The 60,332-nt window shown below is 37.2% G+C and overlaps 9 protein-coding genes and 1 pseudogene across 10 annotated transcripts; 5 read left to right on the top strand and 5 right to left on the bottom strand.

Moving 5' to 3' along the window:
• Window positions 1–6,772: 6,772 nt before the first annotated feature.
• On the bottom strand, window positions 6,773–8,904 carry LOC137735883 (transcription factor MYB16-like). The gene is made up of 3 exons (XM_068475237.1): window positions 8,772–8,904; window positions 8,476–8,605; window positions 6,773–7,863 (listed from the first exon to the last, which is right to left on the bottom strand). Exons 1-3 carry the CDS (start codon window positions 8,902–8,904, stop codon window positions 6,981–6,983), a joined length of 1,146 nt encoding a protein of 381 aa, XP_068331338.1. The 3' UTR covers window positions 6,773–6,980.
• Window positions 8,905–14,369: 5,465 nt separating this feature from the next.
• Window positions 14,370–26,243, bottom strand: LOC137736317 (mitochondrial uncoupling protein 3-like; annotated as a pseudogene).
• Window positions 26,244–29,466: 3,223 nt separating this feature from the next.
• Window positions 29,467–31,313, top strand: LOC137736522 (methyltransferase FGSG_00040-like). Its single transcript, XM_068475781.1, has one exon. The coding sequence runs from the start codon at window positions 29,519–29,521 to the stop codon at window positions 31,145–31,147; it is 1,629 nt and encodes a 542-aa protein (XP_068331882.1). The 5' UTR covers window positions 29,467–29,518; the 3' UTR covers window positions 31,148–31,313.
• Window positions 31,314–31,978: 665 nt separating this feature from the next.
• On the bottom strand, window positions 31,979–35,328 carry LOC137738090 (exocyst complex component SEC15A-like). Of its 2 annotated transcripts, XM_068477694.1 has the most exons (3): window positions 35,146–35,328; window positions 34,797–34,854; window positions 31,979–34,515 (listed from the first exon to the last, which is right to left on the bottom strand). In XM_068477694.1, exon 3 carries the CDS (start codon window positions 34,509–34,511, stop codon window positions 32,142–32,144), a length of 2,370 nt encoding a protein of 789 aa, XP_068333795.1. In that variant the 5' UTR covers window positions 34,512–34,515; window positions 34,797–34,854; window positions 35,146–35,328; the 3' UTR covers window positions 31,979–32,141. The 2 variants fall into 2 exon arrangements, with proteins under 2 accessions (XP_068333795.1, XP_068333793.1); XM_068477692.1 differs by lacking the exon at window positions 34,797–34,854.
• A 5,043-nt stretch (window positions 35,329–40,371) lies between these two features.
• LOC137737901 (NAC domain-containing protein 2-like) lies at window positions 40,372–41,891 on the top strand. The gene is made up of 3 exons (XM_068477478.1): window positions 40,372–40,677; window positions 40,967–41,250; window positions 41,350–41,891. Exons 1-3 carry the CDS (start codon window positions 40,512–40,514, stop codon window positions 41,737–41,739), a joined length of 840 nt encoding a protein of 279 aa, XP_068333579.1. The 5' UTR covers window positions 40,372–40,511; the 3' UTR covers window positions 41,740–41,891.
• A 2,549-nt stretch (window positions 41,892–44,440) lies between these two features.
• LOC137737312 (cytochrome P450 704B1) lies at window positions 44,441–46,719 on the top strand. The gene is made up of 5 exons (XM_068476755.1): window positions 44,441–44,870; window positions 44,971–45,585; window positions 45,663–46,049; window positions 46,118–46,318; window positions 46,404–46,719. Exons 1-5 carry the CDS (start codon window positions 44,553–44,555, stop codon window positions 46,578–46,580), a joined length of 1,698 nt encoding a protein of 565 aa, XP_068332856.1. The 5' UTR covers window positions 44,441–44,552; the 3' UTR covers window positions 46,581–46,719.
• On the bottom strand, window positions 46,659–48,018 carry LOC137737311 (2-hydroxy-palmitic acid dioxygenase mpo1-like). Its single transcript, XM_068476754.1, has 4 exons — window positions 47,554–48,018; window positions 47,235–47,297; window positions 47,071–47,142; window positions 46,659–46,979 (listed from the first exon to the last, which is right to left on the bottom strand). The coding sequence occupies exons 1-4, from the start codon at window positions 47,899–47,901 to the stop codon at window positions 46,863–46,865; spliced, it is 600 nt and encodes a 199-aa protein (XP_068332855.1). The 5' UTR covers window positions 47,902–48,018; the 3' UTR covers window positions 46,659–46,862.
• Window positions 48,019–48,898: 880 nt separating this feature from the next.
• LOC137737902 (photosynthetic NDH subunit of lumenal location 2, chloroplastic-like) lies at window positions 48,899–49,896 on the top strand. The gene is made up of 2 exons (XM_068477479.1): window positions 48,899–49,462; window positions 49,556–49,896. Exons 1-2 carry the CDS (start codon window positions 48,953–48,955, stop codon window positions 49,652–49,654), a joined length of 609 nt encoding a protein of 202 aa, XP_068333580.1. The 5' UTR covers window positions 48,899–48,952; the 3' UTR covers window positions 49,655–49,896.
• A 142-nt stretch (window positions 49,897–50,038) lies between these two features.
• Window positions 50,039–51,816, bottom strand: LOC137737903 (casparian strip membrane protein 1-like). The gene is made up of 3 exons (XM_068477480.1): window positions 51,251–51,816; window positions 51,029–51,152; window positions 50,039–50,739 (listed from the first exon to the last, which is right to left on the bottom strand). The coding sequence occupies exons 1-3, from the start codon at window positions 51,574–51,576 to the stop codon at window positions 50,524–50,526; spliced, it is 666 nt and encodes a 221-aa protein (XP_068333581.1). The 5' UTR covers window positions 51,577–51,816; the 3' UTR covers window positions 50,039–50,523.
• Window positions 51,817–53,556: 1,740 nt separating this feature from the next.
• LOC137737086 (uncharacterized) lies at window positions 53,557–55,882 on the top strand. The gene is made up of 7 exons (XM_068476448.1): window positions 53,557–53,690; window positions 54,507–54,678; window positions 54,874–54,936; window positions 55,056–55,103; window positions 55,203–55,253; window positions 55,452–55,515; window positions 55,603–55,882. The coding sequence occupies exons 2-7, from the start codon at window positions 54,532–54,534 to the stop codon at window positions 55,695–55,697; spliced, it is 468 nt and encodes a 155-aa protein (XP_068332549.1). The 5' UTR covers window positions 53,557–53,690; window positions 54,507–54,531; the 3' UTR covers window positions 55,698–55,882.
• The last annotated feature ends 4,450 nt before the right edge of the window (window positions 55,883–60,332 follow it).

Below are 60,332 nucleotides of genomic sequence, written 5' to 3'. Positions count from 1 at the left end.
CCTGAGCTTACAGAAAACTTTTCTGCGTAAAAATATATCGAGATGGGCATGAGACCATCATAATCCCCTTCATGGCTTTGCCTCTGAATGTTGAAATTAAAACACTAACAACACGTCATTTTATTGATAACCGTAGATATTAAATCTAACGATGAGTTGCAACTTAATACTACAGTTTGTGATATTCCTCTTCACTTGTAAGTGAGAGGCTTTATGTTCGATTCTTACCAAAGACAAAGTTGAATTACATTATTATGGCACGCCCATTGTAATGTTTAGCCCACTCTCACATCCACTTAGTGTAGTTATTATCGTTTGTGCAAAAAACAAAAACAAAAATTCTAATGATGAGTTACCGTACATTTCATCTTTCTTGATCACCAAACAAGAGATAATGGTCAAACTAGCATCCACTGTAAGTGTTCATTTCATTGTTTCTGTCAGAAAAATCGATGAAAGGTGAAGATGATTTTTCACATTAGACCAATGTATTAAAAGCGTGAGATGTGGACGAGGCATTCGAGGGATAGTTCGGCCTAGGTATGAGGCGTGAGGCGAAGCCTCACGGGACCTAAATTTTTAATATATACATTGAGCGTACACATATATTATATTAAAATAAAATAAAATAAAATAAAATTATTAATCAATAATCACCCTAAACACACACATATATTATAAATATATATACACATATATATATACATATATTATATTTTATTATATATATATATATATATAAATAGAAGATGAAAAGCACAATGAACATACATATAACAATGCACGTAGACAGCACACTCTAACCTAAAAATTTACACTCTTTATCTCCCAAACTCTAACCCCAGAAACAAAGCTCTTCCTCTGCTCCCTCGCTGCTCCACAAAGCCAGACACCGCCGACAACGAAAAACCACTATATTCGACCGACTATATACATACATAGAAAGGCCCAGCTTTTAGGTTGTCTTCAATCCAAGCCCGAATATATAGAAAGATTCGTGCTCAAAGTAGTGAACTACTTGATGGTTTGATGAGGATTTAGAGAAAGGAACGCAATGATCCACCTTTGCAAATAGTCTTCAATGCATTGCAAAACAATTGGCAAACCACAAAAAACTTTTAGGGTATGTCTGGGTGAGGGACTTTCAAGTTCTCAGAAATTCTCCGCAATCGTGCGCATGGGTTAAGAGGATGCGAAGTTCTTGATGCAAATAATCGCTGAAGTTTTTGCTTCCCATATCTGCTGCCAAACAAATTCGGTTATTGTCTTGCTAAATTCGCCCTCCACTCGGGGGTGATTGTACTTGGTTTAATGAACCTCCTATCATTATTTGTGATCTTCTTGAGGAGTACCTCTCCATTCCTTGTACTATTTAGTTTGTCTGGCTTTTGAAATGAAATGAAATATCGCCTTTTTCTTCAAAAAAAAAAAAAACAAATCCCCCCATGTAGATACTATATCATGATTGTACTGTCTTTATTACTGTCAAATTCTTCTCCAAATTTATTGACAGTTACGTAAAGTGAAGAAGAAATGGAAGTAGAAAGTTAGAAGGAATTAAAAAAATACACTACATGTATATTACAAAGATATATAAGAGGGATTATAAATGACTCATTCTAAGTAACCACAAACGTTTTACGGTTAAATCATGTGCCGGCTAAACTTCAAAGAAGCGTGATTTTTGTCATCAATGAGTTTGGGACGAGGACTTCTTGACTCGGAATTTGGAATTTCAATCCAGGCCATCGTCTACCTAATTAAGCATTCCTCCATACCAGGCCACCAGCCCAGAATCCCAGATGCTTGTACTATAGATGACCCCTATTTTCGTTGCCAATATATATGAGAAGGGAGCCTTTGCACTATGATATTGGTGTGTTTGAGATGAAAATAAGAAAGGGTTTTACTGTGTATTTCTCTATGACATTACTATTTTCCTATTATGTTATTTGCGTTCCAAAGAAGTTATAATATACAGCTTTTCTTAGTGAAAAATAAAAAACAAAAGTTAACCCTAACATTATATATATGTTACTACTCCTGCACTTTGCACTAAACATTACTAGTGCACATTTCTGTATATAAGGTAAAACCTCTTTATAGTGATACACTATATAGAAAGTACCTCCATCTAGCTAGTCATTTTAGTTCCAACTTGAGCCAGTTTTGTATAAGAATAAATTTCACATAATTTTTCTAAGTTCCGTCTTAAGAAACTTACCTCTATATAGTAATTATCATTAAGTCTATAAATATGAAATGTCACCAAAAAAAAAAAAATTTAAGATGAAATTAAATATTTTTCTAAGTTGTCCAAAACAATATTTTATTTATTAGGATCAATGTTATGTCTTTGAGCTTGCAGATACGTAATAACTCGTAACATGGCACGTTGTTGTTCCAGCCAAAATGTTTCTAACTTCTCAAGCATGTTTACAACTTCTAGAATGAAATTTTTGGCATTAAGGTGAACAACACTACATTATGTAGTTTTTTTATTTTATAAATACATATATACATACACCAGCATTAGAGACTAGATGTCTCCCTTTTCCAATGCTATATTTTGAAAAGGAGTAATGTTATTCATACCAAGTTTTTGTATCACATTTTCATACCATTTTAGGTAGCATTTGATATGGACAGGCACATCATTTGAATTAATCAGATTTTGAAAAATGAGTAATTCTCAACTACTAATGTAGTTATTTGTATTCAAACAACTTTCAATAAATGATGACTAAGTAAAAATAAATAAAAAATTAGCTGCACCTCTATTAACTAATAACCTCTTTATGGTCATAAGTAGATTTGGTCTCAACATATACCTATACATAACTTTTATTGGGGTTTTTGAAATTTAATTCTTCGAGAAGATTAAAATTTAATAAAAACTTAGTGTTAGATTGAATATTAATTTTAGTTCCTTAATGTGTACTTAATTCAAATTTATATTATATTTTTGTTTTTATATTTAATAGATAACTTATTTAATGTTATTACATTAAAATTTAAATTTATTATTATACACATTTTAATTCATTAATTTTATTTAACTTTCTCTAATTAGTGTACCTAAACGTCCATATCATAATTGACACACCCCGACCAAGAAAGTCCACTTGGACCCTGAATCGAGCTGTGCTGGCCGACACCTGGAAGGTGACGAAGCCATAAAATGTGATAGTGTATAAAAAGTGAATGAATTTTAATCCAAAAGTGTCTAAATACCAGAGTGCGCTACGAGTGGGAGCGAACCCATTTCACGCGCGATGTCAGAGCATAAGTAAGGTACAGTAATGTGGGTAAGAATCATACCCTCAAAAATATCCATCAATACTAAGATTCGTCACAGATTCTTGTCGAAACAAACTCAGCAGCTAAAACCTGTAGGGCACTAAACAGAAGGTATGAGTAAGCAATAAAACCAAGTTTCCCAAAGTTACTATCTCTTTAAAAGTAATGCCCCTAAATGTAAAACCCGTATCGTTTTCCATAAGACAGTACAACATATATACATATATCCAAACCATACTCGGAAATGACCAAAACCACGGTTTGCCATCAATCCACCATACATTAATAAGTAGGCCAAATGAATTAAGTCAATACAAAGTGATATATCAGTCAGAGTCATCTAAAATGACATGTACAACTTATCCATATCTCATCAATCATGGCTAGCATATAAGTCGGAGTCACCTATAGTGACCTGTACGACTTATCCATATCTCATCAATCCTGGCTAGCATATAAGTCGGAGTCACCTATAGTGACCTGTACGACTTATCCATATCTCATCAATCCTGGCTAGCCCATAGCTAAATAAGTATACCTGCACACGAGTCGAAACCACCTAAGGTGGTCTGTACGACAGGACTGTGTGTAAATAAATACGCTCGAGTGCTACGATCACGTGAAGACTGGGCGAATAATCGCGGGTCACCTACGAGTCGGAACCACCTAAGGTGGTCTGTACGACAGGACTGTGCACCTACCTTGGATCCAAGGTGAGCATAAGGTGCGGGAGGTGAACATCACGTGAAGGACTGTGCCCTGGCCACGGGCGGGAGCACTAACACCGGGGTGCAGGTTTATGAGCTCTCAATGCATCTCAATATAACATGTGCAACTCATGGCAACCAGTACGACAGTATCGAAGTTGCCTAACTCATACCTGTAGTCATGCTATAACGTAATCGATTCAACTAGTACCATAAACTCACCTGAACTTACCTGGGTGTCCTGAGTTCACCTTTGCACTTGAAAGCATTCCCAATAATTATATGCAAGTAATATACATATGGATATATCATGATGCAATCTACTACTCAACCATGTCGTAGCATTTTCAATTATAAACAATATGGTGTGAAGTGTACAATCAGTAACGCCCTACTCCCAAACTACTTATTTTCAGGGATAATTATCCATGACTACCCAATTAACTCTAATTTAACTAACTAATTCACAAAACTAAAACTTGTCTTTACCAATTTCCTTCGCATTACTCAATTTTCCAAGCAAGGCTTTTGTCTCAAATATTTTATGGCTGCATCTAACGTATCGTTAGATTGCCTACGTACCCTAAACAGGGATCAAGCCATTCGTAGTTCATATAGGTACTTCAAGCATTCACAATAATTATATGAAGGTAATATACCTAATCTATTTAAAAGTATCGATAGAACTCTCAATAATATGCACAATAAAAAGGAAAAGATCCACTCACCTGGAGTCCACGCTATACTTCTCTAGCACGCGCATCGAGGCGTCCTGAATGATCGGTCCCTGTGGCCAATTATCAAATCACATCTCAGAACTCTTATCCGTAGAATACGCAATTCACATAAAACACAACCTCAACGACATTCTGAAATAGTTTGATACCCATTGACCACAAGTCAACCGTCGATCAAAGATCGACAGTAGGGTTTACAACCCTGTATAACTTGACCCGGAAGATCCGCATATCAGATTTTCAATCCACAACTCCCACGATCCACAATATGTTTCTAGAATAACATATTAAAATTTCATTACGATCCAACGGTCAGATCTCCGCCAATTGCCTAAAACAAGTGGCCGTGAACATTTATTTTACTAACTTACAAATCCAATTCAGGAAGATCCGTAATTCGGATTCCCGATCTGTAAATTCCTATGATCTTTAAATATTACGTATTATAATGTATCCAATTTTGGTGATGATCCAACGGTCGGATCATCGATTCACATTTTTATCAAGTAACGTATCATAACGAATTTAGGTTCCAACGATCAACCTACGTCATTCAAATGACAAAACTGAATTCAAAACATTCGACATAGCCTAAAAATAGCATTGACGGCTCACTGGCCACGCGCCACCGCGGGTGGCGGTCGGCCGCCCCGACTCGCCGGAAAATCCAACTATTTCCAAAAATTCTCAAACTTCACAAAAATGAAGATCTCAGTGAGTGGAGCAACTTTCATACCTGCCATGAAGTCCAAAAGTGGACGGAAGATGGTCAATTTTGCCCACGAAGCCGGCGGGTGCCTAAAACTTCCCGATGTCGATTCGTCGTCTACGGTGGTCCAACGGGGTCAAGGTTGGTTGGTTTTTGCTCCTGGGATGATGGGCTACAAAGCCCAAGTGGTGGCATCGGCCATTTCTTTGCCGATTTGCCGGAAAATCGAGAAGGGTGGCCGGAGCACCATTGATTTTCGTCAACTTTCGTGGCCTCAAACTTCCACATCCCATTGGTTAATCAAGGTGGTTCTTGGGTGGGTTTTGTAGAGGGGAATGAGAGTTTCAAGATGGTGGTGGTGGCATCGAAAAAATCCACCGGAGTTGGCCGGAATCGGCCTTGGAAAATAGGCACCCGCGGTGGGTGCGGGTGGACGAAAACCCATTTCCTTTTTTTTTTTTTTTTTTTTTCCTCCATTTCTGATTGGGCTTCCCCCACAAAGTGGAGATTTAATTTAAATAAACACTAACCTTGAATAACCAATTTTGAACGTCCGTAACTATACCGTTATAATCCGGACTCGCAAACGGCTTTCGCCTATAAGTTCGTACCAATGAGTACTACGAGGATATGCTAAAAGAATAAGTCTCACATCTTTCAAGTCGATGGTCAACGGAAGTCAAAGTCCTTGCCTTTAGGGCAATTTCGTAAATTCACGCTTTTAAAATAAAATAAAAACGTAAAATTTGGAACGGGTTGTCACAATAATATATTTTACTAAATTAGTGTACCAAAATATATTGTAGTTAATTAGTGACACATAAGCAAATATGTAAAAAAAAAAGTGTACCGAAAATTTCATACCTAACTATATGATACTAAACTAGTCTACCGAAATGTCGGTACCTAAATATATTATACTAAATTAGTGTACCGAAATGTTGGTACCTAAACATATTATACTAACTCAGTGTACCGAAATATTCGTACCTAAATATATTGTAATGAATTAGTGGCAGATAAGAAAATATACAAAAACATAACTGTACCGAAAAATCTCTACAAAAATATTTTATTATATAAGATGCTTACCATAATGAGAATTAAAATTTATAATATTTTCATAAAATTTAAATTCATAAAATTATAAATAAAAAAAGAGACATTGAATACATAGCTTGGCATTAAATATAGTCTAGGGACTAAAATCAATTTTCAATCTTGTATAAGACATTTTTCTAAACATCATCTTATTTAAGGATTAAAATCTAGTTTTCTATAAAAATAAAATAGTAAGATAATGAAGTGAAATAGTTTTGTAGTATGATATGATAAAGTTGTAAATGATTTTGTTTTCGAATAATCAAATAACACATTAATAAAAACTAAAGTGCTTGATATTTTCTGGTTGATCAAATGACTTGTTATTTAAAACTACAGACAACAACTCCTTATTGCACTTGGTTAATTAATCCCTAATCATCAACCGTAGCTCCGATGCAGTTACCTTACCTAGACTCTGAAACGTCAAAACACAGGCGACCCAGACGCTGAAGCGTTAACCAAATTTAGTATACTGTTCCAGTAATTCCTGTTCTCTTCAAAGCCACGACCGCCGCAGCTTCCGTCGTCGCCGCCATTTCCAGAGATCTCTCCGCCCAGCGACGCGTTCTGCTGATGATCCTCTGAGTCGTAAACCAAAACATCTGAGAAACCCTCCATGACCATACTTGAGAGCTCAGCTGGCACAACCACATTCTTCTCCTCATCAACATTCCCTGACCTAAAACCGTCCGCAAACCATGCAGCACTAGCATCCGTACAACCAGAGGTAACATTATCATTGTTCTGCAACACCCCGGACTCGCATGGAAAACCATTGTTTATATTTAGCATGGGGGGAGGATTAAACGCGTTATTAACGTGCCTCAAGTTCAGCTTGGACGTCGGAGATTCAAGGTCGTCCACGTCCGTCATATAACCACCTGAAAACATCGTACTGTTAACGTTGTTTCTAATTGTTGAGTTTGTTGTCAACGAGCATCCCTCTTGCCATGCTTTGAGCACATCCAGGCACGGAAGCGCCGGCGGGGCGTTGCGGACGTGTACTACTTGGTGAGCAGGGTTGGGGGAGCTGCTGATCATGAGGTGGTGTTGGAAAGGGTTAGCGTTGGTTATGACAAGCTTGGATTCCTTGCCAAGTCTGGCCTCGGCTTCGAGCCTGGCACCCTCCCACTGCGCCATGTGGCTTATGTTGGCAGCGTCCTTGGCATGACCCTCGTGGTGCTTCAGCTTGTGAGTCATCGGGTCGATGCCCATCTTGGTTAGTCTCTTCTTGAGATGTGTGTTCCAGTAGTTTTTGATCTCGTTGTCTGTCCTCTTCGGCAAATGGCTTGCTATAGTTGACCACCTGAGATCAGTGAATTAATCATTGAGTACAAATCTAACAAAGTGCATACTAATTATCCTTTTTCATGGCTTAACATATAAAGGATTAACTAAATTAGTAATTAATGATGGAGAAGATGAGGAGAGTATTAGGACTGTGTGTGTTGTATTAATGGAGAAGATGGTAAAAGGAGAATATATATATATATATTAGTACGCACGTGTTAGAATTAGCAAGAATATACTGATATGAATAATGTTATGAAAACTAAATTTGTAAACTAAATGATGTGTCAACAATAGAAAATGAATACATTTATCAACGTTTAAGTAATAATCCAATTGTTAACTTATATGTCATTTAGTTTATAAAATTTAGTCTTCTTAGTATTGCTCTAGTGATATTAATGAAGAAGATAATAAAGAAGAATATTATTACTATATATATGTACAGACAAACACATGTGATATACATGGGTTGAACGATGTATAAAACTGGAGGGGAGAGAGAGAGAGAGAGAGAGAGAGAGAGAGAGAGAGAGAGAGAGAGAGTTACGATGACATAGAGTCGTGATCAGTTGATCACTGTACAGATTACAAATTATATTTAGATATTAAAGTTAAATTAATTTACCTATTTCCGACAAGAGCATGGAGCTGAATGATGGTCTGCGCTTCTTGCAAACTGAAATTTCCTCTTTTGATATCGGGCCTCAGGTAATTGGACCACCTTAGCCGACAGCTCTTCCCACATCTTTGGAGCCCTATTTTTACATCACAAAACCACCTAAAATTAACATGGAAGTGCATGGAAAGAAAAAAAAAGAAAGCGAATTATCTCCGGCATGCTGCATGCATGTCTTATAATTAACCTTTTCGTTGACTATTTACCCAAAGACAAGCTGATTAAGTTTAGTGTGGAGGAATCACCTGCTTTTGCTGGCAAGGCTCGCCAGCTTCCATGGCCATGCTCTTCGATGCAAGTTAAGAGCTTTTGGTCTTCTTCTGGAGTCCACGGCCCCTTTTTCAAACCCACTTTTTCGCAGCATGGAGACCTCCCCATTTAGTTTGAAACCCTAGCTAGCTACGTTGCTCCAAGCCTTATAGCAAGGATATATAATCTCTCAAAGCTTAATTTGGCCTAGAATAATGTTGGAAAACCAGGAAGGGTGAGGCCAATGTATGCGCACACACACACACATAAACGACGCATAAAGAATTAAATAGTAGGTGGATACACGTGGCGTCCATTTTATTTTTGCTGTGCCAATTTATGACTCAGCTTTTCAAATCCAACTAAATCGTACATTGTAGCAGTGAATCGACCGATGGTACATACTATTACTAATTACGGACGAGGATCCTGTTCGAATAGTTTTTGTGGGAATATAAAACGTTCGTAATATTTCTATCAATATTGTTAATTTGTTTTTAAATAATTTGATGACTAAACGATCTTAATTTTAATTAATTTTTTGCAGAAACTATCTTTATAGAATAATTTATAATATGAACGATTCTGATTATAAATACGAAGTTCTATAAATTGACAATGAACAATTTTAAGAAATTTTGAGTATGAGTTATTACTCATCTTTGTATAGTCAAATATTGTTGTTTTGTGAATGCATGTCTGGAAAATTGCCATACTTTCTGGACAGTGATACTGTGAGAATTTTTAGCTCGAGGTTGTGGAGCTAGAGCTAATATGTAGTTGAGCTTTCACTCTTTATTTCAAATTTGAAATTTTAACAGGGTTTGGAGAGTTGGACTTTATTACCCTGCCAACTGTACCTGTGTTGGTAAATGCCTATATAGGAAGTCCTTACGGAAGGAGATTTTTATTTTTGGGTTGTGATTTTCACATACCTTTAACTACTTTTCCAACACCTTTCCATATTTTTTAATACTTAATTGGTATTCTACTATTTAATCTTCCATATACACCCCTTCCTATTTAATCTTTCATTAATTACCATAAAAAAGTAGGAAGGGTATATATGGAATATTAAATAGTAGGATACCAATTAAGTATCAAAAAATAGGGAAGGGTGTGGAAAAAGTAGCTAAGGGTGTGTGAAAATCACAACCCTTATTTTTTTCTAAAAATGGAGATTAGTAGTGGGGTCCACATAATATCGAATTTTTAACGATTAAAATCATCTATTTTTCAAGTTGCACCTTATAGATCATCCTTATAAAATATTAGCCAAATCGGAAATATTTGAGACATCTAATAATTGAATTTAAAAAAATTAACGAACACTTTATTCTTTAAGAAACATTGACATTTCATTGTGATAATTAAATTGGCAAATAATTTCAGATTGAGTTGAATTTTTGTAAGGATGATCCAGAAATCAATACTTACAAAATAGGCCGTTCGGATCGATCAAGTTTGATGTGGAATTGGTCCCACACCCAATTCTCATTTTTTGAAAAAATGGGACCCGTTCCCTTAAAAGGTCTGCACACACACACACAAATATATATATATATAGGGTAAAGCTATTCACACACATTTTTTTTTACCTTGGACATATCTTTGTTAATTTTTATCCATTAATGTTTTTAAATTCATTTGATCTGACTACCAAAAACCGAATGTTAAAATTTGTAAAAGAGTATACATGCATACACACACACTCTACAGATTTGTAAAAGAGAATATGCCGACAATTGTTTGTAAAATGTTGGGATTTGTAAAAGAGTATATGGATTATAAACGGTTCGTAATACTTTTACCAATATTGTTCACTTGTTTTTAAACAGTTTGATGATTAAACGATCTTAGTTTTAATTGATTTTTTGTATAGACGATCTTTATAGGGTGTTCTGATTATAAATACGAAGTTCTATAAATTGACAACGAACAATTTTGAGAAATTTTGTGTAACATCCCGTCCCGGGATTATTAAAAGTACATGGGAAATTACAATTTTACCCCTAATCTATTCGTTTACGCTTAGTGTTGTGTTGTGTGGGTTGTGGGACCACACACACTCATACATTTTCTTTTTCTTCCCGGGATTCCCTCCCTCATTCCCTCACTTTTGTCACTCTGTCTTCTCTCTCTCTCTCTCTCTCTCTCTTCCTCCCCGAGTTCATCTTCTTCTTCTTCTTCATTCTACTTACGGACACACACACAAACCAACTCAAACCTTCACCAATCAAGGAACCAATTACACCATTGAACTCGTGAGGTTGTGAGGAGCACAACCATACCAATTCCAGGTAAGAATTCGAACGTTTTCACGTCGTTTCAACAATGGCCGAATATTGCACTGTTCATGCAACCCTTAAACTAGTGTGTTTTTGGAATTTTGAAGCTCGTAGTTGTGTTTGTGAGGTCCCAAGGAACCTCGGAGTGTATCGTTGGACGAGTTTTGACGTCGGGAAGGCTAAGTTCAAAGTTGGCCGACTTTTGGAAGTTGTGGACAGGTATGATCTAGCAATTTTTAGCCCTTGAAACTAGTCCAACGTGATTCTACTAGTCCTAAGCTTCATTTTGGTATAAAGATCGTGAAAAATGGTTGAAAAACGAAGGAGAAAACACGGTTGGAAGTTTTCCCAGTTTTCCGGCGCCGGCGCCGGCGTCTCGCCGGAGAAGAAAGGGGAATATTCCGTTAAGTTTAACGGAATATTCCTAACGGCAGTTAACGGTAACAGTTGGATTTAACGGAATATTCCGTCAGTTTAACGGAATATTCCTGACGACGTCAGTTGACACCGTCAGTGTGCATGGCACGTGGCCGCGCGTGGGGGGCGCGTAGGTCCGTGCCTAGGACGGCGCGTGGGGGCGCGTGCGTGGTCCAAAAATTATTCTAAAAATATGGGTGTGATCCTGAGGTTGTGTAGGTCACGTTGGTATATTCATTTGTCCAATTTGAGCAATGTATGAGAAGTTGCTTAGGTGTTTTTAAATTAACGTTTTCGTAACTTTGTCGCGTATAGGTGATTCGTATTCCGAGGACGAGCGTACACACTCGAGGCAGGGGGGCTACGACCCTTCTAATTATCAGTGAGTGGGCTTTTGTTTTCCGTATATACCTATATACATATTAATTCCCAGAAATAGATTAAAAAGAGTAATTGTTTTATGCCATATGTTTTATTATTATTACTTATGCATCATCACATGCATTAGTAGCGGCATACATTTATATATGTGTATTGGTGCTGTGGACGCACAGGTAAGTGCCAGGTAAGTGGTATTCATGTTTGTATGCAATAGTAGTTTGAGATGCTTAGAGAGCTCATAATCTGCACCCCCGGTGTTAGTGCTCCCGCCCAGAGTGAGGGGTATAGCCTTCACGTGTATGTTCACCAGCGCCGCATGCTCGCCTTGGATCCAAGTTAGGTGCAAGCCTGTCGTACAGTCCACATTAGGTGGGTCCGACTTGTAGGTGACCCGCGATTTATCGCCCAGCTTCACGTGATCGTAGCACTAGAGCATACATATATATATATATATATATTACACCAGCCTGTCGTACAGACCACGTTAGGTGGTTCCGACTCGTGTGCAGATTCAGATATTGAGTTGAGATTGGAGCTCTATATGCAGCGGTACATGTCACGTTAGGTGACTCCCAGCTGCCAGATTATATGTTAATGATGTGAATTTACGCTTGAGCATTTACATTTATTATGAGATTCTGTTGTGGCATATTCTCAAGCATGAATGGCATATTGTGAGCATGAATGGCATATTGTGAGCATGAATGGCATATTGTGGAGCATGATTGGCATACCTATACATACGTATATATGTTCATTTTCTGGGAAGTATACAGGTTTTACGGCGAGGGGTTAGAATGTATTTTGCTAAAGAGTTTTCAAAGAACTTTGTTTTTGCCCACTCACGCTTTTGTTTTTGCGCCCCTCCAGGTTCTAGTGGTCTAGCAAGTTCGGTGGTTTATCCCAGAGGGCGTCCCGGCATTTCTGACAGACACTCACCATTGTAGGGTCACCTTCGGGTGTAAATATGTCGTATCTTTTCCTTTTGGACTGTTGTAGACTTGCTCTGAATTGTGTCTCACATACACTAGTACTTTGTATGCTAGTTAGTTTTTAATTATTAGTACTTTTATATTACTATCTTAATAGCTTCCGCACGCGCACATGGCTACGTCACCTTCGTGTGACGGCCAGCATGCCCTGATCTCGGTCGGGGTGTGTCATTTTGAGTATGAATTCCTACTCATCTTTGAGTAATCAAATATTGTTCTTTTGTGAATGCATGTCTGGGAAATTGCCATACTTTCTGGACAGTGATACTGTGAGAATTTTTTAGCTCGAGGTTGTGGAGCTAGAGCTAATATGTAGTTGAGCTTTTACTCTTTATTTCAAATTTGAAATTTTAACAGGGTTTGGAGAGTTGGACTTTATTACCCAGCCAATTGTACCTATGTTTGTAAATGCCTATATAGGAAGTCTTTAAGGAAAGAGATTTTTATATTTTTCTAAAAATAGAGATTAGTAGTTGGGTTCATATGATATCAAATTTTTAACGATTCGAATCATCTATTTTTCAAGTTGCACCTCATAGCTCTTCCTTACAAAATATTAGCCAAATCGAAAATATTTGAGACATCTAATAATTGAATTTAAAAAAATTGACAAACATTTTGTTCTCTAAGAAACATTGAAATTTCATCGTGATAATTAAATTGGCAAATAATTTCAGATTGAATTGAATTTTTGCAATGATGATCCAGAAATCAATACTTATAAAATAGGCAGTTCGGATCATTGAAGTTCGATGTGGAGTGGGTCCCACAACCAATTCTCATTTTTTGAAAAAAAATGGGACCCGTTCTCTTAAAGGGCCTGCGCGCGCGCGCACACACACACACATATATATAGGGTAATGCTATTCACACACATTTTTTACTTCAGACATATCTTTGTTAATTTTTATCCATTAATTTTTTTTTTAATTCATTTGATCTGATTACCGAAAACTGAATGTTAAGATTTGTAAAAGAGTATACATGCGCTCGCGCACACGCACACACTAACAAAGAGTATATGCTTAACAAAGAGTATACATGCGCGCGCGCACACACATATATATACTCGTTTACATAAAATAAGCTGAAGCATATGCCGACAATTTTTTGTAAAATGTTGGGATTTGTAAAAGAGTATATGCTTCAGCTTATTTTCTGTAAAATGTTAGCATTGCGGTAAATGCATAATCAATGTAGAACACGCATTTGATTAGAGGTGAGAAATCGTCTGACCTAAACAAAATCTACACACTAATTATCAGTTAGCAGTAACGCCATGTGAACCTATGTGCCAATAAATTAAAAGGAAAATTAATGAAAAATGTTTGAAAACTTTGAGGGCCCATTTGTTTGGCTTCACTAAACTTTCTTAGACTAGATTGGACTATAATCCGATGTTTGTTTCACACGGGAACTACGTTTAATGAGACTCACCTCAACTGAGTCCAACTAATAGCTTCGCTACAGGGTCTTAGCGAGACCCCCCGAAATTAGGCGGACTGCTAAGACCACTCTACTCTGTTTCACTCCTACCCGCTTTGTCCTCCCATCTACCTCTTCCTCGCGTCTCACAACCCATTTCAAACCGAGATCCTGCAAAATCCGAAACAAAAAAGCAACAAAATTTCCCAAGGTTCCCTTTTCAGAACCAGATCCAACTCCCAAAATTCGAACCCAAATAACCCAGAAAACCAAAAAAAAATTTGCAGTGGGATGAGCTTGAAAATTTCACCCAGAAAACCCAAACCAGATCCAACCCTCATCTTCTATACCTTCGAGCCAATCACACATGCACCTCACCTCCTTCAATCTCTTTCTCGCTATGTGTTTTGATTTTAAGATTTGCAACCGATTTTGTGAGAGGAAGTGAAGAGGCAGAAGGTGGAGAGGAATGAAGAGGCATAGAGGATTTGCTTTGGAAATAAGAGGCAGATTGTCTGCCTTCTTGTTTCGGTGCCCTTCTCATCCCTTCTTATTTTGTGCGGTCACGGTTAAGCCACGTCAACATTTTATATTCCTATTACTTTTTGTCTTATTATCTTTATAAAAAATATTGACGTGGCTTAACCGTGACCGCACAAAATAGGAAGGGATGGAAAGGGCACCGAAACAGGAAGGCAGACAATCTGCCTCCTTGGAAATATCGGTCTGTTTTTCAAAAAATAAAGGTTGTTCTTCTAAAATAAAAGTAAAGGCAGCAAATGAAACATTAATTAGGTTTTTAAAAGTTAAATAACTACAAATAATATTTTAATATTTGTTGCTTTGTTGTTTTTAAACGCAAAAGTAAATAAATAATAAAAAATAATAATTAGTTTGTAGTTTAGTCCGATAGTGCACCAAACGCTTCACTAAGTTAGTCCAGCTTAGTCTAGTTTAAGCCAGTCTAGCTTAGTCCTTGAAGCTACTCCAGTCCGAGATAGTCTGGTACAACAAACGCATCCTGAGTGTTAACGATAAGGACAAAATAAATGGTAAGGTGAATAGTATCAGGATTAACTTTTTAGTGGAAAAATATGGTTTTTCGTTAAAGTAAACTGTACCGAAATCTCTTCGTTAAAGTTCCCAAAATTAAAACCCCAATAATGTGCAAAATTAGCTAAATTGCTACTTTCTCATAATTAACTTACCATATTCCAAGCATTCGGGATTACGGATACTTATCATAAAGTTATGGCATATCTAGAAACTGTTATTAAAAGATAATTTATGATTGTATATAACATAAGAAATGAACAATTAGGATATGAGATTACTTTTAAAGCATATCTAGATGAATGATTAACACAATATTAAATTACTAAATTAATCAGTGTTTGAGCGCTCACGTGTGTATATTTAAGCTTACGACGAAACTGCAATTCATTTACTTCCAAATGAACAAAATATCTTTGCAAGTGGCCCTAGCTCTACGAAAATGGTAAAGAGGAGTGTTGTCCTTACATCATAACGTGAGTTCGAATTTCGTTGGCTCCTTAATCTAACATATAATGTAACAAATTTATCGTTTTAATAAAAATCTCAAAATATTTAATCTAATTTTTTTTCTTATTTCTTATTAATTTAATAAAAAAATAAAGTAAATCCTGCTATTTTCTTCCCTACCTGCCGGAATAGTTGTAAGGAGGATTCCGGAGACTCTCAATGACACATTTAGTGCCTTGGTTCCCAAAGTTCCCAGTCCAATGTCCATGCAGACCTGTTAGCCTTGAATGCACTTATTTCTATCTCACCAAAATATGAATGTGTCCAGAAAGCGATTATGGCCTATAGGTATGCACTTCGTACGTAACGATTAATAATCATTAAAAACACTCTGCATGTGTGCAGGGAGAAAATTAACTCTTATATAAGAACCTCCAGGAAGTCATTCAGAAATAGTACTTTATGCAATGGTGTTGAACATGAGGGGTCAAGGCTAACTAGGATTGGTTAAGTTGGTTATGATCGTTCTTTTAATTAGATCAGGGTTTAAATTCGAGTTTCGTTGCCGACAATCTCTTTTAATAGACGATCTGTAAAATAAAAAAATAAGCTAAAACCCCTTCTATAAATTCTTAAAGACACTTGTGATATTGCCCTAATCCTAATATGGAATAGCCGCTCCGCCCCTAAACTTTTAACAAACACACAAGATGAGGGGTAAAGTAGTTAAAAAGTTTATGTTCAGGTGATAAAATTACCACCCTCAAGTTATAAAAAGGAATACTTTAGATGCGATCTTTAATTTTTAACATTCTTTGATTAAAACCTTAATAATATTCAAAGTTTGAGCAAAGTCCCTTGACTTTGAACACCTCATTATATTACAATTAATAATTATATTTTTATAGTTTTGACATTAATTGTTTGATATTTTATGAGATTTATAATCCTATAAATTTAAAATCCCGCATTATAATACTATTAGAAACGCTTACAATAAACAAATTCAAACATTTTGATTGAATAAATGGATAAAAACTAAGTAAAAATAAGAAATAATGAATGGCAAAAGAATGTATCCATAGTGTTAAAAGAAATTGGTACATTTTACAAAAAAAATTGGTACATTTCACACATAACAAAGTGGTACATTAATAAAGAAGAATGGGTACATTATAAATAAATTAGGGTACAAATAAAAAATTAAAAAATTATGAGTACAAATGAATTTTTAAAAAATATAGGCACTAAAAAAAATTAATACATGGGTACAAAATAAAACTAAAAAGAAAATACTACAGATTTAAAAAAATGTTGCAAATTAAAAGTGGGTACAAACTAAAAATATAAATATGTAATACAAAGTTTAGGCATAAAACATAAATATACCATATGTAATTTTTCTATCATTGATTAAATATACAATGTCACGTGATGGTATACACATGGGTACAAACACAAATAAAACTTTATAAAATATGGGCACAAAAAGAAACTAATATATGAGTACAAATTAAAAATAGGTACAAACTAAAAAAAAAATATAGAAAAACTAATGAAAATGACTTGAAAACTTTGAATTTTAATGATAAGGACAAAATAAAGGGTATAAAAATATATAATGTATTAGGATTGACTTTTTAGTATAAAAATATGGTTTTTTGTTAAAGTAAACAGTATCGCGGGCTTTTTATTAAAACTTCCTAAAAATATATGATAAAAAATTTAGCCATAAATATAAATATACTAATTGTAACATTTTTAACACTAAAGGAATATATTTTAAAATAAAAATATTTTATTATTCAAATAATTAATGATGTTATTAATATCCAAAGCCTTTGATCAAAAATTGAAAATGAATAAGATTTTAATCAATGCAGTATCAAAAAGAAAGATATAAACCTAATTTCTCCAGCTATGAATCAGCCGTTGAACTCGATCTCGTAGCAGTTTTCGAAGTCATGGCGATTTTGAGTGGGTTGAAATGAGACGACGAGATTCTGAGGAGGATGAGAGGGATGGTTGTGGGTGCAATGGTGTTGGTCGACGTTGAGTGAGAGTGGAGAGATCTTAAAAGATGACAAATAAGAAGAATGAGAGAACCCAGAAACGTTTTGATAACAACACGAAGAACCCGGAAAAGTATGTTAATTTAATTTTAAATTTAAATTGATAAATAAGTTAAAGTTGTAATTTTTTTTATTTTTATTATTGTCAGTAAATGTGAGCTTTGCACTTTTTAAAATCATCATTTAACGATCAATATAACAAATTGATTAACGGTCGTATGATATTGGTACTTCTCATGCTAAACCCAAAACACGAATTGCCAGAAGTATCAAATGGAAATGGAACGAAAAGTTGATGGGATAAAAAATAATTTACCCAACCTCATTTTTTTTTTGTTGTTGTTGTTTTATTTGAGATGGATTCATGTTATCTTTTTCATTTAGGACCGTCGACACTACTGCGTGGCAGACAATTTATGTTGATGCAACTGGAGCATGCAATAGTAAGTGGGATCAGGATCCTCTTCTGATATAAGAATAAGGGTCCTTCTGATCAAGGAATGTGAATCGTTAGATGAAAATCTAACGGCTATAAATAGGAGGATCCCTTTAAAGTTATAATAATTATAACCGTTGGATTTTCATCCAACGGCCCACATTCCTTGGTCAGGATGATCCTCATCCTTAGATCAGGAGAGGATCCTGATCCTAGTAAGTGGTCGCTAGTTTTTTAACTTGTACGTACTCGGAAATGAAGACACATGAAATAAAATAAAGAAAAACTAATAAAAATAATTTGAAAACTTTGAATTTTAATGATAAGGATAAAATAAAAAATAAAATGAATAGTATCAGGTTTGACTTTTTAGTGTAAAAATGTGATTTTTCATTAAAATGAACAGTACCGTTGGTTTTTCGTTAAAACTCCCATAAAAAAAAGGGAAGAAGATGGATAAAGATGGATAAAGATCGAAGGATGGTGAGAAAGTTGGAAAGATATAAATAAAAAAAGGAAGTGTTATTAACATTCTAAAAATTTTATTCTATACTTATCACAAATGTATTTTCTTTTCTAATATAGAAAGTTTAGAATTTAGAATAAGATTTTTGAAGTACTAATAACAATTCGTATAAAAATAAACAAAAACAAAATCTTTCAACATTATTTTTGTAGCTACCCATTAAATTCAGATTCACTCTAAATCTCTGTGCCCAAAGTTTAAGGATTTTGAAATCTACACTACTTGATTTCGATTATACAGTCACAATTAGCCTATTCTACTGGTTCACCTCACAAAACTCCAAAACCAACTTCGAAATCTAGACCCCTCGTGCCCTTAAATAAAGGGCGGTTTTTTATTTTTTAGCAACGATAGATATATCATTAGAGGGCAGAGGCCAAACCAACTTCAAAACACAGCGAAAGAAGGTACAAAAGCAGTCCTTAGAACCAAGAGCGAAGCTGCAGAGGCGCAACCGGAAATCTAATCTTGGAGCGGTGGTTTCGCCCCTTTGATCCCACCGGAAATGATGAAATGCTGTCTGTTTCTGGGTTTTCCTACTGCTGCACCCAGGGTTCTAATTCTTTTTGAAAAAACCAGGCCGGCGTTTTGGTCCTGGTTAAATTTTTCTTTTAAAATCCTTCTGGGACGACGTCGTTCTATTAAAAATAAATAAATTATTTAAGCAGGGACCAGTCGTCTGTCATATCCCCTGTTTTCCAGTTTCCTCTTTAATTTGGGCCCGCCACATTTCGGTTTTAACTCCACCATCTTCTCTTTTGCTGACTTTTTGTTTGTATTATCCTTTTTTTTTTTTAAGTTTTAATATCCTCTTCATTTTCCCTATTCCACCATCTTCCTCTTTCTCAATTGTATTCCATATAAAAATATTTACTTAAAACTTCTAAATAGCAGATCACTTGATAATGCAGTTTAATGATATTTTTTTTACTTGTAAGTAAAAAAGTCTTAAGTTCAATTATTATGAAAAATAAATTTGAACCACATTATTATGACTAGCCTGGTGTGAAGTTTAACTCATTCCTCCTTAAGATAAATAATATTGTTCATTAATAATAATAAAAAAAACTCCCAAATAACGTGTAAACATTTTGTTATCCTTTTTCAAAAACTAACATAAGTATTGTTCAATGTTTATTTATAGAATATAGTACATTTATTAAGTGCAATAGGCTACGTCCCAGCCCGCCATTCAGCTAGTACCTAACGTCTTTTAGAACATTAGTTTGTATCGATAAATTATGAACAATGTTATTATTGTCTACTCGGATTTGGTTGTCTACATTTTTGAGATATTTTACCCGTTTAAGTTTCGCGCCTCCCCCTGACGATTCCTGGTTTCCCCACTGCTCAGAACAAAGGTATAAAACCAAACTACGAAAGGCCCTCATAAAGGAGATCAACGATGAAAAACGGCGGACTATCAAACCATTCGCAGTGCCAATACTCAGGTTATAGCGGACAAGACAATGAGCAACGGTGTTGGGTTGATGATGAATTCAAATGATGTGGTTGTCCACACATCTTTAATGATTGTAGGGAGCAATATTTCGTATCCTCCACGATATATTCAATAACTGTTTAACTGGCGTGCAACTTATGTCTTGCATGTGCAATTTAATTCACGTACAACTTTAGTTCTTAATGCCTCTTTGAGGATTTCCTCTCTCCCATTTTTGGCACGTTTTTCTTTGACAAAAAAGGAGAAGCTACCATAAAATGTGATGGGTAAAAAGCAGACAGTTGATATAAATGGCCAGAATTGATAATTATTTGTCGCAGAATATAATGCATAGCGTTGAAACATCATTTATGAACATATACCAAAGGTAGGTACATGTTCCACCATATGTATCACACTTTACATTTGTGGGACAATGCCACACGTCACATTTTGGATCAAGTGGACTTACTTCCGTCTAATGCATGTGCTAAAATATACAAAAATAAGTAATGTTATTCATACCATATTTTTGTATAACATTTCTATACCATCTTAGGTAGCATCTGATATGAACAGTCATATTATTTGAAAAATTTGCAAAACTCAAGTAAAATGAAGGAGAAAGACTCCTCATATACCACAATCATCATTTAATTAACTAGTTTTTCTTAATTATTAGTTTATTAAATAAGAAACTAAATTTAAAAATCTGATTAATTCAAATGATGTAGTTGTCTACATCAAATGCCACTTAAAAAGATATAAAAATATGATATATATAAACATAGTATGAATATTATTACTCTACAAAGATTTATTTGTATGGAAATAAATTATACATTTACTGTAGCGGTTGTGCTCAACTTGCGTGTGAACAGACTTTAGAAAAGGACTCTCCATTTCTTTTAAAAAGTGGGAGTTGTTGGGGGGTCAAATCATATCGAATTCGATTTGAACTGTTTATTTTTTTAAGTTGTATTTTGATAGGGATTTTTACTACATGTAAAAGTAGGAATAAAAATACTTAAAATACTTGCAAAAGTACTAGATAATTGCAATATAGTTAGCTCTAGTAAGGTCATTTTCCACAGAAATTGAATGAAAAATTTATGTCAAATCAAATCTTAATTAATTACTTAAAACATAATTTTTGAAAAAAATTGATTTTGTGATTTCAAATAATAAAAACGAATTTAAGAGAAATAATTAAATAAATTGGTAAAATAACATAAACTAAAAGAAAACAGCTTTTAAAAATTAAATTTTGAAAGCATTAGGATTCCGTCGTCATCTTAACAATCCTATGTCGTTCTTCTAATTACTTATGACTTACACATGAATATTTGAAGGTTAGGTTTTCTTAATATATGCCTACTTGGAACCCCAACATAGAGCATATATCAAACATGCAATCTGTCTGTGATATTCAGATTAAATCTAAACATGCAAGACTCATTAAGCTTTGTGAAACCTTTTGAAAGGCCATGCAACCCTTAAGACGTGGTATTTATTTTAAGTGAACTTGCATATATGAACCACAAGAAGCCTTCATCAATTTCAGGGACCGACCTCCAACCAAAATTGCATCAAATTACTTTTCTAAACATCCTAATGGTGATCAAGCATCAAGACAATTAGATAGCTTAAACTGGTGATTAATAATTCAAAACTGCATGCATAATATCATAAGCAAATTAAAAAGAAACTACATATTCTTACTAAGGCTCATGGCCTCGCCCTAGCAAAAAAAAGAATTAGTTACGAACAATCATAAAACAAAAGGAATTTTATTGAAAAATATAAAAATGATAGAAAACACCTTCAAATATAAATCTCAAAATTTATGTGTTCTTCTCTTCTCTCCCCAAAAACCCTAATGATTAAAAAGTCTTATTTATACAACTATACAATTAAAATACTTACAAGAAAAGGTCTTCTAAAAACTAGGAAACATAATAAGTTACGAGAAACTAGGAAACATAATCCTAATCAAATACGGGAAATCTGTCCAGCCACAAATTAGCCATGTTTCTAAATCTTTAGGGCTTCAAAACAGGCCTAAAGCGACATGAATTAAAGCTTGAGATGTGCTGAACATAATTGCAGAAGGCTTTGAACCCACAAGACATCATCTTGGACTTTAAAAAGCCCAAATAAGCCTCAAACGTCACTTTGACAGCATTGGGCGTTGCTCCTTTATTTCATTACCATAAATAAACCGCATGGTACAAAATCTGAAACTTTGACATGAATAAGTTCAGAGACACACGAATATCCTCCAATTGAAATCACTCCAAAATTCATCTGGTTGGCCACTTTTTGCTTAAGAGGAAGTCGAATGTCCTACATTAGAAATATAATTCAAAGTATCAAAATTCTTATAAAATAACTAATAAATTAATACTAAGATTAGGGTAAAATACATAATATAATATCTAGTCATCACACCTCATATATCATTCTTGCCAAATATTAGTCAAATCGGAAATATTTAAGGTATCTAATTGAGTTCAAAGAAGTTGACGAAAACTATGTTTTAAGAAATATTGAAATTTCATCGTAATAATTTAATGGGCAAATGAATTCAAATTGAATTGAATTTTTTTCAAGGATGATGTATGAATCGAGACTTACAAAATAGACGGTTTAGACTGTTGAAGTTCGTTGTGGAGTGGGTCTCACACACCTAATCTCCATTCTTTGAAAGAAAAAAAATATATATATATCTCTTTGCTTAAAGAACTTGTATATATGAATACTCTACGTATGTATGATGTATCTTTCCAACGGCAAGTTCTTTTTATTGGTTAAGGGATGAGCTTGGAGGACATTACAATGAAATTTTATAAGTTATGGGAAGTGATTTCCGTTTACTCTCTCTATTCTTTTGCACACGTGCGGGAAGAAAAAGAGTGATGAGTAATGTCACAATAGTTCTGGTGAGCAGGTGAGCAAAGTAATGAATGGTGGTTCTATTTCTCATTACATGTTTACTTTGGCAGTCGGCAATCACAACGGTTAATGATGGTTGGTTGCTTTTGCTTCTTCATCTATGATCTTTCTAACCTTTCAGTTGATTTAGTTTGAAGAATCAATGGGAAGAACAGTGGATTATATGTATGGGATGATAATAAATTGGAATCAGAAAGTAATAAATGGGAATGATACTAGGTTGTTTAAGTATAAGGTAAACTACCCTTCTGTGACAAAAGAAAAATGAAATAAACCACCCCTTCCTAATCGAAATGACACATGATTGTTTAGGTGCCGATTACAAGTTTTTAATCTGTGTTACTTATTTTTCTGATTCCTTAGGTGGTACTACGTACACACATGAATCAAGGTCATGAACTATATGATACGTGGCTGTTTAGGTATGTGATAATCATACCCCACAGTTATCTTATACCTAATTGTTCACGTATGAGATATATAACCGATTTTAACGTAAGGACAAATTCTATTTTGATTCCTTATGTGACAATAAAGGCGAAATTTTGTAAGGAGAGAAATGATACTTATACTTCGCATACGAATTCGAATCAATTTCAGATAAAAAGAGTGTTTAGAAATAGAGAATCCTGCAATTTGTCGAAACTTCTCATACTAGACCCATAACACGAATTGCCTAGGACCGAGGAGGAAAGAACCCTTTCCACAGTGCTCTTCAACCTTCAACTTTGACGGTCTTCACCAGACAATCGTACGAATTGTTATACATAATCTTCCCTTCCTTGCTCCGCCACTGATTCATCATTCTCGTCTTTTACCACATCGGCTGGACAACTCAAAGAAGTTGCCAGAAGGCCTTACGTGATCGACGCCAAACTATGGGCGGATATGTTGTCCTCAGAAACCCCATTTTCGAACACAAAACGTTCTGCTGATCATAACAAGCCAATTGTCCCATGTTCACCAAGAATGCTCTTTGGACATTAGGGAAAACCGCTTTCCAAAGTCCCCCAAAGCCTTCTATGCTAGAGTTTGAATAGAAAATGTGGGGTATTGTTGGAAACCTGTGTTATGTGGGACTGCCAGTCCCACATTGCCCATTCACCTTTTACAACAACTCTTTATAAGTGAGTTCACTCACTTATAGTTTGAATTGAATTGGGCCAAAGCCATGGACCAGCCTTAGACTTGGAGAGTTTGGGTGTATATATTAAATGTCAAAGATGGGCCTTGGGCCTTGGGGCTCGGATGGACAAAAAACCCAAGTATCATTTTTACGTTTTTGATCTTTTCATTCAGTTTTTTTTTTTCTTTCTGAAATGATAAAACCGATCAGTTATGAACGGTTTCAACTGCTCATTTATGAACAGTTTCAACTGCTCGTTTATGCCATTATATATGGCTGTCGGATCAGAAACAAGACATATCCTTTCCATCATATTCTTCACAGTTTACAGAGAAACACAACAACCAATTCGCCAAGAATCCGAGTTCGAGTGCAAGAACTTGGATTAGATAGTTGTATCCTGCAAGATAGATGTCCAAGGACTGCTGCACTGGTGTAGGGACGAATTTCTGTCTTAGGAGATTGCTTCTGCAAGCCTCTATCTGCAAGAAACAAGTCAGTGATTTGTGATTTTATATATAATCTCATTAAGTGTTTATGTTCTAATATATTGTGTTTGTCGTTGAATTTTCCATTCGAAATAAAACTGTGCAAATTGTTATATAATATACACTTGACGTTTGATTGGTTCTAACATTCTACTCGTACGATCTTGTTCAAAACATCGAAACACCCCGAATACCTAGCCTGCTTGCATCCTTACCTTAACAAGATCTGCAGGGCTTGCCACCAACTGCACTACTAGCAGTAAACAGAAGTATATACCATTACTTCCGAATCATTTACAGAATTTAAAACGAAATAAAATCAATTAGCCTACTCAATTACTTCAAACTGTCTACCTTAATGTACGTATTGTGTAATCATTCTATAGATACATTTTGGAGAGAGCAGCATGCAGAAATGCGAAATTATGCCGAATGATCTGATTGATTCTGAGAGGAATAACAGCAATATTAAAGCAACCACAGCTTAGCCATTAACAGATGACTAGTTATTTTATTGATTCCACTAAATTCGGGTGGATTTCTTAGGAACTGAACTGGGAGATGAAGGGGTTTCCATGGACAATTTTGATGCTACAAGCATCTTTTCAAATTTTTGGCCTCAAATCCAGGTAATGAATTGTTTCCTTGGTAATATCATTTATTTGAAATTTTTGATAGAGGGATTTGAAATATCTTTATAGGGTAAATAGCCAAAATGGTCCATAAGATTTGCATAACACATCATTTTGATCCCTGAAATTGTCTACTATCCATCATTTTGGTCCTTCCACTAAAAACTCCGTTAAGTGTCCTGGAGCTCTTGCCAGAAGTTTGGGTAATTTTTAAAACTTTGTAACTTAATCATTTCTTAACCAAATTTGACTCATAATATATCAAAATGAAGATAGGAAAGTGTACAAAAAGATTATACTTATTTGGAAGCTCAATGGTTGCTGGAGATAGCCGAAAAATAGCCTGAAATGTGATTGGTCCGTGAAAAAACTAGAAAACTCGCCGGAAACTGGGCAAACTTAAAACATTGTTCTTCAACACTCAACAAAATCAAGTGATTAAAAAATGAAAAGCATACTTCTCGACGAGACAAAGACAATGGTACCTTTTTCGATGGCTAACTCACCGTGGTATGGCTGGAAAACGGCTTGAAATTGGCTAACTTGAGACCAAGATAGCTAATTTTGAGCCGTGTTCCAGCCAAACCACTGATATTTAGCTATCAATAAAGGTACCATTCTCTTCATCTCATTGAGAAGTATGATTTTTTTTTTGAATCACTCAATTTCGTTGAGTATTGAAGAAGTTATGAACATTTAAAGTTTACCTAGTTTCCGGCGAGTTTTTCATTTTTCCCGCGGACCAGTCACCTTTGAGTCTATGTTCTGGCCATCACCGGCAACCATTGGGATTCCAAATAGGTATAATCTTGTTGTACACTTTCCTATCTTCATTTTGATATATTATGGGTCGAATTTGGTTGAGAAACGATTGAGTTACGAAACTTTGAAAATTGCACAAACTTCCGGCCAAGGGCTCCGCGACACTTAGCGGAAGGACCAAAATGATGGATAGTGGACAATCTCAAAGACCATTTCTATTGATTTTCAATCTCAGGGACCAAAGTGATTTTAAATTTCAGGATGAGTCCCTCAATGTACCTGGGCCTGTTGACAAACTACTATCTGATTATGCAAAGAGGTTTAATGAAATCAAGACACCTCGTAAGCTACTATGGAAGAAAAGTCTTGGTACTGTCAAGGTATGGTGATTGCATAATGTCATTTCATGCCCTTTTCTATTAGGAGGTTTTTGACCTGCTTACTGTTTCTTTATTTTCTGAATCACTGAATCGACGTTAACAACATGCATGGTGGTTGGTGTTGTTTTAGTTGGAGTTGCAATTTGACGAAGAGCAGTGCAATTCATGGTTGCTTCCGTACAAGCAGCAATTATAATGCATTCGTTACCTACTTTTTGCTATATTTATATTTTCTACTTTCAGCTGGACTTCTAAGGATCTTGCAGTTGCAATTTGGGTTCCAGTAGACGTACTTAATCGCAGGGTTAATTTCTGGATAAGCAAGGTATGCTTGATAAACTCATGCTTTCATGTTTCATAATTTACTTCTCGTCATTCAATACAAAAATAGATAGAGTGAGGGGGCGTTTGTTTGCCCTCACTAAGTTGGATTGGACTGGACTAGACTAGCTATTAGTCCAATACTGTGTTTGTTCCATGCTGGGACTAACATTAATGAGACTAAAGAGGACTAGCATGGACAAAACCCTTCACTAAGAGGTCTTAGCGAGACCCCCCAATAACCATTGGACTAGCTAAGACTATCCTCTCTTTCTCATCCTCGCCATGCTCAACGACCACTCCCGACAGACTCCTCATCATCTCCGGTCACCTAGATCAATCATTAACTTTCCGACTCTCTTTCAGATCCATTTCACAACCAACTTTCATATAAAATATACCAAATTGAAGATGGGAGTGACAAGATTACGATTTTACCTGAATCAAGGCTAAAATGTGATCGAATGTGCCCGGAAAATGGCCTGGAAGTCTCGGCCTGTTTGGACTTCTTCAAATCCATGACAGATTCGAGCATTCAAAGCTAAGATCTCGGTCCAGGGATGGTGATGAATTTTTTGGCGGTGCTAACTTCATCCAATTTAACGAGGGTTGGCCGAAAAACACATCGGAAAACCTGCAACTCGTCGGGAAAATTGAAGCCATGAGGTTCCGTTCGAACAACGCATAACTAGAGAGGGAGGGAGGATAGAGAAATAGAGACTGGAATCAATAAGGAGTTTGACCAGGAATGAGAAAGAGACATGAATTGAGGGGTCTAAAAGGAAAAAAAGAGGGAGAGTGTGGGACGATGAGAGAAAAGGAAAAGAGTGGGACGGAAATGGTAGGAAAAGATGGAGAAAAAGATAAGATCATAATAAAATATTAATAATTTATATATTAAATAATATAATATTAGAATTTGTTATTATCCAGCTTCTTAGTCCAATACTGCACCAAAGGCTTCACTAAGTTAGTCCAGTTTAGTCTAGTCTAAGCCAGTCCAGCTTAGTCCTTGAAGCTAATCCAGTCCGAGATAGTCCGGCGCAACAAACGCCCCCTGAGAGTATTAGAAACTCTGGATGCCGCACCAGTGGTTTGTTTAGATGGATTCGTACCTGTTACCGATTGAAGTTTTGAGATTTGGAAGTCAAGAGGAAAGTTCATACACTAGTCTCTTTTTTCCTACTGAAGGGAAATCTTGCAAAATCGCTTGGAGCAGAGCAGATTCTGAAGACCACGTGTTTACACTGGTAAAAAGGGTGATAACAATGGGAGCATTGTGGATCTTGTAGCTGGTGATGAGGAGGGAGAGAGCTCTGTAGCTTCCGTAGAGGATCAACTGCGCAAGGGAATGACTGTGTATGAGGTATGATGTGTTCGAGATTGCTAATCTCGCTTCCCCGAATGTGTTTTCATCTGTAATATTAGGGCCTTGTTAAAATATTTCTGACGAAAAACTAAAGGAAAGTTAATAAAATATGTTTGAAAACTTTGAGTTTTAAGTGAACAGTACCATGATTGACTTTTTAGTGTAAAAATATGTTTTTTGTTAAAGTGAACAGTACCGAGATCTTTTCGTTAAAGTAAGAGGGCGAAATTATCGCTTATGATACTATCTTCTAAAATAGTGCTGGATAATTTGTTTCTGCAAAGCTGTTTCTAATTTATCTCCATACACATTCCTGCAGATGTTCTGCATAGCGGATCCACCTTACGACAAGACTCTCCTGCAGCTACAGAGTTTCTTACCGGGTCTAGTCTCCGACGAGTAGTTAGAACTAAGAGATGGAATGCACTTCATGTAAAAGCAATTACTAAACAGAATTGCAATGTATTCAGAAAAAATGAAACCCTCATAGCCGCCGCTCCTTGCTCCGGTTTGGGGACGGCGGCAACCCAACCCCAAGCCGAGTATTTTGTGCATGCGCGGGAGGATATGTGGTTTAGTCGTTCGCACCAATAATTTTTCGTTTGAGATCAAACATTTTTGCATGTGGTCCAACATCCTAAGGGATAGGGTGTTGCGTTTCCACCTATGCATCTTAGATTCGAAACTACCCCTCCACTAAATTTTTGTAACAGTTTCAAACCCTCCCCTTACCTTTAGTAATAAATTAAAGTCACTAACTTAGTACTACGGTCTAGTGGTATTCCTCTGCACTTATAAGTGAGATATCTAAAGTTCAAGTCTTGCCAAATGCGAATTTGAACAACATTATTGTTAATATTTTAGTTTAGATAATATCGCTTTTCAAAAAAAAAACAAAAAATTTTTTTTTTTGCATATGGTTCAATATTTTAGTAGATAGAATGTTGAATATCTTGTATCCCGAGTTCAAAACTCTTATTTCCCCCATACTAGTTTCCAATCCTTTCCTCACCTTAATAATAATAAAAGTTTCCGTTTGCAATCTTAACGACGTTCTGCTTTTTTTGCTGGCTATATTTTACGACCTGGTCAAGACCGACATATCCGTTTAACGTTACAAAAAATGCAGAATAAAAAAAGGCAATGTGACCGTTACATAATCCCAAATTCAAAAACTACATCGAAACGAAACCCTCACCCAAAAAAAAAAAGAACCGAAATTCAGATAGATGAGAGAAGAAGCTCAAGAGCAGGATCAACTGGCAATGGCGACAGCAGAAGAGCAACTGCAGCAGCTCCGGTCCAAAGCCACGGAGCTCCTCCTCCGAGAAGAATGGCAGGAGTCCGTACAAGCATACTCTCACTTCATCACCCTCTGCCAATCCCACATCTCAAATTTCCCTCAAAACCCCGACCCCGATCATCTGCCCAAGCTCCGAAAATCCCTCTGCCTTGCCCTCTCCAACCGGGCCGAAGCGCGATCCAGGCTCCGAGATTTCGCTGAAGCATTGAGGGATTGCGATCGGGCATTGGAAATCGAGAGGGCCCATTTCAAGACTCTTGTCTGCAAAGGCAAGATCTTGCTGAATCTGAACAGGTATTCCATGGCGCTGGACTACTTTCGAACAGCTCAGCTCGACCCGCAGGCTAACGGGAGCTCTGTGGACCTCGATGGGTACTTGCAGAAGTCCAAGAAGCTCGAGCTGATGTCGAGAACTGGAGCCTTTGATCTCTCTGAATGGGTTGTTAACGGGTTTCGTGGGAAGCCTCTGGAACCGGCTGAGTACATTGGTGCAGTGCAGATCAAGAAATCGGAGATTAGAGGGCGTGGACTGTTTGTGACGAAGAACATTGACGCCGGAACTTTGGTGCTGGTCACGAAAGCGGTTGCTACAGAGAGAGGAATTTTTCCTGGTCAAGATTTGGATGAGAATACACAATTGGTCATGTGGAAGAACTTCACTGAAAAAGTGATGCATTCCGTGGCTAAATGTTCGAGAATCCGCAATTTGATTAGTACATTGTCGAGTGGGGAAGATGAGGATGAGCTTGAGGTCCCTGAGATCAATCGCTTTAAGCCCGAGGCGGAGCACAATGGCGGCTACGATAATGAGAATGAGCATGATGCGAGCAGGATGTTGAGCATATTGGATGTCAATTCACTTGTTGAGGATGCAATTTCTTCCAAGGTTTTGGGGAAGAACAACGATTACTACGGTGTTGGGCTGTGGGTGCTGGCTTCATTCATCAACCATTCATGTGTTCCGAATGCAAGACGTATGCATATAGGAGATTATGTAATGGTTCATGCTTCTAGAGATGTCAAGGCCGGGGAGGAGATAACATTTGCATATTTTGATGTGCTTTCGTCGTTGGAAAAGCGCAACGAAGGTAGCAAGACATGGGGTTTTAGATGTAACTGCAAGAGGTGCAAGTTTGAGGAGAAACTGTATTCTAGAGAAGACTTGAGAGAGATTGAGATGGGTCTCGAAAGAGGGATGGATGCCGGCGCAGCAGTTTACAAGCTGGAGGAAGGCATGAGGAGGTGGATGGTGAAGGAAAGGGAGAAAGGGTACTTGAGAGCATCGTTTTGGGAAGCATGCTCTCAGGCTTATGACTCAGAGAAGTCGGCAAAGGGGTGGGCAAGACGCATACCGCCAATGGAGACAGTGGTTGATAGCGTTGTGGAAGCGGTGGGAAGTGACGAGAGGGTGCTGAAGATGGTGGCGGAGAAGTTGAAGAGACGTGGTGGAGGAATGGTGGAAATGGAGAGAGCTATGAAGTTGGGAAGAGGGGTGTATGGGAAAGTAGTGAAAAAGCAAGCAATGAAGACTCTTCTTGGTTTAGGCATTCTTTAATTAAAGCTATTAACTAATAGCCTAAATTTTCAATCTTTATATTTTCTTGTATTAGCAAATAATCCACTGATGATCTGATTTCTTGTTCAACCAATGCAATTTTTTTATTTTTCAACAAGTCGATATTTTGAACTACTCCAATTTGGGAGCAGATGACGACATTTTCGTCAATGGCGCGTGGCTTGAAGCTAATATACCAGAAAATAGCTTTGGAATTGCTTTTACAGCAAATAAACACCCCGGAAAACCAGATCGAATTGTAGATCAGGAGATCAGTTTCTTCTTCTTCTTCTTCTTCTTCTCCTCCTCCTCCTCTGGTCTTTCATCATCAATCCTGTTCTGGCTCGAAAAATTGCATGAAACCAGGGATACAGCCCGAAGCCGAAGAAAGCTTTGCAGAATATGTAGCAACAAGAAAACAGACTCCTAATGATTGCCAAGTCATAAAGGTCATGCTAACATCCATCAAAACTACCTCCAACAGAAGAAAGAATTCCAGAAATTACCTTCCAGACAGGCGTAAAGCAGCTAGCAGCCCAGCAAATTACGCACAGCAGAGCAGCCAAGGAGCCAGCTTTCGCATCCAGACAGGCGTAAAACACCAAATAGACTAAAGCCAACAAGAGGCCAACGTTGAAATTCATAACAACATGGTCTCCCAACACTGAAAACCCGAAATGCAGCATCTTCCGCAATCAATAACATTTATGTATGACAAGGAGCTCTAGTTCATAATGCACCTACAAACAAATTGGATACATTTCTTATACTATGGGAACGTAGAAGCATCGTTCTAATGTAAAACGAAACAAAACTTTCAAATAACTGGAACAAGCGAACGTTATTATACGAACATAACTTGGCAAGAAATATTAGAAAATTCCCATTCGTTCTAAACAGAAACAAAAGAGAGCACTGGGAAAAATTATATTAATAATCAATGAAAAAGAAATCTCTTTGTTCTAATGCAGAATGGAGAAAGGTTTATCAAGCCTCAGTTGAAGTCCTTCAATCTTTTCTTAAGCGTATCAATTGATTTCTTACGAGCACTTTGCTTGGTATTCCTGTTTGAAAGGCTCCCAAAAATACCATCAGCAGAATCCTTGAATTTCTCGCAGATACTAGCCACCTTTTTATAATCCAAAGCATTGTAGTTTTTCTCCCTTATCACTGGATTCATGAAGTTCTCTGGCTGACTGCTTGACAAAAGGTTTATCAGTTGTCGTGCTTCTATCAAGCAACCTCTAAAACTACCTTCTTTGTAAATTTCGCTCAAGCCGGTACTGTGAAACCTCTCGTCTGCAAAATTCTCCAACATCTTCAAATCGTAGTTGATACCCATAACTGCATTAGCATTGAACCTCTTGACGCTATCACTTAGAAAAGTCGACACTATAGTGTTAGAAATGTGTTCGAGAGCCCCACTTCCGACCTTGTATAAAGCATCCAAAGGTAAAATTTGTTGTGCTGTCGACATAAGAGTATCGAGGTAAATAACAACTTCATTTATACACTCATTTCCATTCTGTGGCATTTCCTCCATAGTCCAATTGATATTCTCTGTAAGTGCCATGAACTCATCCAACTTAGTGTTTACAAACTTCAGCAAAGCAAGATAAGCTTCATCCCTTGAAGTCTTTAGAACCACCTTAGCAGTTAAACTAGCTTGAGGCCTCTCAACTGAACGGATTGGGATCCGACATAGTTGGGCTGCATGACGAAGAAAATAGTCACAAGCTCTTTCAAGTACCGATATGTTTGCAGCAATCTGCATCGCTTGAGAGACACCAATGTTACCGCTTTGAATTGTATTAAGTATCACCTCATTTAAGACATCAATCAAGAGTTTGTCCAGATACTTCCTCACAACATCATAATAATTAGTATGTGCCCCATGAGACAAGTAATCAACAGACCCTTTGATGAATGATCTGACAATTCGGCAGGTATCAGGTACTGCAGAGGAGAATGGTGCAATATATGGAAAAGCCGGTATTATATCTGATGTCTGGAGATTGAATGACAGGACATTACTTTCGTAGTCAGTGTCCTTTTTCAAGACCATCTGCTCATAGGTATCATTGGCAATAACATTTGCGATTTGTTTCCGACACTCTTCTGAAAGAAGCTCGTGGTATTTCTTTCGGCTCTTGTCAAGCGTCTCAAGAAGTGGTCCCACTTCATATCCATATTGTCTAAGAGTAGAGCCAAGAAGAGTCACATAATCCTTTACCAAAAGAAGATGGGTTGCAGAATTCATAAGGGAGAATTGTTCCTCTACCAGAGATTTCATTTTCGCTAAAGCTGTGTCCCACATTGTTTCAACTTGCTCGGCTAACAGCAGGCCCCCAGCAGTCCTCAATACACGATCCTCCACTATGAAGTATCCAGCAATTTGAGCCAAAAAAGTTTGGTAGGATTCAACAAAAGGCTGTGCTGAAGAGATCTGCAAGTCCGAATTAAGCTGCAGCAATCGATTTCTGTAGTAATATTCCCAAAACTGCTCTTGGATTCCAAGGCAACTTTGGATGTGATATGCCCTGTATAGAGGAGTCAAATCAACCTTCAAAATAGATTCTTCAACAATCTCTTCAACATCTAAAGTATATGCGAAATCTCCCAGCCCCGAAATATTCTGTTCCTCAACTACCCTTTGGAGTTCGAGAATTTCCTCAGCCTTCTGACGGGCAGATGCAGCATGGCCTATTGCGGTTTGTCCAATATCCTTTGCAGAACTCCTTATGTGAACCAGCCATTCATTGAATTGACTGGTTACTTTCTTCTCAATGTGCAATTTAATGATCGGAATTCTCTTCTCTATGACCATTCTTAGTGTCCTAACAGGAATATTCTGCAAGTAATTTTTCTCAATCAAATCCAAAGTCTTCAATGCCGGGTAAAACTGGCCTTCGGAAATGTGTTTATTAAACTTAACACAGAGCTCCAACACCTGTACACAGTTCTTGGACATTTTGATAGCTTCCGTCACATTCTTTTTTATTGAATAAGATTCAAGAAGCTCCTCGAGTTTAATCAGCAAAGCGCTCCCGACCTCTTGCAACTTGAAATTATCACTAGAGAGCTGGCCTTTGAGCTCTTCGGCGTCAACCAACACACCACGAAGCTCATCAACTGCAAGAATGAATTCCTCATAATGAGTCTTGCAGAGCTCCTCAATTTCGACTTCCTTCTTTTTTACAACATGCTTGAGCTGGTGGAGGAGTGATTCTGGCCTCCCCATCTCAAATGCATGCCGGACAATAGGACCGAGGTCATCTCCATTCCCAATCAATGTAGCAAGAACCAAGTCCTCACCAGTATCCCCATTCTCTGTAGGAATTCTTCTCCTCGCTTTTGACTCCATTATTCTGAAAGAAACAACAAAAAACAAACAAAACACTTTTAAATCAAATTACACACAACGAGAACAGAATTAAGTAAAAATTTAAGCTGAACAAAACACACAAGCAAATTTATACCTTACTCATCCTAATTAAAACAGAACATAATCATTTCTCATAACCTAATACATACATATCCATAACAGATTAAGGGGATTACAATGCACATTCTTAGAAAAAATCCAGGTGGGTTGCCCGAAGAAGGCGAAAATATTTGCCTATAACCCAATTAACCCTAATTAAGTTACCCATTTACTGCTCAGAAAAATAATCAGCAAAAAAGGAGAATTTGGGGGCGAAATGCACCTGAAAAAACAACCAAAAAATCAATAAAAATGGAAACTTTTTCTCTTAATATGTTAGAGGAGCATTCTAAATCACACTAATATCGGCATTATTTACGCCTTCACAGCCTAAAAATGGTGGAAAATTGAAACATCAGTAAGAAAAAGCAAGATAAAAACAACCCAGAAAAGGAAACAAACCAAGAATTCAATCGATCAATTCAAAAAACAGAAGGAAAAAACATAGAATAAAAAACCCAGATGTATTTTCGACAAAATGCGAAAGCTTTGATTGTTAAAAGGGATAACTTACAGAGAGAAGCTGTTTATTTTCTTCTTCCTCCAAATCTAAAGAGAAAATGCGATTATTCCAATGGAATTATTTGAAAAAAAAAAAAAAAAAAACGAAAAGCCTTTACTTTTCCTGTTTATTCTGTTGTTTATTTTCCATTTCGAAATGGATTATGCTTTTCTGCGTGCAATTGTTCGAGCTGGGAATTTGGCATTCCGCAACAAAGTTTTTAACTTTTTTCATCTTTTTGCGATGCTGCCTATGCGAGTGAGGCGGAGGCCGGAGTCTTTCGTCCATGGAGATTTTCGCGCACTCGGTTTCTTATTGGCGAGTGAAAGAGAAGACGGGCCCACCCTTTCTGGGTCCCACTCCCATTTGAACAACCTCAATTCTCTGCTGGGTTCAAATGTTTATTTTACCCTTACACAAAAGTTAAAAAGATGAAAATTTTCAAGGACTACAATGTCACTAAATCATTTTTTTCATTCCGTTTAGAAGTGTTTTTAAAATAAGTAAAAATATTTTTAGTAAAATTGATTTTAGATTTCAAAAGCATTTCAAGTATTTTAAAAAAAAAAATCACATATGTGCTTCTTGTAAAAAAGATCTTTCAAATGCTTTTTCAAGATCTACTTAGATTATTACTAAAAATTGGCTTTAAAATTTTTTTTACTAAAAACGTTTTCAGTCAACTTAAAAGCACTCTCCACACAAATAATTAAAAAGTATACACTACGTGAGATTTTGTATTTGAACTCTCCTCCTTTTATATGACTTGTCTTGAAAAAAGTTTACTCTATTTCTTCGTATGATCGTCTAACGATAATGACGTAAGTGATCTTAAAACTAACAGTTAAAAATCCAATACTAATCTAAGAAGTGGTTCCAAACTAATCTGAAATCTTGGTCTCTTGATCCTGACTTGTGTAAGTGTATTACACAAGTGCACAAATGGGTGCAAGTGTAACAAGTCAAGAGAATAGTTCAACAATTGGCTTAGTGATTGTGTTCCGCTAAGGAATAAGGAGGTTTCGTGCTGAAGAACAAAGTCTCATATCGAAAACTTCACAAGATAAGTTATAATTTATATTGAATAGTTTCACTTTTAATTGCACTGATTCCTTCACATGGCGGGATGTCGGGTTATGCAACTAGTACAATTAGTAGAGCACTGGCCCAAGTGCTTCGCAAAAACATTTATATTATGGGATAGGCACGAGCGCACTTTATCCATTCTCTAAGTTGGTGACTCCTCTTGGCTTGTTTTATTACAAAATGCTTAACATAATCATAAAAGTTTTGGATAAACCTAAATCCCAAAGTTTATGGAGCTTAATTATGCTTATGGCTAGATTACAAAATGGATGTGACATGGTTCGTCAAAAGTCATTAGCCACCAACCAAAGAAAACTAATGAGAGACCAATAGTTTATTCAAGTTTTAGTTGCATATGCCAGGCACAAGCCATGGCTTAATTACCTCGTCAAACCTAAAACCCACAACACACGTGTTTAGTATATTATCAATATACTAAAATTCAGTTCAAAAACCAATGTTCACCAGCAGTAAATGACGAAAATGGACCTCAACAAACTGCACGCCCCTGTTGTTTCTCCTCCTTGGCACAGTAAAATGACGCATTTGTCCATGTTGGCCATAAGTCCATCGTCATCCAAGCGTCTGCTTCGACTACATCTTCTCGTTTTTTCCTTCCGTTTCTGCTTCTTTCTCACACAAATCTCTGCTTATGTTACTCTCGCACTCGTCTTTTTGTCGCTCCCAAATCTAAGTTTCTTTCTCTCACGGAATGTATATTATATATTTATATGTACGCATCATTACCTGATTTACTTTGTTTAAGTTAATTACGAACGAGCTCTTGTTATATTAATATCTATTTTTTCAATGTTGACAATGTCTCACGATCGAAATCATCATCCCATCCACGCTAATAATTCTTTGATTGTAAAAACTTGATACAAAATTACGTTTTTATAATGATAGTTACAAATCTCAGATCGATAAATTGACAAAATAAATGGCAATATATAATGCCTATTTTTATTCTCAATACCACTTATACCTTTTGAATAAATGGAGTTACACATGCCTCTTCCATCGTTATCCTCTAATATTTTCAATACAAAAAATATACATAGAGGATTATGATGCCAACTAATCACGGTTATGATTAATAAGTTCTCATTAGTCATTATTTTACTCATAATAATACAATCCACCTGGCACCAACTACCCCCTCCCCTTGCATGCTTAATGGAAACGAGCCAAAATAGACTATTTAATTTATCTCGTTGAAATGCTCATGAGATTAGCTCAAAACATTCCTGCCACGTGGTCAGTTTAACGTTAATCTTGAGGAGTGAGGATCCTTGCCGAATCATTCAGAAATCTTCCAATTATATTCGTTCATCCTACATCGTACGATCAGTTTTTATCAAGTATTGTTTATATTCAATTTCAAATTAAAAAAATTACAATGATTTCTGAATACACGATGTACGATGAACGGATGTGATTAGAGGATTTATTGAGGATCCTCCTGGAATCTTAAGAAACCAAACATGCCATTCACGTGACATTTAAAAATTCTTATGTATGTTCAAGAAAATTGAAGCAATGTTCTTTCAACTTTAATCCAATTGAAGTAATAGGCTCAACTAAAAATTTGTGATCGTTGGACCCTTAACTTATCAAAACGTACAAATATGATCATTTTTGTCAAATCCATTATAACTTCCGTCGAAATGAGTCACTTATCATGCACGCGAGGCTAAATGAAGGAGCAATATGGGAAACTAAATGATAAAAATTGAAGAAATAGTTCTTCAACTTTAACTCAATTGGAGCAATGATCCATCAGCTTTAAAACAATTCTACAAATGGTACTTCCAACATCTCTTAATTTGACGGATGTTCTAACGAAATTAACAAAAAAACCTATAACTACACATTTTAATGAATCAAAAGAACACTAATTGCAGATTTAAAATTGGAGTCATAGCCACAATTTTCATTTAGATGCTTAGGGACTCTGAAATAGTATATCTTAATAAAATCCGTTAGATGCTTAGGGACTCCGAAATAGTATATCTTTATAATATCCGAAGTAGAATACTCGAGAAAGTGTCGTCAAAAATAAGAATTTTTTCATCCGATCCGAAGCCTGAAAACTAAAAAAGTGTGGGAGAAGTAAAAAGGGGGTGTGTGGATATCACATCTTTTTTTATTGTAATCGGAATACGAATAGTATACCACGTGTTTTTATAAAAGTGATAAAAAAATTTATTTTTTAAGTTATTAACTTTTTAACACACATATCATATTATTTATATAATGATATATGATGTACTACTCTATGTACCGGTCACACTAAATAATATCTCGTAAAGAATAATCGAATCAAAGGGCAAATGTGCATCCATGGTCCCCACTGACGACATGCAAGATAAGCACCACAAATAAACCCGCCTACAATTCTACCGTAGTGCTTATCCTTTTCTACCCTTTTGAGAATGGACACGCGTCAGCTCACTAAACGGGAAAGATAGCTACCTCAGCCTACCTTGTAGACTAAGCTCCGGCAATTACTCGGGTGGGAATAACCTCCTTCCTCGCTCTCTACCTAATTTTCTCTTTTTTTTTTCTTTTTTTTTTTTAATCAAACGAGAGATTTGTTAAACGAGATGTTAGATTATGAGTTAGCAGAATTTGAAATTACACCGTAATACAAGAACAACACTACTCTTTAATACTGTGATAAAAAGTCACTTGCATCTCTACCTAATTTTCTTAATTATCTATTTTCCACGGTATTGGGATTTAGTGGAAGCTGAATAATGTTGAATTAATTAAAAATTAAATTTGATTGTCTTGTATTGCAAGTGTAGTCAATTACGTATGTATTAATAATAAATTATTGTTTTAATCACATGTCAATTGTAAGATAATTTTGATTGATTTTCCGTATACGTAAAAAATTACTGTTATAATGTTTGTTCAAACATCGTAAATAATCGTACCAAATATGTGAATTGATGTACACGTCAATAACATTTTATTAAAAACTGTTTATGTAAATTTGACTTATTATTCTAAACATGTATTATTGTATGCTGAACTCAATTAGTATGCTTTAAATAGTTACTAAATTATATTTACCAAGTCACCATACACTTACGTTAACGTATACTTACTAGAGTTTTACTTAATTACTTGACTTATTATTTGTTTCGTTCACACAGAAGAAGAAGAAGACAAATAAAAAAGAGTGTTGAGTGGGTTTTAGTCATCACTAGAAAACAAATTGAGTTGTAGGAAGCAAAGTAAGGGATCGAGATCATAGATTTCTTGAGAAAAATTCTTACGAAGTTTTGTCATAGCATCTATAACGGCTTCCGATTTAGGCGGACGAAATATTCAATGTTTTTAGGTGTACAAATTGGTATAATTCAAAGATTCCAATTTCATTTTGTTCCATTCAAAGATTCTAATTATTTGACCATTTACTACCTAAGAAAATACTTTTCCTTTTACTAACGCGATATTAATCTTTAACTTAATATGTGAAGGAGAGATTCGAAATTGATTACACATACGAGTAACGCATCTGTTTTAACTAATATAACTACACAAGCATCTGATTGTTTACGAAAATGATTTCTCCATATTCGTTTTATTAGGTTTAAGATGATAGTAGACTATAGTCAATATACTATAAAAAAATTTGGAAAAAAATATATATACTATAAATTTTCTCTTGAAAATTTTCACACCATTTATCAAAAGTACTAGCAACTTCCCTCTTTTGGATATATATAGAGCGAAAGAGTTACGAGAAATCTTTCAATATACTCTAAATATGATGCAATACATAACATATTATCATAAATTTAGTAGTGGAAAGTTTTCTTTCTAGTGTTTCTCAAATTGCATAATTATATGCGGTATAACACTATTGGTTCAGTCACGCTGAAAAAAAATCTCTTGACCATTACAAAGAATAATCCCAATAGAATAATGCTATCCGGATAAAGTTTGTGACAAGTGCAAGGAACCTTGGACAAAAGCCAAATTATTGGACAGCTTGGTTTACTTGCACGAGTACGCTTTCCACATTCCATTCCTAGGCAGCCAAAGTCAAATGATTAACCAATCAGAGCCACGGGACGCAGACAAAACGACAAACACAATCAACCATAAAAGGAGCAACCCTCTCCGTTCAAACATTTCAAACGCCTTCATTTCCTTTCTACTCCTGTAACCCTAGAACCTCATCCACCAGCAGCTTTGTCTTTGTGTCTTCGTGTCTTTGTCTTTTTTTTTTTTCTTTTTTTTTTTTTGATTATTTTTCTGAGGGAGGTCCAAAAATGGAGGCAAAACGAAGCTCCGACCTTCCTCCTGGTTTTAGATTCCACCCAACTGATGAGGAGCTCATCGTTTTTTACCTAAAAAACCAAGCCTCCTCAAGGCCCTGCCCTGTGTCCATCATCCCAGAGGTTGATATTTACAAGTTTGACCCGTGGGAGTTACCTGGTTAGTATCGTAATTTAGACGTCCAAAGCGGAGAAGGACTTACCTACACGCTCGGGATGTCACTATGACAGTGATGTCACCATGACAATATCTTAGCCCAATCGTGCGCACTGCATGCGAGAAAAGTTATATCATAGTTATATCGTATGATAGTGCGCGATTGGCTTAAGATACCATTGGAGTGACATCCCAAGCCTAGGCGAGTTTCTCTCGGCCAAAGGGGCCTTAAGAGAACTTGCTTACCCTGATTTTTTATTGATCGTAACTTGGTATTGTTTATGATGTTCAGAGAAGGCAGAGTTTGGAGAGAGCGAATGGTACTTCTTCACCCCGAGAGACCGAAAGTACCCGAACGGGGTGCGCCCGAATCGGGCAACCGTATCGGGTTACTGGAAAGCCACGGGAACAGACAAGGCGATTTACAGCGAGTCCAAGTACGTGGGGGTGAAGAAAGCTCTTGTGTTTTACCAGGGCAGGCCGCCAAAGGGGGTCAAGTCGGACTGGATTATGCACGAGTATCGCTTAAGCGACTCGCGAAAACAACAAGCCAACAAGCACCTCGGGTCCATGAGAGTAAGCCACTTTGTCATCGTTCAGTCAGGCATTTTAGCAAACACTTGACTGTAGACTGACAATCGCTTTGTATTTCGCTTTGTATTTGTTGAATTTTAGCTGGATGATTGGGTCCTCTGCAGGATCTACAAAAAAAAGCATCTGGGCAAAGCTTATCTGGATCAAAAAGTGGAAGAAGATCAAAAAATTGAGATGAAAACACCAGAAACGGCGAAAACCAACGAGGAACAAGTGATGTTGAAATTTCCACGGGCCTGTTCGATAACTAGCTTACTGGACATGGACTACTTGGGCTCGATCTCCCAACTTTTTAGTGACAATAATTCTGGATACGATTTTCAGAACAGCATGGCCGGCGCAGGAGCCGGCCAGGCTCAAATGTTTCAGTTCGGGGAAACGCAGAATTACCAAAACACGATGGACTCCGGTAAATTCCAAGTGACGGCTCAGAATAGCGTTTTTGACCACCTACCGTGGTTTGGACCGTAATTAAACAATGAAAATCTGGGTGTTTTAGATGGGAAATTAAGGTGGTAAAAAGAATGTTGTAATAAAATGGTGGGTTGTGAGAGGAGTTGAATTATTTTAAACAAATTGTGAAATGGATTTGAGCTGTTTAATTTGAATTCTTACAAAGAAGATGATTTTGGGTAATTTTAAAGGAACTTTAACGAAAAGCTCGAGGAACTGTTTATTTTAATCAAAAATCACATATTTACACTAAAAAGTCAATCATGGTACTATTCATTTTACCATTTATTTTGTCATTATCGTTAAAACTCAAAGTTTTCCTTAATTTTAATTTTTACCCATATTCTAAAGGAGCACCATTTATTTACATCATAAGTAATAAGTATAATTAAGATAGAAATTGGCTTATTATATTGAAACCCCACATTTGTTGAATACATCTCACATACTTAATACACTCCCATTTGCTTTTTTAATTTAAACTTATCTTAATACACCCCCATTTACTTTCCTATAATATCCTCACACCCTATACTCTCACCATATAACTTACATTTTCTACATACACCCCACATTATCTTTTTTAATTTAAACTTGTCTTAATACACCCCATTTACTTTCTTATAATACCCTCATACCATACACTTTGACCATATAACTTACATTTTTTATGTACACCCCACATTCTTCAAATTTTAAGTGCAAATACATAAGGTCATCCAAAAGTGCCTTCGGTGTAAAGCTGAAGCTGGCGTGATTTCGATTTTTTTTTTTTAATTTTTCTATTGGAATGGTGCCAACAATTGTTTGATTATTTGCATGTGTTTATCCCTTCATGTTTCTCTATCCCTTCCATGGAAAGCGGTGGAAGGCTGTGGGTATTTCGTACCAGTAGATGAGGAATATGATTTTCGCAACAGTGGATGAGGAAGATGAGGAAGATAAAAAAAATAAAAAAAATATGGTAGCTATAGAAGTGTAGAGCTTTATACACAGTAGGAGCAATGGCATTGGGCAATGGGGATTAAATAAATATTAGGGTTGATGATGATGATTCCTCTTATTTTCATTTGATTGAATCATGGGAATGGATTTAGTTATTGAATCATTGAATTAGAGGAAGAGATTAGGTTGTTACGCTACTTTTAAAATCAAGGGATATTTGTGATCTAATATGGCTAAGGTTTATTAGATGTGTGATTCTCATCATCAATCATATTTGTTTTTAATGGATATCATTCATAACACATTTATATGCATGTCAATGTCGTTGAAATCACTAAAACAATGAAAATACGAAGTCTTACCTCATGTAAAGTTTTTGAAACGTTGATTTCACGTTTCATTCATCAAGAATAATTTTTTCAATTAACATGTTTGTAGTTTCATTAATTATATAGTGGAGGATGAGAGTAGTTTTGAGAGTTGAAGAAAATAAATAAACTTGGGATATACATGTGAAAAGTAATTTGAATTTTTTTTTTTTTAACCTTATAAGGTGGAAATTGTCATTAGATATTATGTATGTAAGTCATTTAATATTAAATTTTAATGAGATGTGTATTCAACATATTATGGGGTGCTAATAGAAAAAAAAATCTAGAAATTAAGTATAATAATGATGGACAACAAACTCAAATCCTTTCACATATGAGAAATGCTGAGGAGACTCTTTCAAAGTGGAGTTCTTCATAAACTCTCTGTCACCTCAAAGTTTAACAGCAGTTTCCGTTATGTCATATTGTCAATATTATCGATTCGGTCCATAATTCAATTTTACAATTGTTGATAACAAAACGATATATCCATTATTTTTTTGTCTCTCACACACATTCAGGTTTCATTTTCACTGTATTTTTTTTATTAATTTATTCAATTTAATAGTAAAAAATAAAGAAAAATGTCTAAACTTTTTTATATATGTAAGCCACATACTAAACGCACGTTAACACACCCCGATTCGAATTATTTACTTAAATACTCAGATCAAAACATATTGACCGACATCTGAAAAGTAACAAAGCCATAAAATAATAGAAATAGGGAAAAGTACGAGTAAATTACAACTTGAATAATTAAAGTAAAAGTGGGTATCCGAGTGAGGTTGAAATTGTGGTTCATGATTTGTGGGGAGTTTGTGGTAGGGAAAGCAATGTGATTTGAGCACGTCTTCTCTCCGCTGCAGATCGAGGCTATGATGGCAAGGGGAGGGTGCAACTTTTGAGGTGGAAAGGGGTCTCCAAAATTTCTTTTTAGTGCGATTCTCTCCGAATCGTTTCAGCATTACATGATAATTCTACAGTTCTACTAATATCTCTGCAGTCGGACATATTGTGGAAGACACCAAGGTTCTGCTAAATGAGGTCACTAGAGCTTCATTTGCCCATACGCGCTGCCAAGCTAATGGTATCGCTTATCGTCTAGCTCAGCTTGCTCTCCAAATTGATGGTGTTCGGGCTTGGTTTGTTGAACCACCCATGAGACACGGTTTAGTTTTAACACAAAATACTACTTGATCAGTTTGAGATACTGTCACAGTCGCGTTTGAGAAAAGATCTCTCCTTTCTCACCTCAAGTCATGAATTTTTGCGAGCCTTTATAATTATTAAAAATCATGGTCGGAAAGAATTAGGTTAAGGGCACAAAAGAGGTGAAACTGAGCATGTAAAGATTGTTAACAAAGCCGTAGCTAATTTCTCACTAATCCCCAAGTCCCAACCACTTAACTAGCTAATTAGCTATTTAAATCTTTAACTACTTCATCTTTGCCACTATAAAATCAACCCCCAAGCATTTCAACATTGCCCTCTGTGTGTGAGGCATCTGATCAAATGGAAGATCAAGAAAGTAACATTTTATTAGCTTTTTCTTCCCAAGATGGAGTTTTCATGGTACTCTGCATGGTTTTGTCGTGGATATTCATCCACAGATGGAGCCAGAGGAACAAAAAAGGCCCCAAAACATGGCCTCTCGTCGGAGCAGCGATCGAACAGTTCACCAACTACGACAGAATGCACGATTGGCTCGTCAAGTACCTCTCGGAGTCAAACTCCGTCGTCGTCCCAATGCCATTCACAACTTACACTTACATTGCAGATCCTGCGAATGTAGAACATGTCCTCAAGACCAACTTTGCAAACTACCCTAAGGTGATATTTCTTCGGCGCCGTTACTAATTGTGTTGATTTGGTTGGTTCTTGTTTTTGTTTAATTTTGTGTTGATCTCCGGCGCGTTTTGTTAATTTTAAGGGTGAAGTGTATCGTTCGTACATGGAAGTACTGCTCGGAGATGGGATCTTCAATGTGGATGGAGAGCTTTGGAGGAAACAGAGAAAGACTGCAAGCTTTGAATTTGCGTCCAAGAATTTGAGGGATTTCAGCACTGTGGTTTTCAGAGATTACAGTCTCAAGCTCCATTCGAGTCTCAGCCGAGCGTCTTTTCAAGGCCAACAAGTCGATATGCAGGTGGAAACACCTTCGTTACAGCGTCTGTATTGTTGTCGTCTTGATAGAGATGGTTTTAATTCGTTGGACGGTATGAGAAATGAATATATGTTCTTTGTGCAGGAACTGCTGATGAGGATGACTTTGGACTCCATCTGCAAGGTGGGATTTGGTGTGGAAATTGGAACTCTGGCTCCCAATCTGCCGGACAATCACTTTGCCAAGGCATTTGACACTGCAAACATCATCGTGACGCTTCGATTTATCGATCCTCTGTGGAGAATAAAGAGATACTTGAATGTGGGATCAGAAGCTTTACTTGACAAGAGCATTAAAACCATTGATGATTTTACATACTCTGTTATTAGAAGAAGGAAAGCAGAGATCAAAGAAACTCAGCAGAGTTCTGAAAACAACAAGGTAACACAGAACGTTACTTTTTGTTTGCAGGATGAAGAAAACAGATTCATAATCCGATTAACCTAATTTGTGATCAGATGAAGCATGATTTACTGTCGAGATTCATCGAGTTAGGCAAAGACTCGGAAAGCGATTTAACTGACAAAAGCCTGAGAGACGTTGTTCTTAACTTTGTAATAGCCGGGCGGGACACAACAGCAACTACTCTCTCATGGGCCATATACATGGTAATGACTCACCCCCATGTAGCTGAGAAGCTCTATTCCGAGCTGAAAACTTTTGAAGAAGATCAGGCAAGAGAAGAGAAGGTTTCGTTGCACCCATATGACACAGAGAACCTTGAATTATTCAATCGAAGAGTTGCGCAATTTGCAGGACTGCTGAGTTACGACTCGCTGGGGAAACTGTATTATTTGCATGCTGTTATTACAGAGACGCTTCGTCTGTACCCTGCAGTCCCTCAGGTATGCATCATACCTAACTAAAACGTTACTGTCGATATTGTTGCTCTAAGTAATCTACATGGCTGCAGGATCCTAAAGGCATCTTGGAGGATGATGTTCTACCAGATGGAACCAAAGTCAAAGCAGGAGGAATGGTGACTTATGTTCCCTACTCAATGGGTAGAATGGAGTACAATTGGGGACCTGATGCAGCTTCGTTTAAGCCCGAGAGATGGCTCAAAGAGGGTTTCTTCCAAAATGCATCGCCGTTCAAGTTCACCGCATTTCAGGTTAGTTTACCTAGCAATCTTAGCCGTATATTCATTCTAAAGTCCAGGTCATAAACATAAACAGTCGATTACCTCTGATTTGCAGGCAGGACCAAGAATTTGCCTAGGGAAGGACTCTGCATACCTCCAAATGAAGATGGCCCTGGCCATTCTGTGCCGATTTTACACCTTCACTTTGGTCGCCGGGCATCCAGTTCAGTACCGGATGATGACAATTCTGTCAATGGCGCACGGCTTGAAGCTTACCATAGCCAGGCGCTAATCATCTGTGTCAAAGATAATTAAAAGCAGATTAAGAGTCTTCTCATATATATCGACGCTTTTTAGACACGCAACAGCCAAAAGGGAGAACTTAATTTTATTTGAATACATGATGTCGCAACTGACATAAATAGCTTCCCATTAAATGTCCTTCTCAAAAGTTCATGTGCTATATATATCTCAAAGCTTCCTAGTCACATGTTTACACTATATACCAGATAAAAACTTTCAAATTACTTTAACCACTCCCAGATATTACAGTGAAAGTAAATCCAATTACAGATTAGGATATCAGTTTCTTCTTCTTCTCTTGCCATTCACTGATTTCAGCATCAATCTTTGCCTGAACAATTGCTTGAAACCCGGGGTAGGGCTCGTAGCCGAAGAACATTTGCAGAGCCTGAAGTAACAAGACAACACACAAATCATGATTATGCCAAATCAGAAAATTACCACAGAAATTTAAAAAAAAAAAAAACCATCAAAATTACCTCTAACAGAACAAAGAAGGGAGCCATTATAAAGGCCTGTGCTAGATTGTCCAACAAAGCTGGTGCCCTTTTCTGCAGATTACATAACATTTCAAGAGTATAAATGCAACAAGAAAGATATGAAGTTACAAATAGAATTAGGAAAAATAAAACAAATTTAATACCTCAAAGGCCCCATGGCCAATAAATTGTCCAGTCCAACACACAATCTGAGTCACCAGAACAACCTGAAAATTACTGAGGTCAAATTTACTGCTAAAGGAGCAATCAATTTATTGAATTCTAAAGAAAAATCTTCACAAAAAAATTTCTAATTTCACAAAATAAACGAAACCATGATCAAATTTCTTGATAAAAAACTAAGAATAACTCCAAATTACTGAACTGCAAAGAAAAAAAAAATTCAAAAAATAAGTACTAGTTCCACAAATAAACAAAACCAAGACCAAATATTTCATAAAAATTAATAACTCCAGAAATTACCTTCCAAGAGATGGAAAATCCGAGTAGGGTTCCAAGGAAACAGCTACCAACCCAGCAAATTACACAGAGCAGAGCACCCAAGGAGCCAGCTTTTGCGTCCAAACAGATGTAGAACACCGAATAGATTATAGTCAACAGCAAGCCGATGTTGAAAGGAATAACGACGTCGTTCCCAAACACCGAAACCGCAAAACCGAGCAGCGAGGACGTGAAGTAGAGGATGAGCAGAATGGTGAAAAGTATTGGCCAGACGAAGAGCATGTGAATCGCTATGTTGACTGGGTTGCTGTGGTAAGCTCCGTAGAAAGCAAAGTGCTTTTCGAGATCGAACAGGCCGGTCTTCCCCATTTGAAAATTTTCCCGAGAAAATTAGGACTTCTGTTGCGAATTTTCTCGGGAAAATTTTTATGGGTGAAGGGTGATGGCGATTTCTTTAGCTCGTTAAGAAGGAAAAGTAAGATGCTTTTTCGTATAACACAAAAAGGTTTGGGCTTTTGATGTTGTTAGATAAAATTGACCCGACCCGGCTATTCATTTGTAACATCATCTTAGGTTTGCGGTTACTTTTGTGTCACAGACGCGCAGTTACATCGTTGTCTGGTGGTTAGGGATCCGCTCATGATAATGTGTATTTACTTAAGGTTAAATCTTAGGTTCATGACATAACAATGATGTCATCAACTCATAGACTCACAGCATGATAGTAACGTGAGTTAATAACCCTATATAGTTGTGTGATTGTTATGCTAAAAAATTTCAAAAAATTTCAGAATGTTATTTTCGTTTTTATTTTTTATTGACGTTTCACCAGATGAATTTAGAAATTGAATGGATTAAAAGATAATTAAAAGATAATCAAAAGACAAAATAAAAAGAGAGTGCATAATAAAAAGGCAAGAGTGTGAAAGTCGTCACCAAACCTTTTCTTCTAATTTTGGTCGAATACTAAGAAGTTCAAGAGTACAGTTGACCTTGCCATCTCAATTCTACAAGTAACACAAAAATACATCTCACCATTCTCTGCATTCCAACCCTACCCTCTCCAATTTTTTATCGCGTGTTTTAACTAAACCACCACATGATCCAAGACGAGTATGCCTAAAACGAGGCCTGATACACAAAGTGACATAATACAAGTGGTTGAAATTTTTTTCAAGGATCCAATCACTTATTTTATAGTACTTTGTGTATCGGACTGTGCTAAAAAATCTCCCCTAGTTTTGGCCAGTCTTTCGACCATATAAAGCAAGATAATGAATGCCACGTGGCAAGAAGGTAAGGTCCATGTTGGATTAACGAGCAACGCGGTCAGCCACAGAAACCTAGCCAGCAATCCACAAGTGAGTCCATCGCCATACTTCGATGAAAATTCGAACTTGTTCATATTTTCCCCAAAGCCATGGGCAGCTTCACGAACACCACCACATCCTTCCTCCAATTCCACATCGTCACCAAACCCCAAAATTTCCGTCACAAAATCTCACTGCCGGTAATCAGAGCATCCTTTCCAGGAGAAGAGCACGAACAAGAAAATAATGCCACGAGTCGAAGAAAAATTGTGACAACATTTTTGGTCACTACAATGGCACTTGGGGCACATCAACACGGGGTTGCCACACCGCTTGGACTAGCCGAAAATTGGGGCGTTCGTTCGTTTATAAGGGAACGTTTTTTCGAGCCTGGACTTTCTCCCGAAGATGCAGTGGCTAGGATTAGGCAGACTGCCGAAGGGCTACATAGCATGAGGGACATGTTGGAGGCCATGGCTTGGAGGTACGTCATATTTTACATTCGTCTAAAGTCTGCCTATCTTTCGCAAGACTTGAAAAATGCTGTGAATTTGGTGCCGGAAGCTCGCCGGAGTGAGTATGCTAAGACGGCCAATGAATTGGTGGATAACATGGCAGAGGTAATCTTCAATCGGTTTATCATCTTGCAATGCTGCCTACAAAAGTTTATCTTTCATCTGATTAATTACAATGTAATTACGTTTTTGCTGCAGCTTGATTATTATGTTCGAACGCCGAAGGTATATGAATCGTACTTGTACTACGAGAAGACATTGAAATCGATCGATGATTTGGTTGCACTACTGGCATAGTTCTAGTGGCTCGGGTTAATATTCTGAGTGGCTTGCATTAAAACCAAATATGTTTGGGTAAATAATAAATATAGAAGTGCATGAACTAATGCAATTTTCGTAGATTTGTGATTAGATTCATTTGGATTAGCTGTACAACTACATCATTGCAATTGAAAATAAAAATAAATCAAGATATTGCAGATTGTAAGATGCAAAACCGCTCCAAATTTATGATTTGTAAATGAAGAAGTGATCACTGACCAAATTTTTTTTTGAGATTAATAATACTGTACATTCTAAATTTAACATGGTCACCAATTCAAAGTCAAAACTTAAGAATAGCCACCGCACAACCACCACCCGTAGCATACCGGCGACTCTACGTTATGGGCCATGTCTTGGAGAAACTCAGTCTGAATCCGGAGAATTATGTGGTTGTAGCACTTGTCGATTTGTCTTACAAATTGGCTTTCATCAAAGCAGGCCAAAACTCTATGAACACAAAGTCTCAGAGAGCGGTTTGGGTTGTGCCGCAGTTTGATGGACCATGTTAGCTTCGGATCAACGGATGATCTGGTTCCACTATTGGCCTAGTAGTAGGTGGGGTGACGTAATTAACCAAATATGTCTGGCTGTGTATGATTGATTAATCTTGCAGTTTTAGGAGATTTGTTTGTGCTTAAGATTCATTGCGGTGAGTGTTGGTTTTATTTAGCGCAAAAGAAAATTGTAATTAGATATTGTAAATATGGTTTAAAGTTTAATTAAATTTACACAAGATATATGTGATAATTACTAGAGCAAATCTTCCTATCACACACTTGCAAATTCACAGTTGTATTCACACAAATAGATGGCATTCATCGCCAGCAGTTGCTTACAGCACATCAACGTCGAGAAATTGCCGCGGATGACATGATGATTAGCAATACAAGTACAGTTATGGCGACGAAGGAGCCAATGAGAGACCCGGAAATGCGTTCACAGAAGCTGTTGAACTGCTGACAGAAAGCGAACCAGTTGGTGGAGGGGTTCCCGTAGTGCGCCAGGTACACTATGGCTGTAGCAGCTGAAGCTCCGGCAGTTACAAGCCCCATCATCACCTTCACAACATTTGAATTTACTTATTAACCAAAGTAGCATTTAAAATTTGACAAAAGTTAAATGTTTGAGCAAAATAATAAGCTTAGGCAGCTTAAAGACTAATTTGTTACGGAAAGTGATTTCAACATGTCATTTCTCTCCTCTTTACTCTTTTGTTTTTTTTTTTCTGTCCTTTAGATTGAATAAAAGGTGAATCAATGGACATAAATAAACCGAGGAGTACAGCAGGAGAAGGGCGACCGCAGAAATCACTTCCCTTTAGTTAGCAATGATTTCCACGTCTTTTACCATGTCGGAGATGATCAAGATGATCCTACTGTTTACTGCTGCAGTCCAGATGATATGGACAATAGATACAGGAAGGGAAAGCACAAGGTAGACGCATACGATAGAATTGGTAACCACAAAGAACCTGCATGTGATATGAACACATGCTCAAAGTTTGAGCATTTTATCTTCGGAAAAAAAGAAAATAGTACAATTATTTTCGCTAAAACGAAAGATCCTTACGTTAACGTGGGAAGATCCTTGTACCGAGCCCTGAAGCGAACTGACCGCGCAGCGAAGGGAAGTGTTTCCCTGCTAGTTCCCATAGCTATGGCACTGGCTAATGTTCCGAGGACTGCAACGACTCGAAGAGTAAAGTCTAGGACAGAGAGCAATTTCCTCACCTTGATTTTTGGGATCGGTTTCGATGCTTCCGTAGCCTCAACAACTGGTCCTCCTCCCGCCTTCATTTTTTTTCTCCTCAGTTCTTTTCTTTGAAGCTGAGCTCTACAGTGGTTGGTTCTGATCTGGAGTGACAGGGGAAGGCAAGCTTTTATACTAATGTGCATGTTGGAGTTCAATCCTATGTGTAAACCTCTGATAGGCTGCAATATATATTATTCTATCTTTACCTGCTGCACTTGCTGTGCATATATAATTCTGAACCATGAGGATGTTTCCAACCCTAGAAATTCTGGTGACGCGTCCAGGTACTAGAAATGGCCAATGAAGATTATGAAGTCATCTGGAAATTCTGTGGAGAATGTTGTCACTGTGTAAGTGGGTTTGGTGTTTAGGTTCCCACCATGTTTTTTTTTTTTTCCAGTGAGAAAGCGGTTTTAACTATTCTTATTTTTTCGGAATAAGAGGTTACAACATTAAGTGTAACAAGACGGACACATTACCTTAATCAACTGATTTAACTAGATCTGAGGCGTGACAAATAAGTTCATATACTCTTTTTCTTCAACAAACACAAAGAAATTGTTAAAATAATCAAAAAGTAAAAACCATGGCATCATTTGTCATAAAACACTCCAGCTAGTATATTTAATCAAAATTATGGTACTAATTAATAATTACAACCCCAGACCGAACGGGGATTAGTGAAACAGATTGGGAAAACTTACTTACTGTCATGGCATGTTGAATCTTGGCCTCTCCCCTCGCCATTTTTGTATATCATCATGGAGATCTAACATGTAAACATGAGACAGACATGTAGCCAGGGACAACTTGCCGGTAATCTCCTGTCGAAAACACACCTACTTCTTCCTAAATGCCACTAATCCACGATGTAACGCTGGTGTTCGTAGCTAAACAAATCGTAACCTATGATCTGAACTAATTTTCTTTATCGTACGTTATACCCCGAAGAGCCAATTTTATTTGATGAACATATTATGTACCTGTAAATAACAGAAGAAGAAGAGAAGTTGGTTGCTTCCGGCAAGTCATCCTTGGCTGCAGCACACATTATTATCTCATGTTTGCATGCAAGACTTCAGATGAATATTCATAACTTGCAGTTGTCTGTGTGAATGGTTGGAAGAAGGGAAGAAGGGGAAATGTATATCTGTTGATGTCGAGCCAAATTATGCAAAGACGCAGTTACGGTTTTCTTTTGACAATTCGATATTCTAAACTGCTATGGTCGACAGTCATGAGATTGGTATTCTTTGCTCCATACTCTTACTTATAAGCAAAGCTTTTTCTTGGAAACAGAATCTTATCATCACTTACCAAAAATCATGTCTGGATAATTAAGCCCATAAAGATTATGGGAAGCAATGCCTGTCGATCATCGGAAAAAGATGTTTTGCACATGATGGGTGTCTCTTTTGTGATGTAATGGCATATGGGGCAATGCATAGAATGATGAAAATGGTTATGGGGCGTGACACGGACTACCTAACTGGTAATTATAATCTCCTTTTCTTTTTCACCTTTGGGTACCTTGATGGAGTAGAAATTAATACCACCGACGTCCGATTTTAGGAGTAAGATTTTCTCCTCTTCTAATCTCACTCTCCTTCTCTTACCTATGATTAAACCATCAACTTGTGACTTCTTTATAGAGAAAGAAAGACAATGAAAAAAGTGTGAGAACATGAGACTTTCTCAAAGTGAAACTCTTCATGGATTCTCTGCCACCTCATAATTTAACATTAATTCCCGTAACAACGTTATTAAACAACACGAGATGACAGAATGTTCATGGAGAGTCTCATTTTTTAGAAAGTCTCTGAAGCGTTTTTCTTATTACCAAACATTGTTTTACCCTATAGAGTTTGAACTTCACCGCTTCATTCCTTGTGCGCACTCAAATTTCAACCAACTGTATTTTGATTTATCGATATTTCTCTTCTCAAAAGACGTCCTGAGTTCAAACTCCTCAAGAGAAAAGTTAAAAATAAAAAAAAATAAAAAAAAAGCAGATATGGATTTGAGGCCGAGGTTGATGAAAATAAAGGCCCAAAGGATACAGAATTCAACCCGGTCCAATTGAAAACAAAGGCCTCAATTCTCACACGCCCAAAAGAGTCCCACTCGCTCTTACCCGCTCTTAAGATTCGAGACAATGTGCCGCGTACAGCGTATTCTCTAGGCTTGCTTCTTCTTCTCCGGAGAGCCTCTGCTGCTGCTGCTTCTGCTTCCGCAATCGGATCCGATCCTTGATTAGGTAATCTTCCAACCCTTTCGCTTCAATTCTGCTATTTCCCAGTTCAGAAATCTCGATATTTATCATTCAAAACTATTAGATTTCTGCTGCAAATCAAGCAACTTAGCTGCCCAGTAGCAAACTCACTGATATCTCTAATCCGGGTTCTTCCAAAAGTCCATGTTCCAATTGGTTTTTGCTCTGATTTTTTTATGATTACCCCTAATAGGAACCGTATTTACAGTTTTTGCCATATTTTCAGCTCTTCTTTCACCAATTGAAGCTTCTTGCATGTTATATGCGTTTGGATTCGTGTTGTTTTTCTTCTTCTTTTTGTTGTTTTTATTGGTGCCTTTGTGCGTGCGGAAAGATTTGCTTTGAATTGTTTTGCTGCAAAGATTTGACTTTCTTTGTTACCATAGTTCTATGTCATCTTCAAGATGCTGATCCGAGCCATTTCGGCTAAGGGTTAAATAGGGAAGTTGAACTTCGCTGCTCTTGTAACCGGAGTTTTATCTTCAATGTTGGGTATTTGGTAGGGCATGTTGAAAGGCTGCATCTTCGGTGATGCGCCGGGAGAGTGGTTTGATGGAATTAGTGCGGTTACTTCAATGTGTTTTCATGGCATCATACATTTATCAACATAGTCATAGTGATATTTCTGTGATTTAATGGATAGAGTTGCACCAATGAATAGGTTGATCTTATTATAAGTAATTGTTGTATGAGATTTTAAAAAACGGAAGGAACTGGTTCGCTTATTTGGAATTCCCAAGGAAATGGCTACATTTGTTTACATCTGTTATGCTTGGGTGAACGAGTCTTTTGTTTTTGCAGTTGTCGCCAGCACCCTGAGCAAAATATGTCCGGTACAAACATGGACGAGGTTAAGGAGCAAGAGGTTGCTGATAGCACTCCTATGGATCTTGGTGATGGTGACGATGCCGGGGGAGACCAAAAAGCTTCAAATGAAAATCATGGAAATCCCATGCCTTCAGCCCAACAGGAGGTGCAACTCTGCTCTACAATTTAGTTCCTAAAATTTTTGAAATGTCCTACCTATTGCCCTGTTGTCTATTAGTACAGATTGTTTCCTTTGCATTGATATTCTCTTTTTGTTTCAAACTTTCCCAAAGTCTTAAACTTTCAGTTATCATATGAAGTTATGCAGTAGGATCATTGTCTATGATTCTGTCTTCTGCAGGAGGCAGCAATTAAGAAAAAGTATGGAGGCATACTACCAAAGAAGACTCCCCTAATATCCAAGGTAATTGTTGGTCTTGTATCCTTTTTTTCTTCTTATCTCCCCTCTGTCCGATGTTGCTATTCTAGTTTTTGCTTTATCAAGATAAAGTTACAAACAAACAAGTTCAAATTTTATGTCAGGACCATGAGCGCGCTTATTTTGATTCTGCTGATTGGGCATTGGGAAAGGTACTCGTGGTTGTGGATTTTCTTAAACTGCAGTTGCTATGACACTTTTAAATGACTAATCTCTTTGCCTATCTTTGGTTCTTTTCACTTCTTCAACAGCAAGGAGCAAAGCCAAAAGGGCCACTTGAAGCACTCCGCCCAAAGCTGCAGGTATGTTCGATGATATCATCCTGATTTTCTTACCTCAAGATGGGTGTTAGTTCAAAGATTGGCCAACACCAATTGAAAACTAAAAACCGTATATGCTGATTCTGCTCTGCTCCTGCCAATTTTTGCTATACATCAAGTTAGTTTGTTTGCATTTGTGGTGGTTTTAATCTCTTATTTGATCTTTTTTGTTGTCATCAGCCCACACCACACCAGCAGGGGCGTTCAAGACGCTCAGCTTATTCTCGTGGAGGCGAAGGTGATGGTATGTGCAATCAATCACCAGCAAACTTCTTGTACATGTTAAACATCTCTTCAACACTCGAACTCCTTTTTCTTTTCCATATGGCAGATGGCGGAAATATGAACATTTCCTCGGAGGATCAACTAGATAGTGGCAGCGGTAACAACACTGGCTATGAGGATCAGACCCACCACCACGAGTAGCTGGTGCCTGCTGCATTTTCGCAAATTAGAAGCTGAGCATTCTGTCATTACTAAAGTACCAGAGCGAATAACGTGAACAATGCCGGATTTTTGTACTGGTTGTAACGTGTAACATGAATCGTGTACACACTGATGAACACATGACATTCATTTACTTAAAAATTGCATGTTGGACATATACATTATACACTGCAGGCAGAATTTTAACTGTTAAAACAAGCAAAAGGTAGTAAGATTAAACGACATTGGTTATACCGTAGTTAGCCAAGAAAACATTGCGCCACGTGGCCTAATCACATCGCGCTCCGATCCTTCTCCGACCTGAGTCAACTCGGATTCTTCAACCGCTGGGTCCCTGGCGCTGCGTCAGCAGCGGATATGTTTGTGCAGAGGACGGCGCTTCATTGAAGCAGCAGTGGCGACATCGTGATTCCCAATTTGGCCGCCATGGCGTCCAATTTGAAGGGTGTTTTCGGCTAACATGGTTAGATGGGTATACGTTGATGAATGCATGGGCCATGTTAGAAAAAGTTCACCCTCCAAGTCCAGACTGGTGCGAGGAGTTTTATGCATCGGTTTGAATACCTCCATGAAGTCTTGTGATGACGAGGTTAATGATTATAAACTTAAGTTAACAAATGTTAATAGTTTTGATCTCATTTTCGACTACAGGCTTGTTTGAGACTGCTTCTAGATAGATTAAAAGCGTTTCTCTCTTGTGTCAATTAAAAGCATTTCTGACTACGTTTGACAAAAATACTAAAATGTTTTTGAGTCACATAAGCGGATTTAGAGAAGCATATGCTCTTGAAGAATACTTCAACTTTTCAGTTAGCACTTCGATTTTCAGTGAAGTATCAATGTGCTTTTAATGACACCTCTAGCAGAAGCTATTTTGAGCAAAAATGCTTTCCTACAAAAGCACTTCCTATCCAAACTGGCCAAAGTTTGAGATTAGCGTAGGGATGTTTTAACTGCGATATCATTTGATGGTTAAGATTGCAGGTTACAAGGCAGAGCTCCTTGCTGAACTGAAAGGAAAAGCTGAGCAAGTGTTGGAAATTGGTATTGGGACTGGTCCTAATCTGAGATACTACGCTGCTGATAGTGGTGTTCGGCTGGGGTTTTTGGCGTGGATCCGAATATAAAGATGGAAAATTATGCTCGGGCTGCTGCTGTGGCTGCCTGTCTGCCCCTTCGAATTTTGAGTTTATACAAGCGGTGTGTGAAAACTTCAAACTTCCCTTATGGCATAGCAGAAAAAACCGAAACTGGTTAGCAATAAAACTATTTTCCAATGCATAATTTCTTGTTAAGATGATCACTGGCTAAAGGAACCTAGTAAGATGCAAGTTTTTATTTTTTTGAGCTGCTTTGTTTAACTGTGATTAAATTTTGTTTTTCAAGTTTTCGTTTGCATTCACAATTGTGTTTGCGTTTTGTTTGTGATGCAAGAAAGTTCTGTTTTTCATAGCCGGGAAATGCTAATCTTAACAGGTTGGGGAGGCTATTATAGAAAATGAATCTGCCTTTCATTCAATACAATTCAGATAATTACACAAAGTCTGATATATATATTGTGGGCATTCTAACAGATTACACTTATGCCCTTAACCAAACTAACAAACTACAAAACAACTAAAACAAACTATAAGCAATTCTTATGAACACTTTGATGACTCTTTACACCCCCTCAAGCTGAACTTGGAAGCATCAAAAGAACCAAGAGAAAGCTTGGACTGAAGATAGAGGAATCGTTGCCGAGACAGAGACTTAGTATGAATGTCGGCCAATTGATCTTGACTACAAACATATTGAACCTTGATGAGATGGGCAAGAACCAGCTCACGGATGTAATGATAGTCAATTTCAACGTGTTTAGTCCGGGCATGAAAAACTGGATTAGAAGCTAAAGATATTGCAGAGATATTATCACACCAGAGATGAGGAATCTGAGGTAGTTGAAAACCAATATCTCGGAAAACTTTACAGATCCAGGTTATTTCAGCCGAAGTGTGAGCCAAAGACCTGTACTCAGCTTCAGTAGAGGATCGGGCAACCGTTGGCTGTTTCTTGGCACTCCAACTAATCAAATTAGAACCAAGGAAGATGCAATAGCCACTGGTGGACCTTCTGTCAAAGGTGCACCCTGCCCAATCAGCATCAGAGTATGCTGTAAGGTGCAGATTTCCGGGTTTATACCATAAGCCATGAGTGAGAGTACCTTTTAAAAATCGGAGAATTCTTTTAGCAGCTTGAAGATGGGAATCCCTCGGAGCATGCATGAATTGACATACTTGATTCACAGCAAAAGATATATCTGGCCGAGTCCAGGTAAGATATTGCAATGCACCAACTAAGGATCGATACTCTGTGGGATTAGACAAGAGAGAACCAGTATGATCAAGTTTGGCCGTGCCTAAGGGAGTGGAACATGGTTTAGCGCCATCCATTTTAGTCTTCTGAAGAAGGTCAAGTAAATATTTGCCTTGGTGTAAGAATATACCTTCAGGAGACTGGTGCACTTCAAGTCCCAAAAAATAATGCAATGAGCCTAGATCTTTGACAGGAAAAACAGTGCTCAGTTTGTTGATAAAATGCTGACAGAGTGTAGCATTAGGACCAGTTACCAAAATGTCATCAACATATACAAGGATGATCACCAAGGTGGGAGCTCGTAAGACAAACAAAGAGGCATCAGAAGAAGACTGTTGAAAACCAAAAGATCTCAACACCTGAAATAACTTGTCAAACCAAGCCCTTGGAGCCTGTTTAAGACCATAAAGGGACTTTTTAAGCTTGCAGACATGATGTGGAAAAGAGGGATCAGTAAAGCCAGGAGGCTGCTGCATAAAAACATCTTCTTGTAAATCCCCATGCAAGAAGGCATTACTAATGTCTAACTGATTTAAAAACCAGTGAAACTGAGCAGCAAAAGACAACAGGATACGAATGGTAACAGGCTTGGCTACAGGACTGAAAGTTTCTTTATAATCGATGCCTGCTTGTTGGTGAAATCCTTTGGCAACAAGGCGAGCCTTATAGCGATCAACAGAACCATCAGGATGTTTCTTAATCCGAAAGACCCATTTACAACCAACAACATTGTGAAGAGGAGAAGAGGGGACAAGAACCCATGTCCCTGTAGATTGCAATGCATTAAACTCTTCTTGCATAGCAGTTCTCCAGTGAGCATGCTTGGAAGCTTGCAAATAAGTAGATGGGACAAAATCAATAGAAGAGGGAAGAGGATGCTTGGTGGCCGAGAAGGCCTTGGGTTTGAAGATCCCTGCTTTTGACCGAGTAAGCATAGGATGAGTATTGGGCACAGGAGAAGCGACAGAAGGAACCGAGATGGGAAGACCAATGGAATCAACAGTAGGATCATGTGAATCAATAGTGGCAGCCAGTAGATCATGTGAAGTAACAGGAGCAGCAGGTGAAGCAATAGAATCAGCATGTGAAGCAACAGGAGCAGCATGTGAGTCAATAGGAGCAGTATGAGCAGTGGGGGTAGTAGGAGCATGTGAGGCAATAGGGGCAGTAGGTGGGACAGTAATTGAGGCACTAGTAATGCAGGATCGGGAAGAATAAGGGACAGTGAACTGCAAATCAACTGAAGACACAACTGGAGATGCAGTATTAAATTGAGAAGCACTCGGGGACAATGGGTGAGAGTGATGAAATGGGAATGTAGATTCATCAAAAATAACATGACGAGATATATAGATCCTCTGTGTCAATGGATCCAAGCACCGATATCCCTTATGTTGAAGACTATACCCCAAGAACACACAATACTTACTTTTGCTGTCCAGTTTGGAAGTTGTATAAGGCTTAAGCCATGGAAAACAGCTACAACCAAAGACCTTCAGCCGACCATAATCAGGAAAAGTATGAAATAATAATTCCCATGGAGACTGCATCATGCCAGAAATTGGAAGGCGATTAATCAAGTATATAGCAGTGGAAAAGGCCTCTACCCAGAAAACATGAGGCACATTAGAAGCAACCAAAAGTGTGCGAGCAGTCTCGACCAGATGACGATGTTTTCGTTCTGCACAACCATTCTGTTCAGGTGTATGCGGACAACTGAATTGATGTATAATACCATGAGTTTTGAAAAAATTCTGTAGTGCAGTGCTAGTAAATTCACCTCCTGAATCTGAACGAAACACTTTGATTTTATTGCCAAGAAGGTTTTCTACATAACTCTTGAACTGAACCAATACAGAATACACTGCAGATTTGGATTGTAAAGGAAAGAACCAACTATATTTACTATAGTCATCTACAATCAACAGATAGTATCTAGATCCACTCACTGACATAACAGGAGCTGGACCCCAGAGATCACAATGTAAAAGGTCTAAACAAGAAGAAGAAGTAGAACTAGCAGAACTGAACGGCTGCTTGTGACTTTTTGCAAGAGCACAGTTAGAACAAAAGAAATCCACTGAAGTCTTTCCTGTGAGAGCAAGCTTATTTGTTGAGAGAACACGCCTGAATATTGATGAAGAAGGATGACCAAGTCGACTGTGCCAAACTGAAATCGGTGCTTTGACACTTATTAAGGCAGTAGGTGAAGTAGCAGAGCGATGAGATGACTGAGATGTACATTGCAGGGGATAAAAA

The sequence above is a fragment of the Pyrus communis genome, chromosome 6 (genome assembly GCF_963583255.1).
Source record: "Pyrus communis chromosome 6, drPyrComm1.1, whole genome shotgun sequence".
Classification (NCBI taxonomy): Eukaryota; Viridiplantae; Streptophyta; class Magnoliopsida; order Rosales; family Rosaceae; genus Pyrus; species Pyrus communis.
This window is presented reverse-complemented; position numbering and strand designations above follow the sequence as displayed.

What these genes read in the sequence shown, in the direction of transcription:
- LOC137737086 (XM_068476448.1), top strand. Translation starts at nt 54,532, where the DNA reads ATGTCCGGTACAAACATGGACGAGGTTAAGGAGCAAGAGGTTGCTGAT. An exon ending in TGCCTTCAGCCCAACAGGAG is followed by an intron (nt 54,679 to 54,873) that starts GTGCAACTCTGC and finishes TGTCTTCTGCAG; the next exon opens with GAGGCAGCAATTAAGAAAAA. An exon ending in CTGATTGGGCATTGGGAAAG is followed by an intron (nt 55,104 to 55,202) that starts GTACTCGTGGTT and finishes CTTCTTCAACAG; the next exon opens with CAAGGAGCAAAGCCAAAAGG.
- LOC137736522 (XM_068475781.1), top strand. Translation starts at nt 29,519, where the DNA reads ATGAGAGAAGAAGCTCAAGAGCAGGATCAACTGGCAATGGCGACAGCA.
- LOC137737311 (XM_068476754.1), bottom strand. Translation starts at nt 47,901, where the DNA reads ATGGGGAAGACCGGCCTGTTCGATCTCGAAAAGCACTTTGCTTTCTAC. An exon ending in GATTTTCCATCTCTTGGAAG is followed by an intron (nt 47,298 to 47,553) that starts GTAATTTCTGGA and finishes AGTAATTTTCAG; the next exon opens with GTTGTTCTGGTGACTCAGAT. An exon ending in CCTTCTTTGTTCTGTTAGAG is followed by an intron (nt 46,980 to 47,070) that starts GTAATTTTGATG and finishes TTGTTACTTCAG; the next exon opens with GCTCTGCAAATGTTCTTCGG.
- LOC137737312 (XM_068476755.1), top strand. Translation starts at nt 44,553, where the DNA reads ATGGAAGATCAAGAAAGTAACATTTTATTAGCTTTTTCTTCCCAAGAT. An exon ending in AGAGTTCTGAAAACAACAAG is followed by an intron (nt 45,586 to 45,662) that starts GTAACACAGAAC and finishes ATTTGTGATCAG; the next exon opens with ATGAAGCATGATTTACTGTC. An exon ending in TGTACCCTGCAGTCCCTCAG is followed by an intron (nt 46,050 to 46,117) that starts GTATGCATCATA and finishes ACATGGCTGCAG; the next exon opens with GATCCTAAAGGCATCTTGGA.
- LOC137738090 (XM_068477694.1), bottom strand. Translation starts at nt 34,511, where the DNA reads ATGGAGTCAAAAGCGAGGAGAAGAATTCCTACAGAGAATGGGGATACT.
- LOC137737903 (XM_068477480.1), bottom strand. Translation starts at nt 51,576, where the DNA reads ATGCACATTAGTATAAAAGCTTGCCTTCCCCTGTCACTCCAGATCAGA. An exon ending in AAGGATCTTCCCACGTTAAC is followed by an intron (nt 51,153 to 51,250) that starts GTAAGGATCTTT and finishes TATCACATGCAG; the next exon opens with GTTCTTTGTGGTTACCAATT. An exon ending in TCTTGATCATCTCCGACATG is followed by an intron (nt 50,740 to 51,028) that starts GTAAAAGACGTG and finishes AATGTTGTGAAG; the next exon opens with GTGATGATGGGGCTTGTAAC.
- LOC137737901 (XM_068477478.1), top strand. Translation starts at nt 40,512, where the DNA reads ATGGAGGCAAAACGAAGCTCCGACCTTCCTCCTGGTTTTAGATTCCAC. An exon ending in TGACCCGTGGGAGTTACCTG is followed by an intron (nt 40,678 to 40,966) that starts GTTAGTATCGTA and finishes TATGATGTTCAG; the next exon opens with AGAAGGCAGAGTTTGGAGAG. An exon ending in AGCACCTCGGGTCCATGAGA is followed by an intron (nt 41,251 to 41,349) that starts GTAAGCCACTTT and finishes GTTGAATTTTAG; the next exon opens with CTGGATGATTGGGTCCTCTG.
- LOC137735883 (XM_068475237.1), bottom strand. Translation starts at nt 8,904, where the DNA reads ATGGGGAGGTCTCCATGCTGCGAAAAAGTGGGTTTGAAAAAGGGGCCG. An exon ending in AGCCTTGCCAGCAAAAGCAG is followed by an intron (nt 8,606 to 8,771) that starts GTGATTCCTCCA and finishes ATGTAAAAATAG; the next exon opens with GGCTCCAAAGATGTGGGAAG. An exon ending in CATGCTCTTGTCGGAAATAG is followed by an intron (nt 7,864 to 8,475) that starts GTAAATTAATTT and finishes CACTGATCTCAG; the next exon opens with GTGGTCAACTATAGCAAGCC.
- LOC137737902 (XM_068477479.1), top strand. Translation starts at nt 48,953, where the DNA reads ATGGGCAGCTTCACGAACACCACCACATCCTTCCTCCAATTCCACATC. An exon ending in TGGTGGATAACATGGCAGAG is followed by an intron (nt 49,463 to 49,555) that starts GTAATCTTCAAT and finishes TTTTTGCTGCAG; the next exon opens with CTTGATTATTATGTTCGAAC.